This window comes from Corylus avellana, chromosome 11 (assembly GCF_965113065.1).
Source record: "Corylus avellana chromosome 11, dhCorAvel1.hap1.2, whole genome shotgun sequence".
NCBI lineage: Eukaryota > Viridiplantae > Streptophyta > Magnoliopsida > Fagales > Betulaceae > Corylus > Corylus avellana.
In genome coordinates this window covers 11,052,210-11,124,298 of record NC_142500.1, presented here as the reverse complement: position 1 = coordinate 11,124,298, position 72,089 = coordinate 11,052,210, and the positions used below count along the sequence as shown (strand labels likewise).

The window sequence follows — 72,089 nt, the reverse complement described above, 5'->3', positions numbered from 1 at the left end:
ACGTTTTTAGGTCTAGTCCTTATTGCGCAAGTCCAATCTAGGTCCCTATCATCTTGGACGTAAAATACCTAGTCAACTTATGAAGTTAGCATATACGGCTCATCAGTAATCAGCTCTCCTGTGTGGACAAGGTTTTTGAAGTTGACAAACATTATGCCATACTCGACCATCTTGTACCCCTTGTCCCTCGTGTGGTCCGCCCAATCACACCTGAACATAACGTACTTAGTCTTGTCATAATACTCAATTTCAAGTACTTTCGTTAACTTCCTGTAGTACGTTTTGCTATCAACAGTTGGCACACACACGCCACTGTTCTGAATCCTCTTTCTGGCATCATACGCAAGAGTGCAAAATAGCTTACCGTTAACCACATATCTATTGTATTTGATTGCCGACTCCCTCGGCCCTCTACGATGCATTACCAATTTGTCACCAAGTTCCTTCCTTCCTGCATCGATCATTCAATCGATCGACCTTTGAGTATATTACATGCAATGGAAAATGCAAAGTTAGTTTGTTTAGTTTTTTTTTTTTTTTTGACATGTCCACACAAGGGAAGGGGAAGAGGGGATTCGAACTAGTGATCTCCGCTTCATTAGGCGTGGTTCACAGTCGATTGAGCTACCCCTTGGGGACGTTAGTTTGTTTAGTTGATATGAACCAAAAGCAAATATACTCCGACGGTTCTTTTGTTAAACATCACATTAGTCTTACATAATCACGGTACTAATCATAGAACTGCTCATAATGTTGGGTTTCCAACTGATCTTCCATCGTTCGCCCTTTATTGCATAATTGCCTAAGCGTATCCATGTGCATCCTACAATTCGAAATTAGTTTCATTATAATTCAAAACTAATGGTACAAGTTGATTGAACATACATATGCCAGTGGAAGACCTCGACTTACATCTTCAGTTGAAGGAACTCGTCCGAGTTAAACATAATATACCGATGAATCTGTGTCAATGTGATACGGTCGAGTCCGACTCGTGTTCCATGTCCCTTTAAACCATCATAATTTCTTTGTATCCTATTGTGAAATGTTGATGTGTTATCTAAATACCTCGAGCAGAACGTCATCTACAATGCAGCCCTCAAAAGCTGCTTTGTTGCGCACATTAGACTTGAACAGTCCAAGGCTTATGCATATGAACATCGATCAGTAATCAGTTCAGTTAGTAATTGTCTTGTATTGGAGTGAAAAATAAAAATCAGGAGTATCTGTCAACAAATTTTACCTTTCTCCTGAATATATCCACCTATACTGTACCGGTCCACCGAGTCAACATTTACAGACAAGATGCACGACCACGTGAACCATGCTAGTGAAAAAGCTATGGGGAATAACTGTTCAATTTTGCACAAAGTGATACAGACGTCACCCTTTAGTCTATCCATATCCTCTTGTGTCAATGTTGTTGAACATAGGCCCCTGAAGAATGCAGACATTAACCACGTTTCCTGGAAGTGATCCACGCAATGCAATAGGTAGAAGCTGTTGCATTAGTACATGACTTTCATGACTCTTTAAACCTGATATCATACGGTCTTTCAGTCGTACACAACAGAAAATGTTCGAGGCATATCCGTAGGGCACCCTTACATTTCATAGCACTTTCAAAAAATGTGTTTTATCATCCTTGGACATTGTATGGGAAGCTTGTCGCATATAACTCTTACCATCCTCGCCAGTGTAGGGATGAAATGTATGTCTCAAACCCATTTCTTGCAAGTCTGTGATGGCTTGGAGGCTATCCTTCATTTTTCCTGAAATGTCCAGTATTGTGCCAAGTATGTTGTCAATCACATTTTTCTCTATGTACATGACATCAAGGTTGTGCAACAATAAATTATCTTTCCAATACTGCAACCTAAAAAAAAAAATTTTCTTCTTCCACACTACATTATCAGTACTTTTCTTCTGCTTCTTTCCTTTTTCTTTATCATCCGGCTTTGCCTTACCAGCGTTCTCATCCCCAAACACCATCCCTTCTAGTTGTCTCTGGATTTCATCTCCACTTGGTACATCAGGGGCACATTATAGTTCTTGGTTGCCGTCAAATGTTCTTTTGTTCCGCTTCCATGGATGATCCATGAGCAAGTATCGCATGTGCCCCATAAAACACCATTTATGGGTGTGTTTTAACCATTTGGACCTTGTTGAATGCATACAGTAAGGACATGCCTTTTCACCCCTGGTAGGCCATCCAGACAAATCTATGTATGTTGGGAAATCATTAATTGTCAACATCAACTGTGCTCGCAGCACGAAATTATTTTTCTTTGAAACGTCAAATGTGCGTACCCCTAGATTCCATAGTTCCTGTAACTCCTCAATTAAGGGTTGAAAGTAAACATCTATATCCATTCCAGGTGAACTTAGGCCCAAGAAGCAAGTTGTACAGTACAAGCATTACAGGCCAAGTGTTGTGAGATGTGCTCATGTTTCCAAATGGATTAAATCCATCCGAGGTCAGTCCAAGCCTTACGTTCCTGTTGTCCGCTGAAAACTCCGAATGTAAATTGTTGAATGACTTCCATGCTTCACCGTCCTTAATGTGACCTTTTGCATGCCACCTCATATAGGGTGCAGTATGCTCTGACATAAACAACCTCTATAGTCGTGGTATGAGTGGAAACCACCGTAACACCTTCACCGAACGTTTTTTACTCCACAATATGGGTTGACCATCCTCATCTAAATGGATTGCATCCTTCCCTTTAGATTTTCCACAGACGGTACATGAATCCAACTCCTTATTGCCCTTCCAGAATAATATACAGTCATTACGACACGCCGAAATCTTCTCATACCCGAGTCCCATGTCTCATAGAAACTTTTTCGCCTCATATTTATTAACTGGCAAAGTTTCTTCACTCGCAGGTAGCAACTGATTAATGAATTTAAGGAAAGACAAGAATATCGCGTTACTAAGTCCACCAACGCACTTCAAGTTGTACAGGTGTACAGTTGCACTCACTTTGCTATGTTTGGTCCCAACATGAAGTGGTTTCTCCGCCTTTTTAAGAAGCTCGTAATACTTTAATACGTCACCTTCAACGGCTTCTTGGTTCACAATTTTTTCACCCCCTTGCACCACGACCTGAGGCTCACAATTATCTTCCCTGACTTCGTGAATGCCGAATAAATCACACAACATGGCTTGCATGTCTCCACCCTGATTTGTGCTTTCACCCTCATCTGCGGCTAGGTGATTCAAATTAGACCTTGTAGTAGGACCCTGTACATGCTTCTCACCATGATAGTACCAGAGTGTGTATTCCGACATTATTCCTTTACTCCCTGTCAAGTGGTCAAATACGAAACCAGACGGGTGGTGCCGGTTATTTCAACAAGTTTTACAAGGGCAATAGATACATCCATCATGGGTTCTACAGTTACTAACTGCAAAGTACATGAACAATCTATACCGGTCTCTGTCTTTCTTCGTACCCCTAGACTTTGTCATCTAAGTTTTGTCCATTTTTCTCTACGTACATTAGGAACAAATATATAATACTTAAAGATAACAAACACATACCCTTAATATAAATACAAACCAATAAAATAGTACAAATTTAAATGATATATGGCATGTTGTGGACTTCCAATAAAATAAATCTAGCTAGGTTTTTTTTTTATTTTTTATTTTTTTTTTAACATGTAATTTACATAATGTAAAGTGTAAAACATAAACAACAAACAAACTAGCATTAAGTATACAAAAAATACAAAACATGTACATACTATACCTACCATATGTTCAAAAAACATATGGTATAAATTGCTTATCACATGTATCTGAAAGTGCTTGGGGTATAAATTGCCATGGATGTGAGTACCAAGATTGGATGTTGTAAAATCCCCTATCTCTCTCTCTTTCACTCTCTCTACTTTTAATTTTAATTTCTTTATTTTGTTTTTGTTCAAATTTTAATTTTAATTTTAATTTCTAACTTTATTTTATTTTTCTTAGAAACAATAAAGTGCTCACTAGACACCGTACAAGTACATTCTATCCCGTGCATTTTTTGTCACAAACACCGTACAAGTACATTCTATCCCGTTCAAACACTCAGCTCTGCACTTTTTCTTTTTTAACAGTTTCGTCAAGATCCTTCAATCGCAGACAACAAGGGTCAATTACATGCTACCCAAATCTCCAAAACATAAATTAATGTTTTGGAAAACCGAATCAGTCAATTACAAAACCTAACAACAAGAAGGGCATTCCCTTTAAAAAAAAAAAAAAAACAAGAAGGGTATTTGATCCAATTTTATTAGGTGTTAAGCTTTAGTTATGTTTTAAGCTTGTTGGGCCAAGTTGGCTAAGTCTTGTATGCTAGTTTAGGTCGATGAAATATGTTATGGGCCTAAACTAGCATAGATTCTAGCTAGATCATTTCCCAAGTAAAATTTCAAGCCCAACTTTATTTTTATTACATTGTTTTAAAATTTCATGAAAATTTAGAATAGAATAAAATAAAATGATTATGAAAATAAAATACAATATATATACACACATATATATACAATATAAAACATATAAACATATAAATACAATAAATTTAAAAAACATATAATGCATCCAAATTTTTGGTTTTATATCATTTACATAATATAAATATGGGGACCCTAAATAAATTAAATCTAGGTTAAATATTAGTAGTTGTAAAACCTGGTCAATAAAATTAATTAATTTATACATTTTATTTTCTCTCTATGTTTCTTTGAGCCTAGAGGAGAAGGAGATAGACTACACATCTTCATTGGTGTGGTAGTGAGAATTGATTTTCTTATGGCGGAAGATTTAACGAAACTGTGGGGAAGTTCTCTCTCTTGGAATCGGAATTTACTGGGGTAGACTTTCTAGAAAAAGACACGGAGGAGATTGTGGAGAAGGGCAAGTCATGCTTAGTGGGTAAGCTAATGGCTGATAGGATAATTGGGAAGGATATAATTAGAGCGAAGCTGATTCGTGGATGGAAGCCGACAGGCCGTATGACTTTCAAAGTAATGGGAGACAATCTTTTTCTTCTGGAATTTGAACACCATTGGGATAAGGTGCGAGTTCTTGAAGGTCGACCTTGGATTTTTGAAGGCCAACTCTTCTAGCTCCAGAGGAAATGAGGTTCGAGTATGCAGCTTTTTGGGTCGGAATGTTTCGTCTTCCCCTCGCTTGTATGGGGACGGAGATGGGGAAAAAATTGGGAGCGACGATAGGGGTGGTTGAAGAAGTGGACACCAATGAGGAAGGAATTGGCTGGGGAGCTTTCCTGAGGGTCAAAGTTCAGGTCAATGTTCTCAAACCACTTCCTCAGGGAACCATGCTTCGTATGAAGCAACGCTCAATTTGGATTCCTTTCCAATATGAGAAGGTGCCGAAATTTTGTTACACTTGCGGAGTAATTTATCATGGCGAGAAAGGTTGTACTGGAGGATCGGGAAGGCGAATGGCGGGGTCAGAGCAAGAGTATGGCCCATGGCTTCGTGTTCCTCCTACAAAGCCATGGTTAGCAAGCAAAAAATGGTGGGAGAGGGAGGAGTCCAGTTCGGTCGGCACCGGAAGAGAAAATGGCAGCAAACATAGCCGGTCGGAGGAGGCTGCTTGGCCGGAAAAGCAGGAGAATCAAAAAAGGAAAGAAGCAGAGAGAAACAGCAGCGAATCTTCATTTAATGACGATCATAACGGATTGCAAAAATCGGGGGAGTTTCCATGTGGGAGAGAGAAAGAAGCTATGGCAGGCGTAACTGATGGAAAGGGAAACGATTCTCACGGTTTTGAATTTGGGGGAGTAGTTGACGGAGTAACAGCTATGTGTTTAAACAAGGAGCAATATTCAAATGCTTTTATGACTAAGGATTTCCAACTAGGAAATAAAACCTGTAGTTATGGAAAAGAGCATGTGAATGGAAGGAGGAGTAATGAGGAGACAAAAGTGGGGAACGTTGGAGGATTTGATTGCTTGGGAGGAGAGGTTAATGGGGTCCTCAATGATTTTGTGCACGAAAAAGATGGGGGCATTAATCCAATGGCCACCTGTACATTCAATGTGGGTGCAGCGGGACCAGTGGGTAATTTTGGCAAGGTAAGTAGCACGCCCATCCGGCATGAGGATGGGGCCAATAACAAAGTGGGTAGCCCAACACTGCGCAAGTGGAAAAAGCTGCCCGGGAGAAAACATGTAATGGGTCAGAGGCCCAACATGATATTACACTTCAAAGCAAACGACCTGCGGAAGAGCGGGTTGAAGGTTTTAATGTAGAATTTGGCAGTAAGAGAGGAAAAAGAAATGGAACAACTCAAAAAATCTTTCAAAGAGGAATGGCGGTGGCTGGTAACCAGCCCCGCCAGTCGTCATGATTGTCTTGAGTTGGAACTGCCGGGGGCTTGGGAACCCCTGGACAGTTCGGGACCTTTGCCGGTTGGTAAAGGAAAAGAGACCCGTTATGGTCTTTCTTATAGAGACCAAGCTACAAGCAAAGAGTTTGGAATTAATAAGAATAAAGACTGGTTTTAATAGCAGTTTTGGTGTGGATAGTGTTGGCAAGAGTGGAGGCCTAGCTTTACTGTGGAAAAATGATGTTAGCATTGAGATTCAAAATTATAGTCGTTGGCATATCAATGCGGTGATCAATTTAGTGCCGGGGACACAAGCTTGGAAATTTACAGGGTTCTATGGCAACCCCGATGCTAGTAAAAGACGGGAATCCTGGAGTTTATTAAATTATCTCCAGTCATTTGCTCCAATTCCTTGGTTATGTGCGGGAGATTTCAACGAAATATTGGAAGAAAATGAGAAGTGAGGAGGGAGGCGTAAAGCACTGAGACAAATGCAGGATTTTCAGCAAGTAGTGGAGCAATGTAATCTGCAGGATTTGGGTTTCTCGGGTCCCAAATTTACTTGGCATAATGGACGTGTAGCGGAGGGTTTTACCCAAGAATGGCTAGATAGAGCTTTCGGCAATATGGAGTGGCGTGAATTTTTTACGAACGTCCATGTGGAGGTACTGGTGGCCCGAAGTTCGGATCATGCTCCATTAATTATTGAATGCTCTACTAGGAGGAGAACCGGACGAAGGAAACCATTCTGGTTTCGGTATGAGGCTAGGTGGAGTAGAAAAGTGGGACCTAAGGAAATAATCAAGAGAGTTTGGAGGCAAAAGGAGAGGAAAGGTGACACCTGGCAAGGAATTAAAAGCAATTTGGAGTGTAGTAAAAGAGAGTTAATGCAATGGAGAAAGAAGGAGGTCCCACCAACTGAAGATATCATTTCTCAAAAATCTGCACTAATGCGTACTTTGCAGGAGGTAGAAGGTACTGCTAGGAGGGTTGAGATTAAAAGATTGCAATCTGAGTTGGGTGATCTTTTGGCACAGGCAGATGTAACGTGGAGACAAAGAGCAAAAATTCATTGGCTTAAAAATGGGGACAAGAACACACGATTCTTTCATGAATGTGTAAAACAGAGGAGATGTAAAAATCTTATCTCTCAAATTGATGATGAGGAGGGACGGAGATGGTCTAACCCGAGAGAAGTTGAAAGGGCTTTTTGCTCTTATTATCAGAATCTGTTCACCTCCTCACTCCCTGTTGGGGTAGACGCAAGTCTAGCTTTATTTCCCAATAGAGTCACAGCTGAAATGAACTCCATGCTTGTTCGGAAACCCACCATGGAGGAGACTTACACGGCTTTATCTCGAATGGATCCCATGAAAGCGCTAGGCCCCGACGGTTTTCCGACTTGCTTTTTTCAAGATCATTGGGCCTCGGTGGGCCCCGAAGTTGGAAAAGTCGTCTCCGATTTTTTCAGGTACGGAAACATTGACAAGGATATTAATTTTACTCACATAGCCCTTATTCCCAAGAATATTAGAGCGACGAAAGTCACTGATTTTAGACCGATCAGTCTTTGTAATGTAATTTACAAAATTATTTCTAAAGTGTTAGCTAATCGGTTAAAAATCATACTTCCGGATATTATCTCACCCAATCAAAGTGCTTTCATTCCGAGGAGATTAATTACGGATAATATTTTGGTGGCCTATGAAACACTTCACACTATGCATACTAGGATGTGGGGCAAGGTGGGATATATGGCTTTAAAACTCGATATGAGTAAAGCCTATGATAGAGTGGAATGGATTTTTCTGGAATCGGTGATGAGAAAAATGGGTTTTGATACGAAATGGGTGGGGCTTGTAATGTCTTGTGTTTCTAGTGTCAACTATTCAATAATTATAAATGGGGAACCTGTTGGTCTTGTCCGTCCTTCTAGAGGGATTAGACAAGGGGATCCCATTTCGCCTTACCTTTTCTTGCTTTGTGCAGAGGTCCTCAGTTTTAAATTCCAACAGGCTGCTTTAAATGGAAGTCTTAAGGGAGTCCCTACTTCCCTAAGGGGCCCTAAGATTAACCATTTATTTTTTGCAGATGATAGCCTAATTTTCTGTAAGGCTAATTTACAAGATTGGGCCATTTTGTCAGAAATTTTGGAAGATTATGAGGCCGTCTCAGGGCAACGTTTGAATAAAGAGAAGACTGCTGTTTTTTTTCAGTAGAAATACTAGCAGGGAGGATCGGCTTAAAATCCAGAATTTGTCCGGGATACCCGCTTCGCAGCGCTTTGACACTTATTTGGGACTCCCAGCTTTGGTGGGAAAATCCAGGACTAGGGAGTTTCATAAGATTAAGGCGACAATTAATAAACGTGTCAATGATTGGAAAGCAAAATTCCTCTCACAAGCAGGGAAGGAGATTCTGATTAAAGAAGTGATACAAGCGATACCTGCTTACAATATGAGCATCTTTTTGCTGCCCAAAACACTATGCAGTGAGCTGAATGGAATCATGCAGAAGTTTTGGTGGGGGCACAAGGGTAATGTGAAGAAGATACACTGGATGAGCTGGGAGAAAATGGGGAGATCAAAAGCTAAAGGAGGTATGGGATTTAGAGACTTAAGTTGCTTTAATATGGCCCTTCTAGCCAGGCAAGGGTGGAGGATTATCCAAAATCCCGATAGCCTGGTGGGGAGCATTTTAAAGGCCAAATACTTTAGCCGAAGCTCTCTATTGGAAGCAAAAATTGGTAGCAGGCCGTCCTTTGCATGGAGAAGTTTATTGGCTGCTACTGCTCTGTTGAGGGAAGGGATGATTTGGCGGATAGGGAACGGGCAGAGTGTCAAAATCTGGGGGTCCAAATGGATTCCTAAGCCAATCTCCTTTACAGTTCAGTCTCTATGCTCATCTTTAGAAAGTGATGAAAAAGTAGCAGCCCTAATAGACCCACATTCAAGGGGCTGGAATGTTCCTTTGATGCAATCAATTTTTGAGAGAGAAGAGGCAGAAGTTATATGCAATATCCCTCTCAGTAGATTTGACCGTCCAGATAAAATGGTCTGGAGAGCAACGCCATCGGGAATATTTACCGTCAGAAGCGCCTATTTTTTGGAGAAAGAAAGAATTCAAGGTGAGAGGGGTGCGAGTTCAGAAGGGAACGGCTGGGATTTTTTCTGGAAGTTGATTTGGGGCCTTCCAATCCCAAATTCCACGAAAGTTGTCCTCTGGAGGGCGTGTAGCAATCTGCTACCAACCAGAGATAATCTTCAGCGGAGGGGAATGGACTTGGAGGTGGGGTGTTTTCTGTGCAGTCAAGAAACCGAAACTATAGTTCACGTGTTGTGGGAGTGTCCAGCTGCACGGGATGTATGGGGGGTGTGTGACAGAAAAATCCAGAAAATGGGAGTTGTGGGTATAGATTTTAGAGAGGTATTGGTGATGCTTTCGGAAAGATTTAGCTCTGAAGAGATGGGTTTAATTGCAACTATCGCCTGAAGCATTTGGAAAAGGAGAAATAATGTCTTGCATGGAGGCATTTTTACACACCCAAACCGGTTGGCCTATGAAGCAAAGGAGACCCAAGAGATTTTCCTGGAAGTGAACCAAAATCAGGACCGGTCAAATGAAGTTTTAAGTGAAGCAGGTGTGGAGTTGGAAGTCTGGAGGTGTCCGCCACCTGGTTTCTACAAAATTAATTGGGATGTCGGTATGGATGAGAGGAATAATCGGCTGGGTGTTGGGGTGATTATAAGGGATTCATATGGAGAGGTCATCGCCGCAAGGAACTTGACAATTCAGACCAAACAAAACCAATTATAGGGGAAGCCATGGGAGAAGTTTATGCAGCAAAGCTTGGACGTGACATAGGTGTTCAAGATGTAATTTTGGAAGGGGATTCTCTGATCGTGGTTAATGCGCTTCAGGCTATGACTGAGGATTTAAGTCCTTACGGACACCTAATAGCTGATGCTAGAATGCTTCTACGACATTTTCGAACGGCTCAAGTCAGACATGTGAAGAGAAATTCTAATAAAGCTGCACACGGTTTAGCTAGAGAAGCAGTTAGAAAGTGTATTGATAATATATGGATGGAGGAGACACCCCCATGTATTTCTGATATACTTGCTCTAGAGCGTGCAGCTCTTGTAATTTAGAGTTTTTGAAACTCTGGATTTTCTCATTAATGACGAATTCTCAATGATTTTTACAAAAAAAAAAAATTAATTAATTAATTAATTTATTATAATCACAATTACCTAATTTCAATCACATATTTCAAACAAATTATGTAAAGTCGTAAAACCTAACCTAAACCAAAACTAGTCCATATTTAAATGCATTTAGCATGGGGGCTTCTAATTAAATTAATTAATCTAGATAGGTTTGTTAATGTTTGTTTGTTTCTTTATTTTTTTTAAAAAAAAAAAAAAAAAAAAAAACATGTACACGCCTCTAAATTTGTAAAACCTAAACAACATAAAAACTAGCATTAAGTCAACAAATTGCATGCATGTTTACTATACCTACCATATATACAAAAAAATTTAAATATAATTTAAATCAAATAATACACACAAATAAAAAATATATTGACAAATGCATTTCTTAATTTTTAATCACTAAACATGCATATTAATTTCTTCAAACCCCAAATGTTGCTATTTCTAACAAATTAAACACCAATATTGTTACACATTATTATCTCTATTTTCACAAATATATATATATAGTAGTACTACAACTTAATCATGATTATAAATTTGTAGTCTTCAATTTATTTTTAAAAAACTTTATTAACAACCGATAACCATAAAATTAAAAAGCCTGAGTTTTAATTAGTATTATTCTAGAGTAGTAATATACGTATATTATTCTCTCTCTCTCTCTCTCTCTCTATATATATATATATATATATATATATATATATATATATATATATTCTACCGTATCAAAAAATCAAGTGATTTAAGAACCACTTTTTATTTATTTAATTATTTTTTGAAATTAAATTTTTTATTAGTAGCTAGCTAGAGGTTTTATAAAACCTAGCTACGCACTAATTATTTAATTAACTTACCATAATTAGTTAGGTTTTTAACTAATTAATTAGGAGGTGTCTAACCTATATAATCGCATTTGGTTTTTGTTATTTTTCAATTAAGTTTGAACTATTAGGATTTGTCTCTTCCCTTTTTGTGTTCTTTTTGTCTTATCTAGAAAGTATTTATAAAATATAGGTGATCATATCAATTTTTTTTTCCTCAATAAAAAGAAATTAATAATTATTTAAATTATTAATTTTTTCTTTCTTGACGTGCCACATGTGACACATCAAGAAATATTGTCGTGTCACATGTAGCACGTTAAGAAATTTCCTAACGTGCCACATGTGACACGTCAAAATTTCTTGACGTGTCACTGTGGACACATCAAGAAAGAGCCATTGGAAGGCGCGCTTCGCTGGCCTTTTGACATGTCAATATTTATTGACGTGCCATTTTGACACGTCAATATTTATTGACGTGCTCTTTTAACACGTCACTATTGTATATTATTTAAATATAATTTTTAAAAATTAAATTGAATTTAAATTTAGCAACGTGGCAATCTTTGGCACGTTGCTATTTATTGACGTGTAGAATGCGCCACGTTACTAAATAGTGAGGTGGCACATTCAACACGTCAATAAATTTTTTATTGACGTGGCACTTTTGCCACGTCCATAATTAGTAACATGGCATAAAGTGGTTTACTGTTTGCCACGTAAAAAAAAAAAAAAGACCATTTTTTTGTAGTGTTCTTTTTATACCTTTCATAACCTTCTAGCTATGTTTTACTAAGACAAACACTCGTTTAACATAAATAAATATGCCACAAACACAACCTCTCTTCTCGTCACCTTTCTCCTCTGTAAGATTTGTTTTGTGTTTATGCAACTAAGTACTAGAAAATTATTTCTAAATTCAAATTGAATTGTAAAATAAGTTGATTTCCTGGCCCAACGCAATCAAAGGAAACATGATCCTCTCCAGTTCAAATGAATTAAATAATATCCAGTTAATTATAGTGGGGGGTATTTTTGTTTTTTTTTTTTCACTTTTTGAAGAAACAAAAACACTTTCCACTATAACTAACGGAATATTATCAAGATCAAATGAAATAAAGAGTATCATAATTCCAATCCAAAGAAGGGCACAATAAAAACCATACCAGTAATGAAAATGAAAATGAAATGTGAAACCATTAATGTCTTAGAAACTTTAATATAAATTTTTTTTCACGGATTTTAAGTCACATACACTTTTTGAGAAGACAAAAATACCCACCACTATAACTAACTGAATATTATCCAGTTCAAATGAATTGGAGTGACCAATCCAAAGAGGCAACAGTAAAAAACACCAATAATGAAAATGAAATGTGAAACCATTAATTTCTTAGTTACTTGAATATAAATTTTTCTTCACGGATTTCAAGCCATGTACACCTTCTGTGAAACCCGCTCCCCAACCCACTAGATAATTAAAAGGAAAAAGTCTGCATACTCCCCTCAAATTATCACCCAATTGAATTGACAATGTTCCTCTTAAACTTTCAATTGTGATAATGTCACCCCAAACTACCAAAAATTGTCAATGTTCCCCCGATGACGAAATTACCTTTAGTAAAATAAAAACAAAAAATACAAAAACTTCTAGAAAAAAACCTAAAACTACAAAAAAAAAAAGATATTAAAAAAAAAAAAAAAAAAAAAAAAAACATACAAAGGGTGGCAAATTTAAAATTAAAAAGAAAATCCTTTGTGTAAGAACAAAAAAATAAAAAATTTCGATTTTTTTTTTGTTATGAAAAATGAAAATTTTTGTTTTTTTGTTTGTCTTATAACTTTTTAAAATAAAGATTTATGTTTTTTTTTAAAAAAAATTAACAATTTTCGTTTCAGAAAATAAAAACTTTCATTTTCTAAAAAAAAAAATTTTAATTTTTTTTTTCTTTTAAATAAAAATTTCTGTTTTTTTTTTTTTAAAAAAAAAAAAATCGTCTAAAAAAAATATTCATTTAAAAAAATCATTTTTTTAAATTAAAAATTTTCGTTTAATTTTTATTTATTTTTATTTTATTTTTTTGAAAAAAATCGTTCTATTCAAATTAAAATTTTTCGTTTTGAAAAAGATATTATATTATTATTTTTTTTTGAATTTATAGGGTTATTTTTGTCTTATTGAGAAAAACATAGGGCCATTTTTATCTTTTTGCTAGCATTAAGTAGGACATTGACAATGTTTTGGCAGTTTGAAAAGTTTGTGGAGGACATTATCAATTTGGTAGTAGTTTGAGGGGAGTACGTGGACTTTACCCTAATTAAAAATATGAAAAATTGAGAAACTATTTGTACACAGACCACACACGTCATCTATATCCAATAATAATGACTCATTTCGTACATTCAAATAACAAGTTTAAAAATGACATATATTATAGAAGAGTGTTAGGCTTACTAATAAATTTTACGAAAAAAAATTTACAAATTACTGTGTCACAATATGATTGAAAGTGAGATAAATTTAAATTTTGAGAAACTCAATCATATTGTGCAAATCAGTTGGTAAAATGATTTTTTATAGATTTGCTTGTAAGCCTAACAGTTTTCTATATTATATAGAAGAACAAAAAGAATAATAATCAACGTACTAGCGTTTGTCTTAGTAAAACTGACTGTTGGAATGCTTGGAGCTGGGCAGCAACAGAAACTCCATGGCCTGATAGACACTCTAAGAGAGGGATCCAGATCCCCTCATATTAGAGGGAGAATATGAGACTCTCATATTATTCATCTTGACCGCCCATTTTCATCCAACAGCCCACACCACGCCACGTGTCCCACTCAAACTTATATAATAAAATATTAATTAGATTTTTAAAAAGAAATTAAAAATAGAAATAATAAAAAATTAAAATCAAATAAAAGAGAGAGATGGAAAGAAAATTAATTAAGAGAGGAGGGCAGTAGCTGGGACGTCTTGTCCCGCACCTCCCTCTCATTAAAAGAAATGACGTCAAGCATGAAAGTGACTAGGGGCGGCATTATGATTTCAAATTTTTGTTTGGGGTGGCCGGAGATAAAGATCGGTTTGGGTTTATGATTGCAAAAAGTGCGACTACAAAATAACGATTTTAAAATTTGCAATTTGACAACTCAATTTTTTAAAAATACAGTTGAATATTTGGTAAAATTATGATTTTATTTTTACCATCGCAGTTAAGATTTTAAAGTAGTGTGTTGCCTGCAATGTGAAAACATAGTTATTTATACGTTTTCAAATCGTATTTTTTTTTCTTAAATCCACTCCCAAATGATATACTTTTATGTTTTAATTTAAAAATCCCACTCTCAAATACACTCTCTTTAAGTTCTTTAGTATCATTGTTTTCAATAATAGAAACATGCATGAAGAGTAGTACAAATTAAAGTTAAATCAAGATGGACCAAAATCCTTAAAATAATGAACATGGCGTTGAAATATTAAGATTTCAAATATGTCTTTTCCTTTGGGAAAGATTGATAAGATATAAGAGATTAAAATTTGAATAGTTAGTAGGAAAATAATTAAATAAAGATTTGGAGCACACCAGTCGGAACTGGGACGTTCCCTGTTGGAATAAGTAGGAACAAACACATTAGAGAATTAAAAAAAAAAAAAAACGAAAAAAAAAAAGAAGAAGATTATACGTGAGTCTGATGGGTGGGCCTCATTGCTCATTGGGCTAGTGATGAGCCATATGGGGCATCAGAGAGTGCCAAAATTGATGGAAACTTTGGGGTGGGCTAAGGCAAAATCTTGGGGGTAAAGACAAAAACTTGCAGGCGCTGCCCTTCATGTAAAATTGCTCTGGTTATAAGAATTTCAAAAATTTTAGGGGTTGCCATGGTCCGCCAACCTACAACGTGGATCCGCCCCTGAAGGTGACGTGGTTTAACAGTAAATAAAGCCAACCTATACACCTTGTTTACTATTAAACGACGCATTTTTAAAAAAATGAAGTCGTTTCAATAATAAACGACTTCACTTTTTATTGTAGTTTATTGTTCAGACGTCTATCATCAAAAGTGACGTCGTTTAAAATGGAAACAATTTCATTTTTTTTAAGTTTATATCATTTATATATAAGTGATGTAAAAATAATGTTTTTGCGCCGTTTATATAAAACAACAAAAACAAAAACGACATAAAATGTTGTGTTTTTTTGTAGTATACCCCTTGAACCACTCGGCCATTGACAATTTAACCACTTAAGTTGTGCATGTTTATCAAGTTAATTACTACTTTCATCCAAAGAAAATAACAATCATGTTATGTGTGGATTAAGAAAGGAAAATGATTCATTTATATTATTTATTTATTTATTTATTTTTTATGCATTAGATTTGTAGGCGACACGTGAGCCACATCCTTAAAGATTGTTTCACACGTAGGCGACAAGTACCCCTCATCACACGTTAGAATCAGTACTTGTCATGTCAATTCATGTTACGTCATGTTGGAGCAAATAAGTCAAGAAACCCTTAGAAAAATTACGCATTAAGACCCGTATTGACAACGTACTCCCGACGACCATTGCTTTAATTCAAGTCCTATTCCAGAAAAATAATGGGAAGAAAATTTGGATGAAGATAAATGCTTACCACTTGAAAATTAAATTCGAGAATTGAAAATGGTGGAAGATTTGAAACCAAGTCAATTGAGTCAATGGTGGATGGAAGAAATGGCCCTCCACTTACCATTCTATCAGACTCTAATTATGTGTTGGAACAGTTTTCGACAAAGTGTAGACTGTGCGCTTTTCAGGGCCTTCTTGATCTTCAATACGTGCTCCCAATAGCTATGAAATAACAAAAGCGTAAAAGATCTGCCGAGAAAAGCTTTTTGGGGCCTTCTTAATCTTCAATACGTACTCCAAATAGCTATAAAATAACAAAAGCGTCAAGCGTCAAAGAGCCTTAATTTCTGAAAGAAATATTATGTTTCGGTGCACAATAATTCAATATGCTCAAAAGGGACTAATTGAGCTCGAATCCGAAATTTATGGTATGAGAGAATGCAATTTTGTACCGCGTATAGGGGCCTATTTATAAGCTTAGAGAGTTGAGTTAGACTTAAACTAGTTCTTCTTATTTGAGTTGACTTGGGGTTCGTGAGAGTTGTAATTAGACTTGTGCTCCTACTTCCGTGTAGACATGGAGTAGGATTCCAATAGAGTCTTGCTTGGACTATTTCTCCTGCTATTTAATTAATAGCTCTTGTTATTTAATTAAATAGCTTTATAGGCCTATCATTTGCCTTAAGGCCCAAAATTTGATAGGCTTGGAGAGTGAATTTATTCCCAATAGTTACCCCCAATTCCCTTATCTAATGTACTTGGATAACGGGAATTTAGTCAGAGCCTCCAGATGACTTGTTGTTTGAACTCATCCAAGACTTACATCTCTCTAGTGAATGAGTTTAGAGCTCAGTAGCTGGATCCCTTCAGCTCTGTTCCTGCCATCGTCTGGCTGTAATGCTCCCAAAATTGGCTTTGACTAGCTTGGTAGAGTTATTGGCAATTACTCATGTTTAACCAATTGGTAGCTAAATGGGTTATCGTCCCTCTAAGCACTATCAAAGTTAATGCATAATAATGTGAAATAAATCTGAGAAATCTATAAATCATTATTAGGATAAGTATTATCCTCGAAATTAAAGACATAAAGCAACTAACAATGATATAAACAAACCTGATAACATTATGAAGATCTTAAAGCAAGGTCTATAGTGGCAACCATACCACTCCTGGATTCTAGGAACAGGTTTCCAATAAGAGTAATAACCGTATAAGTCTACCGACTTTCTAAGTAAACCTCACAATTGGGTATGTCATGAGCTCAATATTATTAGGTAGAAATAAATGTGCAGTCATTGGTAAACTTTTGAAGTGAGGAGTTTCCTTCGTTAATACACCTCAAAAATATTGTTTAGTTGATAAAGAGGTAGTGTATTCTCGGTGGCAATCGCTCAAATATTTTAATGCAGAAAATTAATGCTTTATATGTCATAATTATCATATATGGTCTACTTGACATATTACCCATTCTTAGTAGGATTGGCACAGTCCCTATAACTAACTGGATATTATCCAGTTCAAATAAAATGAAGATGATCCTAATTCCAATCCAAAGAAGGGCACAATACAATTTACACCAGTAATGAAAATGAAATGTGAAACCATTAATGTCTTAGAAACTTTAATATAAATTTTTCTTCACGGATTTCAAGTCATGTACACCTTCTGAAGAGACAAAAATACCCTCCACTATAACTAACTAGATATTATTCGATTCAAATGAAATAGAGATATCCTAATTCCAATCCAAAGAATGGCACAATAAAAACCACACCAGTGATTAAAATGAAATGTGAAACCATTAATGTCTTAGAAACGTTAATATAAATTTTTCTTCAGGGATTTCAAGTCACGTACATCTTCGGTAAAACCGTTCCCCAACCCGCTAGATAATTAAAAATATAGAAAACTAAGAAAATATTTGAACTCACAAAAAAAAAAAGCGAGAAACTATTTGTACACAGACCATGCACGTCATCTAGTGGTAGGCTTACTAACAAATTTTACCAAAAAAAAAAAAAATTCCAAATTAATGTGGTACAATATGATTGAAAATGAGATAAATTTAAATTTTGAAAATCTCAATCATACTGTGTTAATCAGTTTGTAAAAGTTTTTCTTATAAAATTTGTTTGTAAGCTTAATACTTTTCTTTATTATATAGAAGAGCAAAAAGAATAATAATCTACGTACGCGTAAAACTGACTGTTGTAATGCTTGGAGTTGGGCAGCGATAGCAACTCTTTGGGTTGACAGACACTCTAAGGGAGGGATCCAGATCCCCTCATATTATAGTGAGAATAAGAGACTCACATATTGTTCATCCTGGCCGTCCATTTTCATCCAATAGCCTACACCACGCCATATGTCCCACCCAAGCTTATATAATAAAATATTATTTAACTTTTAAAAAGAAAATAAAATAGAAATAATAAAAAAATTATAATCAAATAAATTTTTTTAAAAAAAAAAAAAAAAAAAAATTGGGTGGCCTGCCACTCGATCAAGTTGAGCCTAGGGTTGGCTTTGGCCGACCTAGACCCGCCGGTCTAGGGCGGCCAAAGCCACCCCTAGGCTCAACTGGTGGCCGGCCACTCCAGCTTTTTTTTTTTTTTTTTTTAATTTGATTTTAATTTTTTATTATTTTAATTTGTATTTTCTTTTTAAAATTTAATTAATATTTTATTATATAAGTTTGAGTGAGACACGTGGTGTGGTATGAGCTGTTTGATGAAAATAGATGGTCAGGATGAACAATATGAAAGTCTCATATTCCCCCTCCAATATGAGGGGATCCAGATCCCTAAGAGAGAGAGAGATTGAGAGATGAAGAGAAAATTAATTAAAAGAGGAGGGCAGTAGCTAGGACGTCTTATCCCGCACCTTCCTCTCATTAATAGAAATAACGTCGTTTAATGGTCCAAATGACGTCATGCATGATAGTGACTAGGGACGGGATTAGAAAATTTTGTTTGGAGTGGTCGGAGCTAAAAGTCAGTTTGGGTTTATGATTTAAAAAAATGCGATTGAAAAATAACGATTTGGGTTGATATATATATATATATATATATATATATATATATATATATATAAGCGATATAAAAATAATGTTTTTGTGCCGTTTATATAAAACAATAAAAACAAAAACTACATAAAATATTGTGTTTTTTGTGGTATAGCCCTTAAACCACTCGGCCATTGACAATTTAACTACTTATGTTGTGCATGTTTATTAAGTTAATTACTACTTTCATCCAAATAAAATAACAATCATGTTATCGTGTGGATTAAGAAAGGAAAATGATTCATTTTTTTTTTTTTTTTTTTTTTTTTTATGCATTAGATTGTAGGCGACACGTGAGCCACATCCTTGAAGATTGTTTCACACGTAGGCGATACGTACCCCTCATAGATGACACGTTAGAATCAGTACTTGTCAGATCATGTTAAGTCATGTTGGAGCAAATAAGTCAAGAAACGCTTGGAAAAATTACGCATTAAGACCCGTATTGACGACGCACTCCCGACGACCATTGCTTTAAACTTTCAAGTCCTATTCCAGAAAAATAATGGGAAGAAAATTTGGATGAAGATAAAGGCCTACTGCTTGAAGATTAAATTCGAGAATTGAAAATGGTGGAAGATTTGAAACCAAGGCAATTGGGTCAATGGTGGATGGAAGAAATGGCCCTCCACATACCATTTTATCCAACTCTAATTATGTGTTAGAACAGTTTTCAACATAGTGTAGATTGTGTGCTTTTCGGTGCCTTCTTAATCTCTAATACATGCTCCAAATAGCAATAAAATAACATAAGCGTCAAAGATCCGCTGAGGAAAATCCGATGTCTAAATCAATCTCCGAAAGAAATATTATGCTTTGATGCACAATAATTCAATAAAGGACCAATTGAGCTCTAATCCGTAATTTTTGGTATTAGAGAATGTACCTTGTAATTTTGTACCTTGTATAGGGATCAATTTATAGGCTTGGAGCGTTAAGGTAGACTTGGACTAGTTCTTCTTATTTGAGTTGACTTGGGTTTCCTGGGACTTGGGCTCCTACTTCCCTGAAGACTTGGAGTAGGATTCCAATAGTCATGCTTAAACTATATCTCTTGCTATTTAATTAATAGCCCTTGTCATTTAATTAAATAGCTATATGGGCCTATCATTGGCCTTAAGGCTTAAAATCTGATGGGCTTGTAGAGTGAATTTATTTTTAACAGTTACCCCAAATTCCTTTATCCGAGGTACTTGGGTAACGGGAATGTAGTTAGAGCCTCCAGACGACTCGTTGTTTGACCTCATCCGAGACTTACATCTCCTTGGTGAATGTGCTTAGAGCTCAGCAGCTGGATCCCTTCAGCTCTGTTCCTCCCAACATTTGGTTTCCAGGAGTTGTAACGCCCCCAAAACTGGCTTTGACCAGCCTGACAAGGTTATTAGCAATTACCCAGTTTAACTAATTGGTGGCTAAATGAGGAATCGCCCCTCTAAGCATTATCAGAGTTAATGCATAAAAATGTGAAATAAATCTAAGAAATCTATAAATCATTACAGGGATAAGTATAATCCACGAAATTACAGACATGGAGCAACTAACAATGATATAAATAACAAGGTTTGTAGTGGCAACTGTACCACTCTTGGATTCTAGGAACAGGTTTCCTATAAGAGTAATAACCGTGTAAGTCTAACAACTTACTAAGTAAACCTCACAATTGGGTATAATATGAGCTCAATATTATTAGGTAGAAATAAACATGTAGTCATTAATAAACTTTTGAAAGGAGGTGTTTCCCCCGTTAATACACCTCAAAAATATTGTTTGGTTGATAAAGAGGTGGTGTATTCCAGTGACAATCGCCCAAATGTTTTAATACAGAAAACTAATGCTTTATATGTCATAACTATCATATATGATCTACCTGAGATATTATCCTTTCTCAGCAGGGTTGGCTCTGTCCCTATAACAAACTGAATATTATCCAGTTCAAATGAAATGAAAAGGATCCTAATTCCAATCCAAAGAAGGGCACATTACAATTTACACTAATGAAAATGAAATTTGAAACCATTAATGTCTTAGAAACTTTAATATAAATTTTTCTTCACGGATTTCAAGTCATGTACACCTTTTGAGAAGACAAAAATATCATCCACTATAACTAACTAGATATTATCTAGTTCAAATAAAATGGAGATATCATAATTTCAATCCAAAGAAGGGCACAATAAAAACCACACCAGTAATTAAAATAAAATGTGAAACCATTAATGTCTTAGAAATGTAAATATCAATTTTTCTTCACAAATTTCAAGTCACGCACACCTTCTGCGACACCCGTTCCCCAACCCACCAGATAACTGAGAAACTATTTGAACTCACAAAAAAAAAGAAAAAAAAAAGAGAAACTATTTGTACACGGGTAATGCTATTCAGCAGCATTTCTTGCGGAAACTGTCCGCAAGAAATGCTGGTTAACCCAACCTGGGTTAACCAGCATTTTTATTAAAAAAAAAAAAAAAAAAAAAAAAAAAAAAAAAAAAAAAAACATGCCTGAAAGGACTAAAAGCAAGTTAGGTTTCAAAATTTTCATTTTTTCCCCCAAAACGTTTCCTCTCCTCCTCTCCCACGGTGCTCCCTCCCTCCCTTCATCTTTGGCCGCCGCCACTGAACGCCATCCATGCCACCACCGGTTAAGCCGACCATCCAAAACTGGTCACGTCACCAGCTCGAAATCCGGCCGACCTCTACCCGCCACAACAACCGGCGACGCCCACCACCCAAAAACCGGCAAGTCACCAGCTCGAAAATCCGGCCAAACGCCACCACCGGTAATTTTTCTCTCTTATTATCTGGTTTTTCTCTTGTTTTGGGGAATAGAATCCTGGTTATCATGCTGATTTCGGAAAGCAACCGAGGCTTTCTTGTGGTAGTTTTTTGTTTCTATTTGTTCCTGGTTTAACACATTTCATAAATTTCTTATCGAAGCAGAAGCAACGCCGACTCGAACCAGTTTCTCTCTCTTTCCCAAATCGCAGGCCACCACGAAGCAGCAGCGCCGGCCATCCAAAAATTGGCTGGCCGAACACTACCCTAATGGGTAAGAATTTTTGGGTACATTTTGTTTTTCATTGGGGATTATGGGTTTGGTTCTAATTTTGTGATTTCTTTACTATTTTGATGGAATTTGGATGAATGATTTTTGGATGGAAGGTTGATTTTTGTTGAGTCCTAATTTCCTTGGTCAATGTGTTGAATTTTTTGGGAATTTCTCTGTTTAAGCCGAATGGATTTGGGACAAGCTTTCTTCGGTTATTCTTTGGTTTTATTTGGACAAGATCAATCTGCTTCTCTTCTCAATGGAATTTGTGTTTTTGTGGAACAATAAAAATTGCTTTGTGCTGTGATTTAGGCTTCTACCTCTCCTTCATAAATTGAAAATTTCTAACGAGTTTGTTGCGATTGCTACTATATATGTTTTGATTTTTTGGTTTCGGTTTCGGTTTTATTTTAAGAACACAAAATCAAAACAGCACAGAAAAAATCAAAACAGCTATATGTGTTTTGATTTTTTTTTTTTCACAAATGAAGATTGAAACTATATATGTTAGGAGGAATACAATGAAAAATAAATTTCAAATTATGTAAGTAATTTATTTTAACTTACCTAGCTCCAAGTTCTTATGGTCAGCCACACGTAGTAACTTTGATCTTCTCAATCAAAAGAATGAAAAACATTGTTGATATAATATTTCTATTGAGCTGAAATCTATAAGTTTTTGCCCTTGCAGGCATTGTTGATCAACTTCCAAAGATGGCCATTGTTCTATTAATTGATGAAGGCACAATTCCTAATCATTGCTAGCTTTGTGACGATATAATAGATTTTTTTATGCTCATCAAGGATGCCATCATAGCAAAAGGCTTGTCAAGGATATTGACGGCTTCATATTTTTATATAATTTTGTACCTTGTTGATTTAATTGATTGGTTTAATTGGATATTTGGGCGAAAGGATTTTTTGTATTGCTGAAGGGTTTGTCATTTATTGGTAATCCTGATAGCTTTGGGAGATGATTTTTTTGTATTGTTGAAGGATTTGAGAATTCCGACTTAATAATAATGGTTTCATATTTATTGTAATGTTGACGGCTTCATATTGTTATATAATTTTGTACTTTGTTGATTTAATTGATTGGTTTAACTGGATATTGGTGGGAGATGATTTTGTATTGCTGAACGATTTGGCATTTCTTGGTAATCCTGACAAGATGCTTTTTCCTCGGTCTCAAAACTTGCTTCTTAAGCATTTAAGTTTAGAACAAGGTGTAAAATTTGATTGAGTGATTGTTGAATTGGAGATGGCACAATTGTGTAGCATTTATATATGTAATCATAATAGATAATACACACGTATATACATCCATCATGTTGCTGTCAAATTCAAAGACAATCTGCGTATTGATGGTTCAGAGCAAGTCCACCTCCTATCTGCAATCAAAATTGGCATGTAGCTTATTTTTTTCAAGCAGTAAAATGAAGTTTTTAGATGGCTGCTAAATTAACAATGGCCACTTTGGTAGAACTTACCCATATGGGCTATATCTATGATTGTGGGAGAACCCTGTTAGCCATGTCTTAAATGTATCTAGCATCAAAATTTGTTGCACTGGACCTGTGAATTTTTGAAAGAAATTCAAGATTTACAATTATTGTGTGTTAATTTCAATTTACTTAGAAGCTTGTCATCACCCCTTAATTCAGAAATATGTGGATGATCTATTGAACCTAAAACTTCTGCCTCTTTATGCATCAACAACCTTAGAAGATTTCACCAACTAATGCACCAGTGCTGGTGGGAGTTTGTGCTGAAGGCAATTTTGTCTACTTTTCTATACTTCTTTGTTGTCTTCTTGCTCACAGCTCAAGGACACCCGGGCTGCACTTCTCAGTTCCTCATGCATGCATCATCTATCTTAAAGCCTAGCATACCACAGTACCATTTGTCGCATTTTCATTTCCTTAATTCTCATTACAAAACAAGTATTACATAATTTCCAATACACAATACATATTAACACAAACTATTAAAACAAAAAATCAACTTCAAGAAAGGTACATAATTTGTTTTTTTGTTCTATCATCCTCAAAGAGTTACAATAAGCAAAACACTAGGAACTATGACAGTTACTTGCAAAACCTTCCAGGTTTTTGCATTTTTTTTTTTTTGCATGTATTTTATTTTTGACATAGCAAGAATCATATATATTGAAGGGAAAAACATTATAAGAACCAGAATTATCCAAAACAAATTTACAAGGTAGATTGCCAAAATTAAATCACCATCCGCCTCTACACAAAAATTTTACATGGTGATCACCTAAAAAATAAAGACACTCCCAACACTAACCCCATCTTATATTACAAAATAAGCCGTGCTATCCAACAATAATTGGAGCCTGTTGCACCTATGAAGCATATAGAACTCAATACCAATAATGAAAAGAAGGAAAAAGCTATAGTTTATAGTAGAAAGATATTGCAAACAACCAACAGGCTGTCAACATTAATCTGAATACTAAACTGATAATATTTAGAAGAAAGTACGACTACATCAACAGTAATTGAAGTCATTAGAACCACTAGTAACCTTCTCACTATCAACACCCAGAATCATTACACCACAAAAATGGCCAACTAGTCTATACAACACCAAAAAAGTGCCCAAAAAAAAAAAACCGGCGCAATAGCCCCAAAAAAAGCATTGTAGCTTGCATTCCTTCCATTACAATTACCGTTCCAATAGCTCAGGTGGCCACATATCCTACAAAATTATGATCAAGATGTCAAATGACAAAATAAACCAAATCTCATGAAATAATTATTTATTTTTATTTTTAATACCTGAGTACTTGCACTCTCTTGAGTTTCAAAACATCACAAGGAGCTTCAAATAAATACGAAACATCATCTCCATGGGAAGTCTTTAAGTAAGTAAATGTTTTACGTGGTGCAACAAAAAAAAAAGTAAAAATGTTAAGAAATGCACAAAATGTTTTAATAATAATAATTAAGCACTTGGGGAAGGAAAGTAAGTAACCTTATTTTTTCGTTTCCTCTGAATGGGATTAGTGTTACATGCCTCATTGTTTTTTCTTTGTGATTTCTTCATTGTCGCTTTTTCCACCGCAGACATCTTCCTTTTATGCGGTAACTTTCCTCTTTTTTTAGCTACAATAGGACTATGAACCTCATCACCATCTACCGCCAACTCAACATTATCAATGGACTCATTACATGTTAAAGATACACCTGGAAGTGCAAGAGAAGGTGGATTGGGTTCACAACTTGAAGCACGTAATTCCTTGGTCAACATATCAATATGCATCCAAACTTTTGTGTAGTGATCTACGTTTCTTGCAGCGACCTCTGCTAATGTATGCATACCTTTGCACAAGCTGTCATATCTTTGTACTTCGGGGTTAGCACTCAAAGCATCAAAACTACATTTAATTAAAGTATATCTTCGCTTCACATCCTTCCTCCAACGGTCAAGATAATATTTGGGGGGCAAAGATGTAATGTATGTGCACACAATAGAGCAAAGATGTGTCTGCATAAGATGCCTCTTGAGTCAAAGGAGTCACATGTGCATTTTACTTCAAATTCATCTCCATCTTCATTGAAGTAGACAACATATGGTACTACTTTCACGTATGCATCTTCAACTACTTCATTTTGAACTTTTACCTGTTCAGTCACTTGGTAGGTGCAAATTGCACCCTCTTTAGTCAAAAGGGAGATAGTACAATAAATTCTGCTTATTATCTCATGCTGAACTTCTTTGAATTTGGTAATGGTGTAAACTTTTTCAAATTTTTCCTCAAAAGGATAGAAGGTTACACATGGAAGCTTAGTATTAAAAGACTTGAAATCTGCAAGACTCTCATTCTCAACCTTCTTCCACAAAGCAAGATCATATTGGTCAACAAATTGCTTCAAAGTGGTAGACGGACGCACATAGCCATCGAAAAAGGCATTCATACTTTCACTCCGCTTTGTACTTCTCATACCAGCCCAAAACACACCTTTCAGATATGCCGGTACCCAAAAAGCCCGCTCATTATATAACCGGCGCAACCAATCATGGTCCTTAAGGTCATAACTATCTAGTAGACTTTGCCATCCTACCTCAAAGTCACCACATGTTTGAGACTCATAAACACATTTATGTTTGGCACTCTTAATGGCAGAATAATTTTTATATGATTTAAACTTGTCTGGAATTTTTTTCAAAATGTGCCATAGACAATATCTGTGTCGGATTCCTGGGAAAACTCTTGCGATTGCATTTTTCATAGCCCGATCTTGATCTGTTATAATTGCAATTGGCGCTCGGCCGTTCATGCAATTCAACCAGTTTCGAAACAACCATACAAAATTTTCTGTATCCTCACTAGATATTAATGCTGCCCCAAAAAGTATTGACTGACCATGGTGGTTCACTCCCACAAACGGAGCAAATGGCATACCGTATTTGTTAGTCAAGTATGTCGTGTCAAATGTCACGACATCCCCAAAACTTTCATACGATGCCCTACTTCTTGCATCAATCCAAAACACATTTTTCAACCTAGAATCATCATCAGAATCAACTGCAAAGTAGAAACCACTATCGGTTGCTTGCATCTTATTCAAATAGTCTAGAAGTGCTTTAGCACCTCCTTGGCCAAGCCGAATGTGTCTTTCCTTGTTAATAAAGTTTCTGCAATCTTTTTCTATAAAATGAAGATTCTCATACCCCCCAGCTTCAACAGCAAGAGAGTTAAAACTCTGACTTAGTCCAATCCCAGATATATCATTTACTATAATCTTTCTTCTCACGTTAGAATTCAAATTCCTATTGCATTTATAATATCTTCCCTTGTTTGGACTTAAATCATGATTGTGGTCACTAATTACACTAGTCACATGCCACTTTGTTTCAACCAACTTTGCATTCAATTTCGCCTTGCAATCCGTTTTTATTGTGGGATTTGGCTTATTTGTCGTGGGTTGTGGCTTGCCTTGACGCCCACATGCAAGGGTGACACGTGTCTCTTTTCCACTGATTTTGTCTTTAGTAATTTTTTTGATTATCACCCCAAAACCTCTTTTCCGACCAAACTGCCTATAATATGAGAAAAGTTCGTCTATGGAGCTAAACGTCATACCTCGCTGAGGTTGCTCAACATTTTCGTCTTCACTTACGAGCTTCCACTCAGACTTGCCCTTGCCCTTGCCATTATTGTTGTCCTCATCCCTTATAGTTTCATTTCCATCTACAACACACAAAAAAAATAAATAAATAAATAAACAAACAAACAAACCAAGATGCGTATATAATAAAATTCAACAAAACATCATTCAACAAATGAAGCATAAAATGTACGAATGAGAGAAGAAGAGCCTAACAAACCATTTTCAAGGACAATTTCAGAGGGCAGATCATCACCAACACGAATATGTGTACGTAAGTTGTCATCTTCACATTCATTTTCCGAGTCCATCTAGTAGTTATTACAAGAAAAAATTCAAATTAGAAACATGAACTCAAAGCATGAAAAACATGAACTCAATGGTCCAAAACCCTCCAAAATTAGCATTGAATCTTCGACCCAACTCCACAAAAAATGGAGCTCAAGTGCCCTCTTTGGTATGTTTTGCTTATGTTTTTGTTTTTGTTTTTTGTTTTTTTTTTTCTTTCACATTTTTCTTTTTGTGATTGGTTTTGGGTTTGTTCGTTAATGCTCTGATTGGTAGCTTAGAAAATCCATGGCTGAAAGATAAACAATTTTTTGGGTAGCGCGAATCCTTTTTTCTTATTTCTTGGTTCACATTCTAGAAGAGAAATTGGATTATAATCTTATGCTATTGCTTGGCTACAGAAGGGAAAGCAATTTCAAATTCATTTTTTAAAAGGCCGTAATCTTATGCTATTGTTCAGTTTAGGTACAATTTTCGTTTGTTTTAAAAGGTCCCATTAAAAAAATTACATATTCTTTGCTTTGCATTCGTATGCACAATTGCATCCCATCATTGGTTTGGTAATTTTTATCTAATGACATTTAATCTGTTTTCTCAGGCACTGTGGTTGATACTAAAATGTGTCATCCAACAGAATTTGATTTCTATCTATGCAGCCATGCTGGTATTTAGGTAAACATTTATACTTGGTTGCAGAGGATATAATATTCCAAAGACTTTTTAGTATGTAACTTGAAAGTTGATGAATAGTGATGTAGTCCAAACATTTGAAGAGGAATCTTATCAAACACCTTTGTTCAATTGCTCATTTACACAAAATGCATTTGTCCCGTGGCACTTGATATATTTACTTTTTATATGTTGAGAAAACTAGTTTCTTACCAGGGAAAAGGCCATGGAGGGCGGCAGCACTGCTGCTTCGTGGTGGCCGGTGCACTGGATTGCGGCGGCCGGTGGTTTGGGAGAGAGGGAGAAACTGGGTTCAAGTTGACGCTCCATAAGTAACTGTGGTGGTTGGCGGCGCTTCGTAGCCAGTGAATAGTGTGGCCGGCGGTGGTGGATAGTGGTGGCAGCCGGTTGTGGTGGTGGGTAGGAGGAGGCGGGAGAAATTGAGAGAGATAGGGGCGGGAGATTTTGGGGGTAACAGTAAAAGTGGGATTTTGGGGGGTAATAGTGAAAGTGAAAGTGAAAGTGTGCGTGTGAGTGTAGTTTTTAATTTTTTTTTTTTTTTTTAATAAAAATGCTGGTTAACCCAGGTTGGGTTAACCAGCATTTCTTGCGGACAGCTTCTGCAAGAAATGCTGCTGAATAGCATTACCCATTTGTACACAGACCATGCACGTCATCTATCTCCAATAATAATGATTTATTTAACTCACCAAAAATAAAAAAATTTGTAAGTTCAAATAACAAGTTTAAAAATGACATGTATTACATAGGAGCGTTGGGCTTACTAATAAATTTTACAAAAAAAATTTACAAATTAATGTGGTATAATATGATTAAAAATGAGATAAATTTAAATTTTGAGAATCTCAATCATATTGTGCCAATTAGTTTGCAAATTTTTTTTTTATAAAATTTGTTTGTAAGCTTAATACTTTTTTATATTATATAGAAGAACAAAAAGAATAATAATCTACGTACAAGAGTTTCTCTTAGTAAAACTGATTGCTGGAATGATTGGAGCTGGGCAGCGATGGCAACTCTATGGCCTGACAGACACTCTAAGAGAGGGATAAAGATCCCTCATATTATAGGTAGAATAAGACCCTCATATTGTTCATCCTGGCCATTCATTTTCATCTAACAACCCACACCACACCATATGTCCCACTAAAACTTATATAATAAAATATTATTTAACTTTTAAAAAGCAAATAGAAATAGAAATAATCAAAAATTAAAATCAAATTTAAAAATTAAAAAAAAAAAAAAAAAAAAAAAAAAAACTAGGGTGGCCGGATATTTTATTATATAAGTTTGAGTGGGACACGTGGCATAGTGTGGGCTGTTGGATGAAAATGGATGATCAAGATGAACGATATGAGAGTCTCATATTCTCCCTCTAATATGAGGGAATTTGGATCCCTAAGAGAGAGAGAGAGAGAGAGATGGAGAGATGGGGAGAAAATTAATTAAGAGAGGAGGGCAATAGCTGGGACGTCTTGTCTCTCTCCTCCCTCTCATTAATAGAAATGACATCATGCATGAAAGTGACTAGGGGCGGGATTAGAAAATTTTGTTTGGGGTGGCCGGAGCTAAACGTCGGTTTGGGTTTATGAATTCAAAAAGTCCGATTGAAAAATAACGATTTTAAAATTTACGATTTGACAACACAATTTTTAAGAAAACAATTAAGTGTTTGGTAAAATCATAATTTTGTTTGACGATCACAATTTAGCTTTTAAAATAGTGTGTTGCCTGCAACATGAAAACACGGTTATATTTCTATATTTTCTAAATCGTATTTTTTTTATAAACACACTCCCAAATGATATACTTTTTATGTTTACTTTAAAAATCACACTCTCAAACACACTTTCTCTTTTAAGTTCTTTAATATCACTGTTTTCAATAATAGAAACATGCGTGAAGAGTACTACAAATTAAAGTTAAATCAAGATGGACCAAAATCCTTAAAATAATGAACATGGCATTGAAATATTAAGATTTCAAATATGTCTTTTCCTTTGGGAAAGATTGATAAGAGATTAAAATTTGAATAGTTAGTAGGAAAATAAAGATTTGGAGCAGACACATATTATATGAAAAAAAAAAAAAAAAAAAAAAAAAAAAGAAGAAGAAGATTATACGTGAGTCTGATTGGTGGGCCTCATTGCTCATTGGGCTAGTGATGAGCCATTTGAGGCATCAGAGAGTGCCCAAATTGACGGAAAATTTGGGGTGGGCTAAGACAAAATCTTGGGGGGTAAAGACAAAAACTTGCAGGGGCCCTTCATGTAAAATTGCTATGGTATAAAAATTTCAAAAATTTTAGGTGTTGCCATGATCCCCCAACCTACAACGTGGATCCGCCACTTGAAGTTGACATCGTTTAACAGTAAATAAAGTCACCCCAAACACCTCGTTTACTATTAAACTACGTGTTTTTAAAAAATGAAGTCGTTTGAACAATAAACAACTTCATTTTTTATTGTCCTTTATTGTTTAAACGAAGTCTATTATCAAAAGTGACATCGTTTAAAAAGGAAACGATTTCATTTTTTTAAGTTTATAACATTTATAACGTTTATATATATATATAAGCAATGTAAAAATAATGTTTTTGTGCCGTTTATATGAAACAACAAAAACAAAAATGACATAAAATATTGTGTTTTTTGTGGTATACCCCTTGAACAAAAAATGAAATTAATTTGTAGGGTTTAACACATACCCGTCATAGATGACACGTTAGAATCAGTACTTGTCAGATCATGTTACATCATGTTGGAGCAAATAAGTCAAGAAACGCTTGGAAAAATTACGCATTAAGACCCGTATTGACGACGCACTCCCGACGACCATTGCTTTAAACTTTCAAGTCCTATTCCAGAAAAATAATGGGAAGAAAATTTGGATGAAGATAAATGATTACTGCTTGGAAATTAAATTCGAGAATTGAAAGTGGTGGAAGATTTGAAACTAACTCAATTGAATCAATGGTGGATGGAAGAAATGGCCCTCCACTTACCATTTTGTCCAACTCTAATTATGTGTTCGAAACCAAGTCACTTGAGTGGTGGATGGAAGAAATGGCCCTCAACTTACCATTTTATCCGACTCTAATTATGTGTTAGAAGAATTTTCGACACGGTGTGTGCTTTTTGGGGCCTTCTTGATCTTCAATACTTATTCCAAATACCTATAAAATAACATAATCATCAAAGATCCGCCGAGGAAAATCTAATGTCTAAATCAGTTTCCGAAAGAAATATTATAGGAGTAATTGAGCTCTAATCCATAATTTCTGGTATTAGAGAATGTAATTTTGTACCTTGTATAGGGGCCAATTTATAGGCTTGGAGAGTTGAGGTAAACTTGAACTAGTTTCTCTTATTTTAGTTGACTTGGGGTTCCTGAGAGTTGTAATTAGACTTGGGCTCATACTTCCTTGTAGACTTGGAGTAGGATTCCAATAGAGTACTGCTTGGACTATATCTACTATATCTCTTGCTATTTAATTAATAGCTCTTGCTATTTAGGCTCCGTTTACTTTGACGTAAAATGGTTTCTAGAAAATGATTTCCGTATTTTACGGTGTTTACTTCGACGGAAAATAGTAGTCAACGGAAAGCATTTTCCTTTTGACCGAAAATTTTTCTTTAATTTTTGGAAAATGGTTTACGGTTTTCAAAATCGTAAATCATTTTCCGATTGTAAGCATTTTATTCTTAAATCGATGGACCTTGTCAAGATCCGCCCAAAACCTTGCCGGAACTTGACCGGGACTCGCCCAGGACCTGCTCGGGACCACGCCAAGACCTGCCTGGGACTTGACCAGGACCGGACCGGGACCTACCCGGGACTTGACTGAAACTTGCTCGTGACTTGCCCGACACTTGACTGAGATTTGACCGGGATTTGCCCAGGACACCACCGGGACTTGCCCAGGACTTGACTTGGACCCCGCCCCAAACTTTTAAACATTAGAGATCGAATTGAAAATCGCCCTCAAACTTTAGGAGGTAAAATGTAATTTTTCCTAAATAAAAACTCTATTAGTATAATATTTACATGTAATATTAATATATATGCATGTGTGCCACCTGAGGTCTTCTTATAGAAGATTTATTCTGACAGCTAACCATTGAGCAACTCGGCCATTGACAATTTAACGAATTAAGTTGTGCATGTTTATCAAGTTACTACTTCCATCCAAAACTAGGAAAATGATTCCTTTTTTTTTCATAATCTTTTTCTCATCTTATTTTTCAAAATTACTATTGCATATATAAACCCCACCAAATTTAATTGTAATTTATTTGTTAAATATATTGGATAATATATTAGAAGCGAAAGAAAGAGAGAGAAGAGAGAGAGAGCGAAAGCACATAATGGACTACATTGTATTGACTCTGATAATAATAATGAATACAGAGGCCTCTATTTATAGAGAGGCAAGTAACCTAATAGATTAAGGAAATGTAAACCTAGTAGAATAAGGAAAGGTAAACCTAGTAGAATAAGAAAAGGTAAACCTAGTAGACTAATAATACCTAAAGAAGTAAATAACAAATAATATTCTTAACATCCCCCCTCAAACTCAATGTGTAAACTTGAGTTTGGATAAACCAAAAGGGAAAGAAAAAAAGGAATTCGCCGAAAAAGCTGCTTGTGCCGAAACAATTGCCGAAGTAACGCCATAAAAGTTGTTAGAGACCGGTGGATTCTGCCTGAATTTGAGCAATGCATTTAAGCTGGAGCTTGGTTCACTTGGTTGTAATCTGACTTGAAAACCATATACTAGTAATGAAATAGCTGGCCTCATCTAGTCGAGCGGAGAGAAAGCAGGGCCGGTTAAAGAGGCTAATCATGCCTGAAACCCTTGGACCGTCTCGTCTTGTCGGCTGAGCTAAAGTCTGACTAGTAGACCGTCTCGCCTGTTCGGCTGAGATAAGCAGGGCCGATTGAAGAGGCTAATCATTCCTGAAACCCTTGGACCGTCTCGTCTTGTCGGCTAAACTAAAGTCTGACCCATCTAACTAGTAGACCGTCTCGCCTAGCCGGCTGAGCTAAGTAGGGAGAAAAATGGCCGGTTGAAAAGGCTAATCATGCCTGAAACCCTTGGACCGTTGAAAGGTCTGACCAAAAAAATTCTCATTAGTAATGGATCAATGGCCTAGGAGAGGCTGCAGTGACCCGTGATGGCGGCATTTGACAAGGCATAAGTGGGCCGGTTGAAAGGGGCTTCTTTGGCCCAAAAACCCATGGACCTGAGGAAAGATTGATCTGACCTGAAAGTGCCTACTGCAAGAAGAATGAACCGGATTGAACTGCGCCAAAGAAAAGGCTATGGAACCGAATTGAACAATGCATGAACCAACTTGAACCGCATAAAACAAACACCTAAATTTGGAGAATAATATTGTTTTCTGCCATATAGAGATGCCAAAAGCAAAAATAGACCACAAATTTGAAATCAGGACGAAAAATTGAGTAGAAAACACCTGGTCAACTTTTTCAGTGGTCAAAGTCAACGGTCAACAGTCAAGTCAACGCTACAAAAGTCAACCATGTCAAGGTGATGACGTGGCAGATAGGGCTGACGTGGTGCATAGAGCTGACGTGGCTCTGATGACGTGGCACACATGCTGGCGTGGCGCTGATGACGTGGCAATTAGGGCTGACGTGGCTATGATGATGTGGCAATTAGGGCTGACGTGGCTATGATGGCGTGGCAATTAGGGCTGACGTGGCAAGGATGGCGTGTGGCACGTGGGTGCGATGGCGCGTGTGACACACGCTTGAACGGAGGAGGCTTGTCCTGGCGCATGGATCTGACGCGCGGAACTTCTAGGGGCGCGTGGAGGCGCGTTCGACGTCGTATGGAGGATATAGGACTTGTTCTGGAATCACCGAGATGAAAGCTGTCGATCGGTGGCCATGGAGAAGTGATCGGACCACCGTGGCGGAAGGGCAGTGGCGGAATTGCCAAAAATTTGGGCGGCGCGTGAGGGCGCGTGGAAGCTCCGATGGGGCTGTGTGCGGCGGCTCTGGGACGGTTGTCTTCCGGGTTTTCAAGCGGTATAGTGATACACTAAAAACCTCGAGGAGAAGATAGAGAACCGTGAGGAGCAGAGAGAATGATTCGCCGGATAACACTGGCGGCGCCGGAAAACGTCAAAGACGTTTATTGAAGGCCACAAAAAGGTGGCTCTGATACCATGTTAAATATATTGGATAATATATTAGAAGCGAAAGAAAGAGAGAGAAGAGAGAGAGAGCGAAAGCACACAATGGACTACATTGTATTGACTCTGATAATAATAATGAATACAGAGGCCTCTATTTATAGAGAGGCAAGTAACCTAATAGATTAAGGAAAGGTAAACCTAGTAGAATAAGGAAAGGTAAACCTAGTAGAATAAGAAAAGGTAAACCTAGTAGACTAATAATACCTAAAGAAGTAAATAACAAATAATATTCTTAACATTATTAAAATGAGATGTCGTATAACATTTTTCTGTGGACCATCTCTATTCCGCATGTACGTGATACCACCGCCTCATAGATGAGGCATTAGCATCACTTGTCAGATCATGTCACGTTATGCCATCTGTTCTATTATGGAAAATTAAAATGCCAATTGGATTATCTAGTATCCCATTGAGTCAAGAGTTGGAACAATTAGTCAAGAAACGCTTGGATAACGCATCAAAGAATGGAAAAATAACTAACGACGACCATTGCTTTCAACTTTCAAGTCTTCCACAAAAATAATGCACTAAAAAATATCCTAGTTTGAAAATTTTTTCTTCCAACAAGCGGTCCTCCTAGCTCGTACCATTTCCACAGATTCATAGTGAAAAACTATTTGTTCGCATGTAGCCTCCTTGAACGCAGACCAGTCCACTATTATTGACTTCTTGTGAAATTTGATAAGTCAATGAGTCCAGTTTTGCTAGTGTTCCCATGGATCGGGGTTCGTTAATATATTTATATAATACTCATGTTCTACGTTTGTAACCAAAGGGGATAAAGGAAACAGAGACAACTATTCTCCATTCTCCAATGATGCCAATTCTCTTCTTCCCTTTTCTTCTTCTCTCAGCTATTTTCGCTCAACAGGGGCAATCCCTTGTAAAGCCAGGCTCTTTCTTGACACCAACCACCAACTCTTCTTGGCCATCACCTTCCGGTCTCTACGCCTTTGGATTCTACAAGCAAGGCAACGGTTATGCTGTCGGCATTTTTCTTGCCGGGCTTCCACAGAAGACGGTCGTTTGGACAGCCGACCGAGACAAACCTCCAGTTCCCGCTGATTCTAAACTGAATTTCACAACTGATGGACGCCTGGTTCTTCAATCGGCACAAGGCGCAGAGACACGCCTCGCCAGTTTTCCGGAAGGTGCAAGCTCAGTGTCGATGCTTGACACGGGCAACTTTGTTCTCCTTAATTCTGCTAATCAGACGGTATGGCAGAGTTTCGGCTTCCCAACGGACACCTTTTTGCCAACTCAGAATCTTTCCCACGGGCAAGCGTTGTATTCGAGTATTTCAGAAACCAACAAGTCAACCGGCATATTTCTGGTGTTGATGCAAGAAGATGGATGGCTGGCGATGTACCCAGTTGGAACTCCATACACGCTTGACTATGGTTATGGGGGACTTGGTATAAGTGGGCAGAAAAATGACGTGGTTCTGCAACTTGAAGCCGATGGTCATCTCTATTTGATCAATGGCGCTGGCACTATTATAGTGAATATGACAGACGGATATCTTGCAAAAGATGTGGTCTACCGATTGACAATTGATCCCGATGGGATCTTGCGGCTATACTCCCACGACATGAATCAGAATGGCGATTGGACAATCAAATGGTTTAATCCAAATAATGACGTCTGTATGCCAAAGGGTCTATGTGGGATTAATGGATATTGTGTTGCAATTGATCTACAAGTTGGGTGCAACTGTCTTCCTCAATTTGAATTCGTCAACAAGGAGGAGAAGAGTTCAGGCTGTCAAAGGAATTTCACTATTGCAGAAAGTTGCAAGAGCGACATACATGCCATGGAACCAGTGCCGAACACCGTATGGGAGAATAATAATTATTCAATTATCATATCGACAACTCAAGACAATTGCGGAGAAGCATGTTTGCAGGACTGCAACTGTGAAGCTGCGCTGTTCAAAGACGGGGTGTGCACAAAACAGAGGCTTCCTTTGCGATTTGGGAGAAGAGTTCAAACCGACTCGACCGTAGCCCTTATCAAGGTAGGTAAATCTACACCCACTATAGATGGATATCTGCCAAAAGAAAGCAAAAAAGAGCATTATCGATTGGACATCCTAATTGTCGGTGTTTCATTACTTGCTTTTGCATTAGTTGTCTTGGCGATTTCTGGAATTGCAGTTTACAGAATTCGTGTTTGGTCGTATAAAGTGATATCTAATCATGGAAACACCGTCTTGGGAGAGGATGTTGCTCCAAAATCATTTACTTATGCACAACTTGAGAAAGTGACGGGTGGCTTTAAGGAAGAGCTTGGCAGAGGAGCCTTTGGGACAGTATATAAAGGGGCAATATGGAATGGCGTCGGCCAGAGGATTGTAGCCGTCAAGAGGCTTGACAAATTGTTGGCTGAACGGGAAAGAGAATTTCAAACAGAGATGAAAGTTATTGGGAGAACGCATCACAAAAACCTTGTCCGTCTACTGGGTTATTGCCATGATGGACCCAACAGGCTTTTGGTGTACGAGTACATGAGCAATGGGTCACTTGCAGATGTACTCTTCACACCTCAAAAACAACTTTCTTGGAATGAAAGAATGGAAATCGCTCGTAAGATAGCGAAAGGAATTCTTTATCTCCATGAAGAGTGTGAATCTCAAATCATTCATTGTGACGTAAAACCCCAGAACATACTCATGGATGCACACAGATGCCCAAAAATCTCAGACTTTGGATTGGCAAAATTGTTGAAGGCCGATCAAACCAAAACTTTTACTGACATTAGAGGGACAAAGGGATATGTTGCTCCAGAGTGGCATCGAAAGCTGCCTGTGACAGTCAAAGTAGATGTGTACAGCTTTGGAATTGTGCTGCTGGAGATTATATGTTGTCGAAGGAGTGTGGACCATAATCTTCCAGAGGAAGAAGCTATTCTTGAAGAATGGGTGTACCAATGCTTTGAGAGTGGTGAGCTTGGTAAACTAGTGAATAATGAAGAGGTTGACAAGAAACAATTGGAGAGAATGGCCAAAGTAGGGCTTTGGTGCATTTTGGATGAGCCCTCACTTCGTCCTTCAATGAAGAAGGTTCTACTCATGTTGGAAGGGACTGTTGATATTCCAACCCCCCCAAGTCCAACATCTTTTCTAAGTGCCATCTGAAATGTTTTGGATGTTCCAATCCTCCAAATCTGACATCCTTTCTTCGTGTCTTCTAAAATGTGTTTGTACTTGGATTATTCTTAGAAAATAAGTCTTTTCTAGTGACTTGTCTTTGAAGTTTTCTTTTGAATACTGTGTAACTTGTATCAATGTTTCGGTGTAAGCATTGAGTTTTTTTTTTTTTTTAGTGTGCCATTTTGAATTGCATTCGTGTAGTAATGCTCCAATAAAAGAATTTTCTTTTCAAGTTCTTCTCTATTTCAACAACAAAAAAATTATAAATAATGTTAGAATTTATCTAGATAAATCCGTCTTTCTCTATAGCATGGGAAGAACAAGTGGAATAGATAAACACACCCCCATTTTTAGACATGTTTTTACATCTCAGCCTGATATCTGCTTGCTTGCTATTGTGTGTGTGAAGGAGACTAATACCTCAATCTTAAAATTTCACAGATGACGTAAAAAAGTATAACAGACCAACTCTATTTATATTGAGGGTGAGAGTACATGGTTTCTTAAATAGTACTTCTCATTATGAACCCAACAATAAAATGGCTGTCAATACCAAAAAAAAAAAAAAAAAATTGAGGAAATAAACACAACAATCTCCCACTTGAACAACATAAGTCATTTAATCAAAAAACTAAACGCAAATAAGCATCCCAAAACACAACCTGATCCAAATGTATTTTAGCATGTAGCAAATGACCAAGACGTTGCTAAAATCTTCGTTACACTTGAGAAAAGTGTGGACCCATAAGGAGATCCATGGAAATGAATTTGACACAAAAATGTAGGTCCGTATGTGGCTTCTCTGCAACTTTTTTTTTTTGTATTTAATTTAATAAAAGTAATCATTATTGTAGCTTTCTCTAAAACAATCACGAAAGAAATAAACTTTTCTGGAGCTTTGAAAGCTACAAGCTTTCCCCACCCCCCTCCCCGCCTTTTTTTTTTCTCTCTTTTATTTTTTCACAATCACCACATTGGTCAACCTCTAAGATTGGATGTTGTAGCCATTGGCCAAGATTATATTGTAGCTTGATGACTTTTTTAGTTTTTATTCGTGATTTTTTTTTTAATTTATCAAATAATGTGTCAAACGACACGACCTATTTCATAAACGAATTAAACATATCATGTCATGTCAACCCGTTATTTGAATGGGTAATGTGAAGGTGGAGAAGTATAGCTCGTTTAACTAAACTGTTCGTGTCAGGATTAACCCTTAATAAGTTAGCGGGTCAAGCGGGTTAACCCAAACCCAACACCCACAACCCGTTTTGGTAGCCCTATAGTGATAATCTGTTATTAGCAATGACTTAAAGTTGTCGTTAATAATATTTATTTTTTAATTAATTTTGTCTTATAGATATATATATATATATATAAAAGCCGAAACCCCTTAGAAGTGCCTTACAATTGCGACATGTGGCGTAAACTCATTTTTTTAAAAGCTAAACCGATTTTTTAAGACATAATTTTTGAACATTAAACACAACACTTTTAAAGAGTGAACCAGATTTTTACTTTAAAAAGTATCATTAAATTAGCTTAATTATAAGGGCGTTTAATTATATTTCAATAATTTTCCATATACAAATTATTCATAAATTAAATATTATTAATGTCAAATCAAATAACAAAACAATTTTTTTAAAAAAATAAATAAATAACAAAACAAATAATAGAAATCAAATTATTATGTATTAATACGTTTATTCACTTTAAAATTAGGATCCTCCAAAAAATAAAAAAATGTCAGAATATTATTAAATACCACATCTCTTTCCCTCTCTACGTCCCTCTCTCTCTCTCTCTCTCTGCATTTCCTCTCCACGTGTCTCTCTCTCTCTCTCTCTCCATGTTTCTCTCCCTTTATTTTGTCTCTGCTATCATCTCTCTCCATGTTTCTCTCCCTTCGTTTTGTCTCTGCTATCATTCTTCACGTTAGTGTGTTTCTCTGCAACAAATTGTAATTGAGGATTCACTTTTTCGCAGGTTCAATTTTTTAAAAAAATTTGAATTTTGTGTATATATATATATTTTTGATAAACATGTAGTGTGTTTTTGTTTGACTTCTATGATTTGTATTGTTAATATGAATTAGCAATACTCATACTTTCTGCCTTTGTTGCAATTTGATAAAATATGTTTTATGTTTTGTGTTACTTTGATAGAAATTGTGATTGGGTAGTACAAAACATAAAACAATTTTTATCAAATACTTCTAATTTATATTAATAATACAAAACATAAGAGTCAAACAAAAATACACTATTTTTATCACAGAAAAAACATATACAAAAAAAAAACCATATGAACCCGCGAAAAAAGTAAATACCCAATCACAATTTGTTGCAAAGAAACACACTAACCTGAAAAAAGATAGCAGAAACAAAATGCGGAGAGAGAGAGAGAGAGAGAGAGAGAGACGTGAAGAGGGAAAGAGATGTGGTATTTAATAATTTTCCCTAAACGTATTAACATACATATTAAAGTGACTAAACGTATTAATACATAATAATTTGATTTGTATTATTTGTTTCCTTATTTGATTTGGACATTAGTTATACTTAATTTATTGAATAATTTATATATGAAAAATTTTTGAAAGATAATTAAATATCCTTAATTGAGCTAATTTAATGAACCGGCTTTTTACTTAAAAAACCGGTTCACTCTTTCAAAGTGATAGGTTCAATGTTCAAAAATTATGTCTTAAAAAACCGGTTTAACCTTTAAAAAAAAAATGGGTCAACGACATATGTCACAATTTTAAGGCACTTCTAAGGAGAATTTCGGATCTCGGCTACCATATATATATGATTATTATTACTATTATAAGTCATGTGAAAATTGAGATATGTAAAGATAAAAGTAGAATGCTGGAAGAACAACAAGCACCCCTTTCTTATGAAGGTGTCGAAGAAAGTCATTAAGCTCTATTAGAGCACAGCTTCCATTTGAATTTTCCTAAGTTTAAGGAACAAAATTACTTTTTGCTTCCCTATCCAAATATACTTCTCAATAGCTTCTATTACATTTCTATATACCATTAAAATATTATTTCTTTACAAAATACAAATTGCATATCTACCCTCAAGTTTTTTACAAAATCCCAACATTAATCCCTAATAAAAGGCAAAAAAATGAAAAATGAGAGAAGAAAAAGAAATATTTATATTCAAATAATTTATAGATAAGCTCTTTTGGTTCCTTATACATGGGGTAGCACGGTAGCATTCACAATGTTTAGGGAAGCAATGGGATAGCACTGACATTCACAATGTAGCTCTTTTGGTTCCCTACATGGGGTAGCACAGTAGCTGTTGCAGGTAACTTTTTGTGGTTGTTTTTTTAGATTTTCTTTATATATAAGAAAGGGAATGAGTTATAGGGTGTCTGTTGCTAGTACTATTAGCAACAACATGAGCTGCCAAGTTTATTGTATAGGGTAAGTCTTAGAGACCCACTTCTTACCTCACCAATCCAAGAGACAACATGAGCTAAACACTTTTAAAATCAATTCTTGCATTAAAAAAACAAAAAACCTCAATTTACTGTATCGAACTTTGAAGTTTTTACAATTTCACCCCTTCATTAAGAATTTCTGTTAAATCCACTACAAGAAACTGACTCATCAGGGGCGACTTATTAGGGGCGACTTTATAGTCGCCCCTAATACTCAACTATTAGGGGCGACTTTTGAAAGTCGCCCCTAATAGTTATGTATTAGCGTCCACATCCAAGTGGACGCTAATAGCCGACCCAAAAGATGAATAATAGCGTCCACTCTACAGTGGACGCTAATAACTCGACCCTAATATTTTCGCGGGAAATATTCAAAAGGCGGGAAAAAGACCATTAGCGTCGACTTTCCAAGTCGACGCTAATGGTTACTTATTAGGGTCGACAAAGTCGACCCTAAAGAGTATGTGTAGGAATTAAAAAAAATAAAAATAAAAATAAATTTATTCACCAATAGCGTCCACTCAAAGTGGACGCTGAAGAGTGATCATTAGGGTCGACTTTAGAGTCGACCCTAATGCCTAAGTATTAGGGTCGACAAAGTCGACCCTAAATAGTATGTGTAGGAATTAAAAAAAAAAAAAAATAATAATAATTTTATTCACCAATAGCGTCCACTCAAAGTGGACGCTGAAGAGTGATCATTAGGGCCTAAGTATTAGGGTCGACTTTGTCGACCCTAAAGAGTATGTGGAGGAATTAAAAAAAATAAAAAAAATAATAATTTTATTCACCAATAGCGTCCACTCAAAGTGGACGCTGAAGAGTGATCATTAGGGTCGACTCTAGAGTCGACCCTAATGCCTAAGTATTAGGGTCGACTTTGTCGACCCTAAAGAGTATGTGGAGGAATTAAAAAAAATAAAAAAAAAATAATTTTATTCACCAATAGCGTCCACTCAAAGTGGACGCTGAAGGGTGATCATTAGGGTCGACTCTAGAGTCGACCCTAATACCTAAGTATTAGGGTCGACAAAGTCGACCCTAAAGAGTATGTGTAGGAATTAAAAAAAATTAAAAAAAAATAATTTTATTCACCAATAGCGTCCACTCAAAGTGGACGCTGAAGAGTGATCATTAGGGTCGACTCTAGAGTCGACCCTAATGCCTAAGTATTAGGGTCGACTTTGTCGACCCTAAAGAGTATGTGTAGGAATTAAAAAAAAAAATAAAATAAATAATTTTATTCACCAATAGCGTCCACTCAAAGTGGACGCTGAAGAGTGATCATTAGGGTCGACTTTGTCGACCCTAAAGAGTATGTGGAGGAATTAAAAAAAATTAAAAAAAAATAATTTTATTCACCAATAGCGTCCACTCAAAGTGGACGCTGAAGAGCGATCATTAGGGTCGACTCTAGAGTCGACCCTAATACCTAAGTATTAGGGTCGACTTTGTCGACCCTAAAGAGTATGTGTAGGAATTAAAAAAATAAATAAATAAATAATTTTATTCACCAATAGCGTCCACTCAAAGTGGACACTGAAGAGTGATCATTAGGGTCGACTCTAGAGTCGACCCTAATGCCTAAGTATTAGGGTCGACTTTGTCGACCCTAAAGAGTATGTGGAGGAATTAAAAAAAATTAAAAAAAAATAATTTTATTCACCAATAGCGTCCACTCAAAGTGGACGCTGAAGAGTGATCATTAGGGTCGACTTTGAAAGTCGACCCTAATGCCTAAGTAATAGGGTCGACAAAGTCGACCCTAAAGAGTAGGTAGGGAAAAAAAAAAAATAATAAAAAAAAATAAAAATAAAAATTTTGGTGCCCAATAGCATCCACTAAAATTGTGTATATATCACTACATTGTTTAAAATTTTCAAATAAAGTGACACAATATGCATCGTTAAATATAACAAAATAAAATTTTAACCGTAAAAGTAAAGCTCTCCCTTTCACTTAATATTCCATATGTACAGTTGTTTCAATATATATATATATATATATGTTTTTTTTTTAAAAAAAAAGGAAAAATTCTTCTATTTCAATTCCATCCTCCTAAAGAAAGATTTTAATTTGTATATATTTGCCATTTGGTTAGGAGTTTCATTTGGAGGATAAAGTTTTCATTCGGACTAATTTGAAGACTTCAGTTTTAAGTGGATTCCCCAAATGATTTCTAACCAATGGGATTTAATTCCCCGAATGAAAACTTAATTCTTAATTCCCATTTCATAATTCATATTAAATTTTACATATCTAATAGTGTATATATATGATATGATGAATATATTGAAACAAAACTAAAGACAAATAAAAAGATTGAAACAATTGAAAATGAAGTTGAATTAATTCGATTGATCGTGAAAGGATCAAATGATCGATCAAACATCCGATCGATCCTAATGAATTAGTTCGATTGATCGTGATAAGATCAAATGTTTGATCGAACATTCGATCGATCCTAGTGAATTAGTTCGATTTATTGTGATAGGATTAATTGATCGATCAAACATCTGATCTATCATAGTGAATTAGTTCGATTAATCGTGATAGGATCAAACATTCGATCAAAAATCCGATCGATCATAGTGAATTAGTTCGATTGATTGTAATGGAATCAATTGATCGATCAAACATCTGATTGATTCTAATGAATTAGTTAGATTGATAGTGATAAGATCAATTGATCGATCAAACTGAATACAATTGAAGGTTCAATCGAACATTCAATTGAACTATAAGCTTTTTATATTATCTTAGTGCATTAGTTATATTGATCTTATATTATCTTTGGATTTTGTATTGATCTTAGAATTAATTATAAGATAAATATCAACTTAATGATCTTTATTAAACGGAAATTATTAGTTAATATTATAATAATAAAAACATATTACAGGAGAAAATAAAGAAAAACAAAAATAAATAAAATAAATAAAAAATAAAAATTATAAGTATAATTTTTTTTAAAAAAAAAAATTTTGAGGCTCATTAGGGGCGACTAAGGTCGCCCCTATTGTTAAAATTTTTTTTGAGGCTCATTAGGGGCGACTAAGGTCGCCCCTATTGAGTGCGAAAAATAAGCGCCATCCAGTGGCGGGATATCTGAAATTTTCAGACCATTTTTTATGTTTCACTCCAAAACAGAACACCTCTTCTTTTTTTTCTCTTTCCTTAAGTTTCACTCCAAAACAGAACGTTATGGAGAGAGATGAAGCGAGAGAGAGAGAGAGAGAGCTGTGCGAGAGAGAGGTTGAAGGCTGGCTGGATTTTCGGCCAGAAATCTCGTGCTTCGGTCGCTCAAGAGAGAGCGAGACAAAGATGAAAGGGCAAAAAAAATCAGTTCTTAGCCATCGGTGAGAAGGAGCAGCTGTTCTTCTCAAAATCTCGCAGTGCCTCTTCAACAGGCAATCGCTATGTCACTCTTTGAGCGATCATTAGGTCTCTGATTATGGTATGTTAATTGTCTATTCATCTTCATCTTTGTCTTAATATACAATATACATACTCGTACCAGGTTTTGTTTCAAAGAAAGTTATGATCTGTTTCTTATAAATGATGTTTATTTATATATATATATATAAGGTTATGGTCTATTAACTATCTGGATTCCAAATTTTGCAAGCTCTTTCTTTTATTTTTTGCAAATCCCTTTTTGAGTTTGGTCATTTCCTTTTCCGCATAGATAGATGGATCCTCGTTTTCTACATATCTTTGTCAAGCCGAGTAGCTCTGAACCCGACTGGGTCATAGAGTTATTTGTGAAATTAATTAAGCTTTTTACTGGATGTTAGTTTTCTTGATTTTGGGCTTCTGATGACTGGACCTCCATGAGGTTGAATGTTACAAACTTCTTTGTTGAACTTGCCTTAATCTTTGTAAATGAGTTCTAAGTCGTTGGTTTGCGTTATTTGATGCTGAAGACTAGAAGATATCATGATTGAACCTTGTGGGGGTTGCCTTGTTGTTCTCTTGTTTGTGGGATTTTCCAAATAAATAGTGTAAATAGGGCGGGTTATGAGTGCTTAGGAGAGTCTTATAATTTTGGGGGTTTGTTCTTTTTGAATAGTGTGGAATTGGAAGGAATGTAAGAGCTCTATAAGACGGGTTCGTGAATGCAATTATTTGGAATTAATTTAGTGAAGGGGAGCACACCTCTATAGGGAAGTCGGGGTTATCCTGCTTTCGTATAGGGCCTGCCATGTTGAGTTTGGTTGTTGTAAATGAAGTTTGGGCTTTATGGTTTATGGTTTAGTACATAGCTTTGTTGTTATGTTATTATTTTCACTAAGGTTTTTTCTTTCATGTCTCAATATTGGTTTATTATAAGAAGAGAATGCATCTTTTTTAGGATTTGACAGATTGTGAATGTTGTCATTGGTGGGGAGAGCTTTAATTTCATTGAATTTTCATCAAATAATCTTGTCATTAAATTCCAGCGACTATTTATGCTGAAGATAATGTGAGTAGAAGAATTATCTAATAATTACTAGATTTAAGAGGGGATGCCGCGAAATCGGCTGCCCCTTTGTTTCCTGAAGTGGATAAGCTCTTGGGCCTATTCAAGGATTCTTATAAGGAGTTGGTTGATCTTCGAAAACAGGTATGTTTTTGAAACAGTAGGTTATGGAACGCAGAGTCTAAAAATAATCGTTGGTTTGATAAGGTTTTCATTTTTCTGTTTCTTTTCATATTGGTTGAAGGTTGATGGTAGACTCAACAATCTCAAGAAGGAGGTCTCTGTCCAAGATTCTAAGCACCGCAAGACACTCGCTGAGGTTAGTTAACTGAAGTGTTGCTTTGAATTGTGATACACGTAATGAGTTTTCCCATGAATCTGAAAATTGAGTTACATATGATGGTTATATGTCCCTTGTGCTTTTAATGAATTTGCTTTGCTTATAAAAAAAAATGATGGTTGTCTGTATCTTTTCTTTTTCAGCTGGAAAAAGGTGTAGATGGATTGTTTGATAGCTTTGCAAGGTTGGACTCACGTATTTCAAGTGTTGGACAGACTGCTGCAAAGATCGGAGATCATTTGCAGGTAGAGTTTTCCCATGCTTCATTGCCATATGCTTATGATCCTTGTAGTTAATACAATTTTATCACCATCTCTATTGAAACTTTGTTATTTTATGTTTTCATTTATATGGCGTTTTCTTGTCAGAGTGCAGATGCTCAGCGAGAAACTGCTAGTCAAACAATAGAGCTTATAAAGGTATTGTCAATTGATCATTTAGTTTATGATATCCTTTGTTAGAACGTGCTAACTGCATTATTAATTTAATCCCTGCAGTATTTGATGGAGTTCAACAGCAGCCCAGGAGACCTAATGGAACTTTCACCTCTATTTTCTGATGACAGCCGTGTTGCGGAGGCTGCTTCAATTGCGCACAGAAATTGCGTAAGATGGCCTTAGTTACCCATAAAGTTATTTTTTCATAATTTTCATGAGGACCTTTTATTCATTTGCATAAGCATGATGATGTTCTCTCTAAACTTAACAGCTTTTCATGACAGAATCAGGTATCATTCTGTTGTTACTAGAATTAGTTGCGAGCTCCATTTCAGTTAAAGCCAAAAGAATTTTGAGACTTACTTTGTTTGCATTCTTGTCAAAAACCTCATGATACTTCATGCTTTTTGAGGGTTTGCTTTTGGGTTGGGTTGGAAAGGGGGGGGGGGGGGGGAACTTTTTCATAAGTTTTACATAAAATTTGGGAAAAGCATTAGATAAAAAAAAATTCGGCCTCTTTGTAAGTTGTTGTAAGACTGAGGAGGGCTGAAAACTAACGGAAAATGAATGTTTAGTAGAAAATTGCGTAACATAAACAGAAACAAATGATCTATCATTTTACTTTGTTGGAAATGAGTATGGTCTTTCATTTCTGGTAGGGAGATAACTATTTCTCAAATGCTTATGGCAAGCTACAGTTCATATCAAGAATGTTAGAGAAGTTGCCGATATTATTTCTTCATAGATGAATTATCTGTGTGATACTTGTATGCTTTTCACTGCTTTGTAAACAACTTGCTATTTCTATTGATTTTAGGGTCATTTGCTGAGGAAGATATTGGAAGACAAGGAATAGGTGCACAGCCAGTTATGGGGAATGCTGCTGCTAGCAGAGGATTGGAAGTTGCGGTTGCTAATCTGCAGGATTATTGTAATGGTAGGGTAACTTTTACAGAATAATGGACGTATTGACTCCTCAAGAAAATCAAAATCATATATTGTACTGCATAAGAGATCTAAGAAGTCCGGTGTCTTTTAAAAATGTTTAGAAAACCAAATGTTTTATAATTGCTATTTGATACAAGGTCTTTTGAAATTTAAGTTGGAAGTTAATATTATCTTTTTACTTATAAGTGTGTGTGTGCGCTTGGAGTCATAGGCTTTCTTATCCTTTTCAGTGGTGTTTGTCCTTGTGTAGAACTGGAGAACAGATTGCTTGCTCGTTTTGATGCAGCATCACAGTGGAGAGAATTGTCTTCAATGGCTGAATGTGCTAAAATTTTATCTCAGGTAAATACTTTTGTTAGGTCTGATATGTAATAATTTAATTATTATTGATTTTAAAGTTAATAGCTTCATTAAGTAGCTCTTCCTTCCCTCTTTCCCACTCTTTCTTCATCTCTCTCTCTCTCTCTTTTCATGGTTTTCTTATATACGAAGACTGAGAGAAGTCGATTGTGGGCATTTAGAATAGTTTGTAATGTGGTGAAGTAGTGTTAATGGATAGTAGTCTTCTCCAAGAGGTGTTAAACTTTTAAACTTTGCCTGTATTAATGGTTTTCAGCTTGTGTTTGCAATGATAGGTATCGTTTTGTAGTTTTAAGCCACTATTCATGATATGTTCTGTACTTTCACTGTGTTGAAGGCCCTATTTTCACTATAAGACCATTATCCATGGTAGTCTTCTTTTTTCCCCCTCCAAAGGGAAGCTTCTAATATCCCAATGCCCAAGTAGTCTTAGTGCATAGATGTCTAGACTATGCTGGGTGATTTTTATTGTTTACCAAATGGGTCAGCACATTAAAATGTGATTAAGTGGTTTTAATTTTTATTGTTTACCAAATGGGCATTTACATGCTCTGTTTCTGCATGGCTTAAGGTATGTATTTAATACCAATCGCAGGATTACTTATATGATTTCTATAATCTACGATCTTTATCACTGTCATGAAGACTAAGTTTACCTGTTTTTAGAGCAGAGGTTGAGGGATATTGCTCTCAAGGAGGAAATGAAGATACATGATGCTGACATTTGAACCACTCTGACCTTATTAGGGTTGACCAGTTCTTTATCAAGGTTTGTACTTGTAAAACCTCATCAGAGTTAGCAATGTGGTAATTGTTGCAGCTTGGGTTATCCTATTGGTGACTAATACTATCCATAGTTTCTCAACTTCGTGTTAAGATCTTCTTGTATCATTTTTATCTTTAAAGTTTTTATTCTCTAGGTCCAGGAGCTTACTGAATAAGAGAAATTAAAAAGAAAAAGAAAAAAGAGGAGGAATATAAACTGAAAATGGTTCAATCTTTCCAATTTGCACCACCATCTCTTCTTATCCCTTGTAAGGGCAGCCCTAAAACATCATAAATTTGTGTGTTAGACACATCATCATGTATAAGCATTTTGACTCTGTCTATAGGTCCAACATGCTTGTCACATTTCATTTTGTTTTGGGTCACTGCATTAGATATCTTGCATTTTGAGTTACATGTGACACTAATCTCAGAGTCCTTGTTATATATTTTTCCCTGCTCTATAAGGTATTTATCAAAAATAATAATTCATTATGTAATCACATTTATGCATATGTAAGTAATTTGGTTCCCTGGGTCTGCTTGGAGTGCGATCGATGGCAAATTATTGAAAGCCCACTGGTACTGCGATCGATCGCACTACACGTGCGATCGATCGCAAAATGTCAAACACCTTCTGGTACTGCGATCGATCGCACTCCACGTGCGATCGATCGCAAAATCTCAAAAACCTTCTGGTACTGCGATCGATCACACACGATTGTGCGATCAATCGCAGATTATTTTTTTTTTAATTTTTTAGGACCATTAGCGTCCACAAAGTGGACGCTAATGGTTAACTATCAGCGTCCACTTTGAGTGGACGCTAATTGTTAACCATTAGCGTCAACTATGGCTTCCGTTTACATCACCTTTAGGGTCAAAAAATTTTGACTTTTAGGGTCGATAAAGTGGACGCTAAAAGTGATCATTAGGGTCGACTTTAAGTGGACGCTGATAGTTAATTTTTTTAAAAAAATTTTTAGGACCATTAGGGTCCACTTTGTGGACCCTAATGGTTAACTATCAGCGTCCACTTTGATTTGGACGCTAATAGTGAATTTTTATTTTCTATTTTTTAGGACCATTAGGGTCCATTTTGTGGACGCTAATGGTTAACCATTAGCGTCCACTTTAAGTCGACGCTAATGGTTAACCATTAGCGTCGACTATGGTTTCCGTTTACATTACCTTTAGGGTCAAAAAATTGTGACTTTTAGGGTCGATAAAGTGGACGCTAAAAGTTATCATTAGGGTCGACTTTAAGTGGACGCTGATAATCACACATTTGATCATTAGGGTCGGACTATTAGCGTCGACACCTTTAGGGTCCAAAAGTCGACGCTGTTGTCAACAGCGTCCACTTTAGGACTTTTAGGGTCGACTCAAAGTCGCCCCTAAAGACCTAAATTCTTGTAGTGATCTTAGCAAAGTTTGTGAACATTACCAAAATACTCGAGTCTTTTTTTTCAAAAGAAAAAAAAAAGGAAAAAAAAAAACTAATGGGTCAAATTTGAGATTTTTTTTTTTTCTAAAAAAACTACTTTTAACTTTTAATTAAGGGTAAATTTGAAATTTTATAAAATTCAAAGGTCATTTCACTCTTTTACCATCTGATTTAATCACAATCACAAACCTTAGTGGGAGGGGTGCCATTGCAAAAAATTCAAAATTCAAAATACTAAATAGATAGTTTTTTTTAATTTTAAAAGGATAATTACAAAAGTGATTCAATTAATTAGTGAAGTTTCAGAAAAAACAACTAAGATATAAGTGTAGAAACCAACAATCAAGTGTTAAAAAAAAAAAAAATTTTAAAAAGAAAAAAGAAAAAAGAAGAAGCTATGTTTATAAAGACCATATACTAACAGTTAGGGCAGGGTGAAACACGAGGCCCATTCAGCAAGGCATATCTGCTAGTTTGCTGCCAAAATGTGGGCAGCTATACAACACCTGAAACCATGGGAAAACACAAGAAATAATCATTGTAGGGTTATAGAACGATCTGCAATTCGAGAAAATTATTGATTGGCATACAACTCCAGTGGTGTTTTGTTCACAAGGTCATCAACATGAACACACTTTTCTAATACAATTAAAAAATGCACTAATTCATCCAAAACATCTACAAAATTAGCACAGAATCTTCTTTATAAGAAGCACACAGTACATCTATTTCAATACATTTACTTGATTTAACTTAAGATCTTTCATTAAACATAAATTTCTAATCCCACATCATTTTGGGTCCTTTAGTCCTGTTTTTATCATCCAAAAGGACTATCGAACAACACTCTTTCAGTAAAAAGAAGGAGCACCAAATTCTCATACCAATACTTCTTATCACAAAATCAAAGCTAGTCCATAAAAAGATTTTTTGGTTCAAGATTCCCATTGTACCTTAGTCCACAGAATGGGTTTTCACAGAAAGGCAATCAACAACCCAACATTAAAAGGAAATTTATGCAATAATCAGAAAACCGAAAATTCAATAACCACTCAACAAATTTTATGTTTTTTCCGATCAAAACGGACATACTCGGCCAAAAGAAGGATCAACCAACAAAATTACAACCCATTTGGTCCATCATTATGGAAATCTTCAAAGAAAAGAAACCCCCAAAAAGATAGGCTTCTTTCCCCTCATCAGTTTCGGCCAAAACACGAAGAACAGCACAAAATTTTACGCAAAATCAACAATCAAAACTAAGAAGCGAGACAACCTACCAAAACGAGTTACCCTTTGTTTGGAAACAACGAAAACACCGTATGGACCTAATTAAACCGCACCTTTGCTTCGGAATCTCTCACTCTCTCTCGTCTGATTCTCTCCCGTTCTGTGATTCTCGGCCTCTCTGAATCGAGCTCTCTCTTTCTCTCTCACTGTGGATCGATGTGAAATAGCAGAAGGGAGAGAGGGGAAAAGGGCTAGGCTTACTACAAAGCGCTAACACCTTAGGCCACCAAATTTCTCGGCGATGTGGGGGTGGCAGAGGAGATTTAGGGCAAAGTTTTTCTGTGTATGTTTTGGTTCAGAAGAATGTTTTGGTGGGGAATTTTTAGGGGTAGCGCCAATAAGTCGCCGCGCGCTGCTTTTACCAAAATACTTAGAAACCTTCCATGGAGCCAATATCATCATTAAGGTGACTATTTTCTTAGAAAAAAATCTGCAGATTTGCCTTTGTGTTGAGAGAACTATTGGTATTGGCTCTCATTTTCCTCCCTTCTAATGCCTTGTTCTATTTTCCACACTTGTTTGGTGCTAGGTATTAATAAATCCTTTGATAGTATCTAATAACTGTAGATATAATGAGAGGATACCAGTGAAGTCTAGAATGGGGAAAACTGCTGTTTTTGTTCTTTCAACATTGCAGCAGATTGAACCTGTTGCTGGACAAGTTTCTGCAATTGTGCTTGTGTCATACAAGGGAGTTAGTTTATGAGGTATACTCATTATCTTCAACTGTTACAAGGCTGCAAATTTTAAATACATTTGCTTGACATTATTAAGCTTATTGGATTGTGTAGTCCCTTGCATAATTTTTTTTATCATTTTATTTTGTAGATTTCTTTTCTATTTTTTGACATGTCTACACAATGGAAGAGGATGTGAGATTCAAACTAGTGACTTCCGCTTCATGAGGCGTGGTCCACAACCGATTGAACTACTCCTTAGGAACTCTATTTTGTAGATTTGGCACTAAAGGGCTTGCAGTTACATTCATTCATCTGCTTCTGACTTAGAGGATCTCAATAATGTATGAGATTCTCTTTTGTAATTTTCAATGTTTTGTGTTGCTGTTTTTAATTTTTCTTTCAAGGTTGGATGATTGCATGGAGGTTTGAGGTGGATATAAAAGAACTTCCTGAGCATATTGATACCTCTACATATAGTAAGTTTTCTGAACTTCACTTGGTAGTGATGCCTCTTATTTTTGAACAATTCGAACAATTATTTATTCGATTAGGTGAAATTTGCATTTATATGGCTATTTGGGTTTTATATAATTCAGAATATTTATCTAATTCATGAATTTGGTGATTTACTAACGCTTATTTTGATATGAAGTCACCTTACTAACTTTGTTTTTGTTTTTGTAGAAATTTGTTGAAGTAGAGTTGCCTACAACAACTAGAAAGTGGGTCAATGACAACTGGAACCGGAACCTAAATCCTTGACAACTTGCAATGTTTAATTTTAGTAATCACTAATCCTAATATCTTTGTGCATTTGCAGATTTGATTTTTGAATAATTGTTAATTACTTAATCTTACGTGATAAACTTACCTTGACATCTTGCAATTGAGTTAAAAACATCTAACACTTTTTTTCATTGAATGCATAGGTGTGGGCAACTTGATCACTTTTTTTCATTGAAGTTGTAATTTTAGTTGTATTTTGCCTTTTGGTCACTTAAGTAATCTTGATGATCTCTTTGTTCTTTGTTTTTTTTTTTTTTTTTTTTTCAGTTTGTATTTTGCCTTTTCGTTACTTAAGTAATCTTGATGTTCTCTTTCATTTTTTTTTTTTTTTCTATTTGTAATTTAATTGGTTTCTTCAATTTGATGTTGCTTGTAATTTTAAATTGTAAATTCTTCACGAATCATGAAGAATTTTTTCTGCAATTTTTACATTTATTTTGGCTTGCTAATTGAGCTTGAGCTTGAGCTTGTAATTTTAAATTGTAAATGCTTCATGAATATAATTTTTTTCATTAATTTTAGGTTTTTTTGCAATTTTTTCATGAATTTTGAATTTTGAATTGAATAAATTGAATTAATTGAACAAATTTTTGTTTCTTTTTATTGAATCTAATGATGATGGAGTTTTGTTTCTTTTTTATTTATTATTTTGTTTTTGTTAGCTTTTATTTATTTATTATTATTATTATTATCTTTTTCTTTATTGCTATGATGGAAATGGACTATCTATGTATAGAGTTGAAAATTGCTAATCTTTGTGAATGTTTTTATTTAATGGCAATTTGTATTTTTATATTTTTTATATTTTTTTTTATCATTTTATTGAATGGCAACTTATTATTACATTATTTTTTATATTTCTCATTCAAACGGGTCGAGTCATGTCGTGTCGTGTTACCTTATAAGAAAACGAGTCGTGTCAACTCGATATGACCTAATTATTTTAAACGGGTTAAACAGGTCGTGTCGTGTCACCCAACTATTTTTTGTGTTATAATCATGTCAGATCCACCAACTCGTAGCTAAACGGGTCGTGTTCATGTATAGGTTAATCGTGTCATGAGTCATTACGGGTCGTAATTGTCTACCCATTTGCCCGTTTTGCCAACCCTCCTTTGTCTCCTAATTTTTCTTAGGTTCTCAATATTATAAATAGAGGTTCAATAGATAAGTAAAAATATAACTTGTGATCAAGGCTGGCTGGAGCCTTAGGCGGATTAGGCGGCCGCCTAAGGCCCCTAATTAATAAATATTAGTGAAGGTGTTTTTCATAAAAAAAATATTTAGGCATTAATTACAGTCAATATTCTTTAATTAAGACCCTAAATAAGAAATTAAGAGAATGTATTAATATCGTTTGATTCACTTAAAATGTCCAACATTCCATTCTTGAAAATAAATACTACAATAATTGATAACATTAAATAAAGAAATCAAATAAAATATTAATATCAAAATCATTCTTAAATAAAATTCTCATATTGAAAGTAGAGATATTTTGGGCCTTGTAATGAGCAGTAAAAGACTTCCATCATAATTTACAACAACAACTAATCAGTAATAAATTATGATCTCAAGTCCCAAACTGGCAATCACTACAAGAATTTATGTCTTTAGGAGCGACTTTGAGTAAACGCTAAAAGTCCTAAAGTGGACGCTGTTGACAACAACGTCGACTTTTGAACGCTAAAGGAGTAGATGCTAATCGTCCAACCCTAATGATCAAATGTGTGATTATCAACATCCGCTTATAGTCGACGATAATGATCACTTTTAGCGTCCACTTTTTCGACGCTAAAGGTCATAATTTTTTACCCTAAAACTGTTGTCAACGGAAGGCAAAGTCGACGCTGATAGTCAATCATTACCGTCTCCTTAAAGTGAACGCTGATAGTCAACCATTAGCGTCCACTTTGGGTGGACGCTGATAGTTAACCATTAGCGTCCACTAATGGTCATAAAAAAAGTATAAAAAAAAAAAAAACAACCATCAGCGTCCAAAATAGAGTGAACGCTGATTGTTAACTATTAGCGTTCACTTTGTGAACGCTAATGGTTATAAAATAAAAAATAAAAAAAAATAACCATCAGCGTCCAAACTAAAGTGGACGCTGATAGTTGTACTATTAGCTTTGACATTCTAAAAAAAATAAAACATTATTAGGGTCAATTCGACCCTAATAATGTTTTATTTTTTTTTTTTTTTTTTAAAAAAAAAAAGCAATTTTAAAAGAGCATGGTAATGAAAAAGTCACCCATTTATCAATTAATTGGACTCAATATGAGTAAGAAACACAAATTATTTCATACAAGGCATATGTAAATTTTTGTGGCTTCCTGTTCATGGAACGACAGTGACTGCTAATATTTTGTATTCTCTAGAAATTATCATGTAATATTAATGTTTGAGATATAAATCTCAACTCAGTATCGACACTACTGGTCCTATCTGATCAGTTTAAGAATTAGCATAGGCATGATTCAAAATGAACTATGATGACTTCCATGTTGTATTAGAACTAATGTTGCAACTATAACGTTATCCGAGGAAATAATATTTCTTTTATGGAAAGCATGTTGTGTCAATAGATTTTGACAGTTTCTTACAGATACCAGGACAGAAAACTCATGCAAAGAAAATTAGCAAAAGCATGTTAAACTGCGGAATGTTGATGAGCCTTACTCATCTACTCTTCTCATACTATGGAAAGCAGAGATCATATTCTTGCATACTTCCACAAGAGAGTTGCCGCTCACATCTTCCTTGCAATCTGAGATACCTAGAGCAGGACATTGTTCGGTCGATAGAAACAAATGAGCCTGAAAGAGTCATGCAAGTAAATTAAAATAAAAAATACAAAAATGGTATAGGTGACTAAAAAGTGAACAAAAAACTGACCAACATTTCTAAATGGTAAAAATTGTCAAAAACATGTAGCTTAGGGCATCAAGGAATGGCAAAAAGAACAAAGCAACTAATAGCACCACTCTGGATTAAACATTATATATAAATGTTGTTTGACAAAAGATGAAAATCACCTTAAAACCATGTGCTAAAAGCAACTGAATTACTTCTATACCAATCTTTTTTATGATGCCTTTTGTGCTAGTACTACTTGAAAGGCACTTCAAAGCTCCACTAAATGTTGCATCATCTGAAGAACCATTCGATCTCCGTGTGCGAATACAAGGATGTGCAGAATGAGATATAATTAACTTTAACTTTACTACGATATTAGTATAGTGGGAAATACAGGCTGTACTACATGACTAAGTCAAAAAGACTTACAGGACAATATAATGGAAAACACCAGACATAAATCTTTGGGGTCAATTTAAATGGAAGTGGGGTATAATTTTAACGACCCGATGAGATTGTACTGTGACAATAAAAAAGAATAGTTTTATGCCAAAATGCTCAGTATTGAACCTATTTTCTTATTTAGGCATCCAATGGAGAAATATATAGAAGTGTGTAAAGCTCTATATATAGCTTTTTTATCGATTTAGAGAAAGCATCTTATAAGATGCCTAAAGGTGTTTGTCCTATATACGCCTTATGTACCTGAGTGACGCTTTTCGCTTTTAATGATATTTCAATTACTTATAAAATAAAAAAATAAAAAATAAATAAATAAAAAGAGGATACCTAACAAAATAGTATGGTTGATTTGGAAAAGAACGGAATTCCTCTAAAGAGTGTATTTTGTGTGTGTAGAGAGAGAGAGAGACATTGGAGCACATCATAATTCTATTAGTTGTTGGTCCATTGACGTATTTTAGTTAAGTGACGCTAGGAGTACTACAAATTTTACAAACATTCGGCCATAAAAAAAGTCATGACAAAAGAATACCAAAAAGGCAACCAAAAGTTTCTAGCCATTCATATTGCTTATCAAATTGAAAACTCTAAAGTGAAATGATTACAATTTATATACAAAAATTGCTTATATAAATTCATGTGATGGCCTAGACCTACACAAGAAAGAAAAGAAAAGTATGCCATGAGCTTATGTCTTGACCAACAAAAGAAAAAGACAAAAAGAAAAAAGATGACAAAGACCATAGAAAACTTGAGCTTAGGGCATTAGGTAGTTGAATCTGACAATGGTTTACAATATATTGGACATTCAAATGTGATTTTATACCTATAGGTACAACTTTACTATTTTTGAAGTAAAGAATTAGAAGAAAATGTAGGGAGCTCTAATTCCTATTCTTTATACTCATTTTTTCAATAATTATTTCTTTTCATTGAAGTATTTCTTCCATCATTATTTCTCCTTTGTTTATGAGATGCATACACTCAAAATGATAATATTAGGTACAACAACATAGAACTACAAGAGCAAATTTATGTATGTGACTCCAAATAGAATACCTCCATGACTATCTTATTGGCAAGTTCTCAATGGATAACACCGCTTATTGTATAAAGTTATAGTTTTTATAGGAGTTTCACTCTTTATAGATAAGGTAGGTTTCTCAACATAAATATAATGACAATATATTAAAATAATTCTATTGTGTTAGAGCATTATTACTTTGTCGTGTCATTTAGACATGCTCTTGGTCATAATTGGCCAAATCCAATTATGACTAAGAGCATGTCATCAAATCCAATCAGGTATATGCCACAAATAGTTATTTTATAACATTAAGCAACTTTTACAATGAACAAAGATTGTTTCAAACAAGAAACAGAAATGCCAAGCATCAACCGCTATCGTCCTTTTCTCCACAAGAAACCAGATGCGGAGTAAGATACATGGAAAGAAAAAGGCCACATTTTTTACTATAAGAGAGACAAAATAAAATCTAAAGAAATAATTAGGTCAATCATCCACACAACTCAAGTGAACTGTAATAAGGGAAGCACTTCTTTAATTTAACCCACTTCAAGATCTCTATTATTCCAAATGTATAACATTACATGAGGACACAACAGAAAATAATTCCATGGACCACCTAAAAAGCTTGCACAGGAGGGCAGGGGGAAACGTTGGATAGTTATTGCCAAAAAAATGAGCTTTGGCATAGTGGATTTGTTGGATAGATGTTTCTACTACTGGGCTACTCCGTCTTATTTCATATGTACTCATAGTAATAAAGAAACTTTATATTTACTTTTAATTTTCTTTATTTTTAATACTATAATTTGGAATATTTTTTTTTTTGATAAGTAAACTATCAAAAATTTAAGAAGCATAATTTGGAATAAGTATATAACATTTCTTTTATAAGACCTTGATAAAAATTTACAAAACAGGGTCAAATTTTTAAAACTTCTCATGACTTCTAGGTTCTTCAAGTTTTTCAAAGAGTCAATAAAATGTTTGGGGTCATATTTCTCAAGAGAAACCAAAAAAGGCCTCAAATCCCTATATGCTAAAATACATAGCACCGAGTCCAACTCACTCCTGGATGCAGACATGCAGCGTTAAGAATTTCAGGGAAACTATACCTCAATAACTTCTGGAATTAAAACATCCACTTGATTGGCATTCGTGTTATCATCATGTCTACTACTTTTGCAGCCAAGATTTCTAGATACCGCATGAGTATTTTCTACAGACAAAAGACAATGTCAATAATAACCATTACTAAAAACAATAGGAAGGGGAAATTGCCAAGTTAAGCATAACTAACATAAAGTTTCAGCATGATAAGTGCCTCAAGATAAGAATCCAGTATATTAGACTAAATATAGAGTAAGCCAAATAGAAAAGAAAATGGCTATAACAGACTGAGATGGTTAGGTGAGACAATAGAGCCTAGCATAGCCAACATACCACTACCATGTTATTCAACCAACTCAGTCAGAAAAAATATCAAGTAACATACATATCTGATAATATATAATATTTATCCCAACAACAAAATTTTGATATGATGGGATTGTCATTCCCTTTGAACCAATAACCTCGGGTAAATCCATAATCCTCATCTGCCAGAACCTTAATAAAGCAAGCAATCAACAGATCACAGTCATTTTTCTCTCAATTAGAAAGACCTTCTAAAATCAATTAAAAAAATGGCTAATACAGGCAAGAGTTGGGGCATACCAGCTTCCCGATTGAAGTCAAGTTCTTTGGGAGCTTCTTTGCACCATTCAGTTATCATAGGACTAAAGTCATACTGTGGCTCTGCTCAAGCTATCCAATCAACAATTGACTTCCCATTCTTCAAGTCCTGTCACACAATAGTATGCACAAAAACTTTAAAACAACTTCAACTTACTTTTCATCCCAGTATCTTGATACAGGAAATATAAATTGCATAAACATGGGCACATAATGCCAAGGTAGGTCAAATGGTAAAATATCCATATATTTCCATTTACGTGACAGGACATGTGAATGTTATTCTTGGACAAGAGAATCAAAAGTCAAGAACTCTGACTTTTTGAAGTCAGATGATAATTTCAAACCATTCTTCTGTAAATTGTTTGACATTTGCCAAAACTTTTACACTATTTCAAATGAAAATTTCAAAAAAAAAAAAAAAAAAAATGGTGGCAAACTTGTCAGATTTGTGGGTCCAATAACATTATGCAATATGTTATAGATTTCACATTCATGGTTTCTGATACCACCAATGACACAAATACAAATGATGAACAAAAACAAGTAAAAAAAAACTTCAACAAATCTAGTCTAGGAAAAAAGTCAATCAGGTCCATTAATCAGTCTTTTTCCAATTATGTAGTATAAACAAAACCTCTTGCAAGGGACGTTGAGGAGGAGTCCTGTAGCTGCTTGAGAAGGCATGTATATGCCTCAGGAAGCACATCCGCACGAGTTGATAAATACTGTCCGAGTTTCACCCACAAACCTTCAAACTCTATTATCAAACTGAGAACACGCTTAGCATTGAGCTCATGAGCTTTTTCCCATAAAGTAGATTTCTTAGCTCTACTAGTCCATTTCTCTCTTTGCTGTAAAGCCTTCAAAGATCGAAAAAAGAACTTAATAAGGTGTTCCATCTATATAAAGCAATGAACCACAATAAGAAACTTTACCTTATAATCTAGGTATATTGCTAAAGCCACTGTGAATATTCTCATGCGTCTTCTGTAGATGTTTCCCCACCCCATCGGTGATAGCTAAAATGGAGTCAAATGTATTTAAGTTTACAGGTCTCTGCTAAAGAAAGAAGAAACAGAAATGATCAAGCTCTACACAAGGTGGGTCCAAGCAATCCAGCATTGACAGGGTCAATCAATGCAGTGTACAAAGCACAAATAAACTCTTTTTTGCTGCAAATAGAAAAACCACAAGTGAATGCCAAGGCAAAAAATGATTAAGAACATTTATCAATAGGGTCCCCAAAATAAAATCCCATATCAAGAAACGCACAAAATCAAATCAAGAAATTATCGAAAAATCAAAACAACACCCACCATTAGCGTTGACCCAATAATCCTCAAATTCCATATACTAGGGGCTTCTACAAAAAACAAATAGGGGCGGGCTTCTACAAATACTCTCAAATCATCCATAAGAATGCCAACATGAAGCGTAAATTTCAGAAATATGCACCAAGATTCGAAATTAAACCAAAACATGAGAAAATAGGGTTCCAAAGAGAGAGAATTTCGGACAATAACGAAAAGAGAGAAGATGAGGAGGAAGAAAATTTACCTGAAGCTCTTCTTTCTTCCTTGCTCGGCAACTAGAGAAAGACAAATGGTCTCATCTGTCTCTCTCCGTTTGTCCGTCACTCTCTCTCTCTCTCGCTCTAGCTCTCTCTCCTGATATTGTGCAGAACTGCAGAAAGGGGGATAACATGAGAAGAATGGGTTAGAGAGGCGAAGAAGAAAAAAGGGGGAAATACAAAAAAAAAATTTCCGAAAATTTCACCCACCGCCCCAATGGATCCCGCCTTTTAATTTGTACCAAACTGACATCATTTTATAAGTCGAGGCTAATATAAATCTATCAGCGTCGACCCATATGAGTCGACGCTGGTAACCATACTATCTGCGTCAACCTATAATGTTGATGCTGATTGTCAACTTTTAAATTGTTTTTATTTGAACTTATTAAGACAATTATATTAGCTTATTAATTTTTTTTAAGTCAAAATTTATTGAAAAAAAAAAAATTAATTTTTTGGGTCATAATTAGTAAAGTTTTCTATTTTTCTATTTTTTATTTGTTAATATATATACATCATTTTGTAGTTTTCTCTCTCTCTCTCTCTCTCTCTCTCTCACACACACACACACACACATATATATATATATATATATATATATATATATATATGTGTGGATAAAGCTTTTCTCCAAACTGGATTAGAATAATTTTTTTTAACCTAATCTATAAAAGTTACATGTATTTATTGAACATATAAAATGCATATGTTCGATTGAACCTTCAATTGTATCCAGTTGGATCAATCAATTGATTTTATTACGATCAATTAAACTAATTCACTAGGATCGATCAGATGTTCGATCGAACCATCAATTTTTTAAAATTTAATTGATCATTTGATTATATCACAATCAATCGAACCAATTCACTAGGATCGATTAAACTAGATCGATACTTCAATTTTATCACAATTGATTCGACTAATGCACTGCAATTGATCGCACATTCGATCGTACTTTCAATGTGTGAGTTCGATTGATTATTTGATCCTAGCACGATATATCAGACTAATGCACTATGATCGATCGAACGATTGGTCGAACCTACAATCGTATAAAGTTCGCTTGATCATTTGATTGTATCACTATCGATTAGACTAATCCACTTCGATCAATTGAACTAATTCACTAAGATCAATCGGATGTTCGATCGAACCTTTAATTTGTTTAAAGTTTGATCGATCATTTAATCCTATCACGATCGATCGAATATCCGATAATTTATATAAAATAAATAATGACATATTATCCGAGGTAAATTTTTGGGAAATAATATTTTAACGCCAAATCCTAATGGAAGGAGATATTGCATCAAATTATATGTTCGATGAGTGAAATATTTATTAAAATATTAACTACAAATTTAAAGTTAATAAATTTTTAGTATAAAAGAGCATTAATGTGATATTTATCTTATAATTAATTATTAGCTTAAATTTTTAAGATATGTAGTAATTTAACATTTTAACGCCAAACCGAATAGAGGGGGATATTGCATCAAATTCGATGTTCGATGGGTGAAATTTTCTTGAACTTGTCACTATTAATCTAACTAATATATAAAGATAATACAAAATCCAAACAGTTTAATAGATCATTTGATCGTATTAAGATCGATCGGACTAATGTACTAGTATCGATCGAAATTGATCTTATCAGATGTTCGATTGAACTTTCAATCATGTCAAGTTCTATTAATTGTATCACGATCAATATAACTAATACACTAATATAATATAAAATGCTTAGAGTTGAATTGAATGTTAGATCGAACTCATTTTTCATTTTTTATTAGAGTTGAATTGAATACTTAGAGTTTAATTTTTCATTTTTTAAAATTAATTTTAATTTCAAATTAAGGGAAAATTTATAATTTTATAAAAGTTTTGAGGGTATAATGGACATTTTATCATTTTTAGATGTTCAACTGAACCTATAATCTTCTAGTTTTATTTTATTTTTTATTTTTATTTTTGTACCAGCTCTTTAACGTCCACTCTGGTGGACGCTAATGGTCAATTATCAGCGTCCACTTTAAAAGTGGACGCTAATAATATACTTTCAGCGTCCACTTTGAGTGGACGCTATTGAGCTTTTATTTTAATTTGTTGTTTATTTTTTTATTTTTGTACAAGCTCTTTAGCATCCACTCTAGTGGATGCTAATGCTCAATTATCAGCTTCCATGGACGCTATTGAGCTTTTATTTTAATTTGTTTTTTATTTTTTATTTTTTGTACCAGCTCTTTAGCGTCCACTCTAGTGGACGCTAATGCTCAATTTTCAGCGTCCACTTTCGAAGTGGACGCTAATAATATACTTTCAGCGTCCACTTTGAGTGGACGCTATTGAGCTTTTATTTTAATTTGTTTTTTATTTTTGTATTTTTCTACAAGACTATCAACGTCCACTTTCAAAGTGGACGCTAATAATGCCACATCAGCGTCCGCTTTTAGTGGACGCTATTGGGACTCAATTTTAATTTATTTTTTATTTTTTATTTGTGAACCTCATCTTTAGCGTCCACTTTCAATAGCTAGTCATCAGCGTCCACTTTTAGTGGACGCTATTGGGCCTCAATTTTAATTTATTTTTTATTTTTTATTTTTTTTATTTTAGAACCTCATCTTTAGTGGACGCTAATACTTAATTATTAGCGTCCACTTTCAGTTAGTCATCAGCGTCCACTATATTGGGCCTCAATTTTAATTTATTTTTTATTTTTTTTATATTTGAACCTCATCTAAGTGGACGCTAATACTTAATTATTAGCGTCCACTTTCAAAGTGGACGCTAATAATACCTCATCAGCGTCCACTTTTAGTGTACGCTATTGGGCCTCAATTTTCATTTGTTTTTTATTTTTGTACGATCTCTTTAGCGTCCACTTTGAAAGTGGACGCTATTGAGCTTTTATTTGAATTTGTTTTTTATTTTTTTATTTTTTGCCAGCTCTTTAAGTGGACGCAATTGGTCCACTATTAGTGTCGACAATTGTCGACGCTAATAGTTATTTTTTTGCTTCTAATATTTTTCCCGCCTCTGGAATAATTTTCGGATGTATATTAGCGTCCACTGTAAAGTGGATGCTAATATTCATCTTTTGGGTCGACTATTAGCGTCCACTTTATAGTCGCCCCTATTAAGTCGCCCCTGATGAATAAATTTCTTGTAGTGAATTGAATAGTCAATGCATGAGATATGTGTTTTTTTTTTTCTTCTCTCTTTAACGTGAGACATTTGTTGTTTTTGTCCACAAAATATTAATTTATGATTAGATTCCAACCTTAAAAAAATTGAATAATAAGAAGATTGAAAGTCTTTAAATATTATATTCAATTACAAACTCATATTTATGAGTTTCTATTTTTTCTCTCTATTTCTCTATTCAAATCTTATTCAAATTTGAATTCTTCTTTTCTTCTCCAATTTTATTATTTTCTAACAACTATTTGTTCAAGTCCTTAAAATCGTTTAATATCTAATAAATGATTAAAAAAAGAAAAGGAGATGTTATAAAAAATTGAAAAAAAAAACTTTAATAAATAATTTTACATTTTAAAAAGCGAGAATAATTGTTTTTAGATTAAAAAATATATATATTATTTAATTAATATTTAAATTTAAGGAAAATGACCTCACTTAAATTCCTCGTCTTATGCCTCAAAATGTATCAAGCCAACCCTGCTTGTGATTTGGTGAAAACAAACACACTTCCTTCTCCACTCAAGAGTGATACACGGCCAAGAGGGATGGAGACCACACTCACAATCATATCATTCATGAATTTCAAGTTCTTGAGGATTCTTATTGGATTCTTACTGTGAGTTTCTGATCATTGAGCAAGGACTGCTTAGCCCAGTGCCAGTAGAAAAATGATTATTCAATCCCACGCCCTAATCCTTAGGAGAGGTCAAAGCAACATGTAAGTAACACAAAACGTTTGTGTTCTTGTTTCAATATAGCCATGTTTCTCTTGAAAATTAAAAGCTCTTGAGATTTATCTATTTTATGTTTTCCGCCTCGTAAAATAATTTTTTTGGAATTTACGCAATAGATCCCCCAACAAGTGATATCAGAGACTACTTCTAGAAAACATGATTTAGATTGTTTTTTCGACTTTTATTTATTCTTGTGTCAGATTTTTCCAACATTTCCAAGAATTTTGATTGATGGTTCCAAATCCTAAAACATGTTTATTAACATATAAGGTTCTGGTTTGGAATGTTTCAAGTCAATAGGAGCATGTTTGGTATTTTATTCTTAATTTACCTTTTAGAACTGAAAATATAAAATAGACTCCAAAATACACCTAAAGGGGGGGGTGAATAGGTGTTTATTAAAAATAATGTGGGATTAAAAACTAAGAAGTATGCAACAATCAATTGATAAGTGCTAAAATATTCATATTTTAGCTCTTAACTTATATTTGTTAATTCCTTAGTTTTGTTAATTTGTGCTATTTTATTTCTTTTTATGTGTTTTCTGTGTTTTTGTTGGTTTTTGGAAGAAAGAAAACATCTCCGAAAGTATCAAGCTTAAAGGACAAAATTGAAAAAAAGCTAGAAGAATTGAAGCAAGCAAAAGCATTCTAGTAGTGTGATCGATCGCAAGGGACCTGCGATCGAACGCACTTCCAGAGAAGTTCAGACGTGAAGAGTAAGGTGTGTGCTCGTGTGCACAAGAGAAGACTCGATTGCATCTGCGATCGAGAGCAGAAGAGCCACAATCGATTGCAGATGTGCAATTGAGTGCACCCGTGCGCTCGAGAATTCTAGAAGCTGCGGGTAGGCTTATATTGCTTTCCATATTAGGGTTTTTCTAGTCCTAGTTGCACTAGGATTAAACCCTACAATTTTACTAGGATTTTTAGGTTTTCTAGAGTATTCCTAAGCTTATAAATAGACCTCTAAGCCTCATAATTCAGGGATCGTCTTTAGATACAACTTTGGGGAGAGGAATTGGAAGCTACTTCAAAGAGTCGTTTTTGGTTCTTTCTTTCCCCTTTTTTTTTTAGTTTTATTTTAATTATGTGTAACTAACTCTTTAGTAGGACTAGATTGAAGCCCTAATTATGTTTATTTAATATTTCAATATTGGCGCCTTTGTGATAATCATATTGTGATGCTTAACTTGATAAATTCATGTTTTATTGAATTTCTCATATGTGTGTGATTGACCATTATATGCATGTGGTATGGATTAGTTATTTAAGTCAATTTGGATAATCGAGTCCTGGGCTTAATAGAGTAAAAAAAGCACCTCACCACGGGTTCTTAGGTTAATCAACATGAGGAACCGGGAGTAGACACCCATGCCCTAGACCTAATGTATTTGTCAATTTCCATAAATTTATACTTTCTTAAAGAACAACTTAGTAGACACCCATGCTAAATCCTTTAAGAAAGAAAAGAATTAGAGTAGACACCCATGCCTAATTCGTTGCTTAGGAAAATCAATAACTTAAGAAATAGACACTTATACCCTTAGGTTGACAAACATTAGGTATTCATAATATGATTAGAGCATTGGCATATTGTTATATTATATGAGCATGATTAGTGGTGGATATCAAAGCCCTACCTTTATCTTTATCTTTGTTTATTTTCATAATATCAATTTCGTGACAAAGTTGATTTTTTAATTAATTCGAAGTAAAATCAATAATCTCCGTGGGAACGATCTTGTACTTGCTGCACTATACTACTGCTTTGATCTTGTGCACTTTCGAGTTAAAACATACCAATTATTACCTATTAATTTAGGTAGTATTTGGCACAATAAGTTTTTGGCGCCATTGCCGGGGATTGTTTGATTTTGTTTGGAAATTTTTTTTTTCTAGTCCTCCACAGTTCCTATTCTGCCTTCGGAGGTGTGCTTGAGCGCCCATTCCAGGGCGATCGAGGGCACTAGTGCGATCGATCGCACATCTGGATAGCAGCACAGTTACTGTACTAATTATAGATTTGATTTTTTTTTTCTTGTGTTTCTTGCAGGGTCATTCGAGTCTACATTTTTGTAAGTCTTTATTTTTAATTTTGTTTCCCTTTTAATTTTAACTTCTTTTTGTTATTTTATTTTTCTTTTCACACATGTGAGGAGGCATTCCGACACCCCATAGACCATGTTCATTCTGCCATGACCCTTATCACCATGTTAGAGAATGTCCTTCAATAAGACAAATTTCTAACAATTCTTTTGGGCATATGAACACATCGTTCTCTAGACCAGGGGACGACGGCTATTTTGATTCTTATAACCCGTCGTGGAACCAATAGTCTAATCTTTCATGGCAAGCTTAAGCTCCTGGAAATCATGCTCCACAATATCATGAACTGCACCATCAATCATATCTACAGTTCTATGATCAATCATATTCTTCTCCCATTGATTGGCCTCAACAATACCAAGAGCTACAACAATATCAAGAAGAACCACCTCCTCCAAAATGGTCTACCTTAAAAGAAGCGCATGTCAACTTAGAAGAAAGAACGTCAGCTTTTCTTAGCCACAGTAAGGCCTATAATCAACGGTTGATGCACCATGGCCAATTATAATGGACACTACGTGGAGGAAGAGAGTATATGCTACCATGAAGAGGAGCCATCTCCACAATTATATGATCATTCAGATTCCTCTCCACATTAACAATACCAAGAAGAACCACCTCGTCTGAAGAGTTCTACATTGGAAGAAGCGCATGCTAACTTAGAAGAAACAATGTAAGCTTTTCTTAACCAAATGGAGGAAAGCAATCGATCCTTTGAAAGGAGGGAGAACTCTCGCACACAATCATTTGAAAGGATGGAGGCTCATCTCAAGCAAATATCAGATATCCTCAAAGAAGAGTGTCAAGGTCAGTTAGTAGCCAATCCTAATGAGCACTACATGGAGGAAGAGTACACCTACTATCATGAGCAAGCTGTCACATTGAGAAGTGAAGAAGTGATTGAAAATCAAGTAGATGAGGGGAAGGATGAGCAAACCGAAGTTCCATAGGAGCTACATCAAGAAAAAGAAGAGTGCACTGAGACTTCTCCAACATTAGTTCTTATTCCTGAAACACCAAGAGTCCAGGAGAGAAGTCTGTTAGAGGTGCCAAATGAGCAAATTAAGGACCTTAAGATAGAAAAACTCCATGAGTTCTCTTCATATATTATTCTAGTTCATGACTCCCCACCGGATGAGAAACTGTTTGAGAAAACTCAAAGTCGTCCACCCCGATCTACAGACAATTGGAATCACCCTGCAATAGGAAGAATTCATTCTCTTTGGTGCAAGAGAAGAAAAGACTGGTACTTCAAGTTCAAACTCAAGGGTCAAAAAGCACTGAGCGCTTCATTGATGAGGATTCTGTTGGCTTGACGGATCGCATATATTTTGACTTAGTGAGTCAGCTTCACAAGCTTGAGCGCAGGCACTATGCACTCGAGTCCTCCATCAGGCCAGGGTCTACAATCTCCAACAAGGTTTTATCCTTACCAGTGTTGTTCCAATTCATTCTTTGATTATATTTTTACAGCAATGCGTTGCACTTTACTGGTATTTGGTTGGAGTATCATCTAATTTTTTAGTTTTATTTTGTTAATTTTAGATTTGTTGTTCTTTGTTTTGCTTTTTTTTTTTTTTTTGACAAAAAAAAATATATTGTTTTGAATTCTGTTACTGCGAACGAGCACGCCATGTGTGCACTCGAGAGCAAAATTTTTTTTTTTGGGCTGTCTGGTTCTACGAACGAGCGCACCCTATGTGCACTCAAACACATCTCCACCATACACGCACATCTCTGCGCAAGTGCGATTGAGCGCACTCGGGCAGAGAGTCACGTGACCTATTTTTAGGTCACTTTTTCCCATTCCCCTCACATTTTTCCCTGCGTCGAAGACACTCCCCAGCCTATTTTCACTCACTACACACCACCGCACCTCCACCGGCCTTCTCTCACCACCACCACACCTCCACGTCGAAGTTCACCCTCCGACCGCCACTCACTACCACACATCACTCACAACCCATTCCCCCATCGCCCCTCTCCATTGTAACTCCATTCTTACCCACTCCCACTTTTCTCCAAATTTTTGTTGGTAAAGCAATCTGTGGGTGTTTTTCCACGTGCGGATTGTTTCTGCGGTTGGTTTTATCTCTTTTTGTTGAGGGTTGGGCCATTTTTGCTGTGGTTTTGCAGTTCTAGCTCATGATACCACACACCAAGTGTTTGACGAAATTCCTGAACCAAGCTGCACAATGCCTAAAGCTCGAACTTGGTCCTCTCGGGTCTCTAAAACTCAAGCCACTCCCTCCCGACCCACTTTTGAGGAGAGGGAGCTTCTTTTTGAGACAACCTTTGCAATTCAAGAAGACTTCCAACACCTTGAAGCTACTAGTTGGGCGGTTGAAGAATTCAAACGTCGTGGGTTGAAGAGAATGCTCAAGCCAGTCACCTCCACTGCATACAAGAAATTGATCATAGATTTCTATAAGCATCTTTCTTTTGACTGCATTAGGCTGGGTATTATGTCCTCAACTGCTCAAGGCAAGGATATTGAGTTGACTTCAACCGACATTGCCACTGCTCTAAAGTGCAATGATGAGCACCCTCCAGCAGAAGCACTGTTTAAGGCACAACCTCCCAAATTCTATGTTGTAGAAATAATTGCGGACATGTGTGGAGGGCAGTTTGCGGCTAAGCATAATAATGTTGACAGCAGGGCCAAGATGCCTACATAACTCTGGCTTGTGGACTCTACTCTGCATCGCAATGCCTTTCCCTTGGGACACAAAACTCAACAGCGAGATCAATTCCTCCAAACACTTTACGCTTTTCATAAAGGTTGTTGGTGTTCCATTCCTGTAATTATTTGGAGCCAAATTCACAAGTTCTGGAATGGGGTGCATTTAAGGGGAGCTAAGAATACCAACTCATGGAGGTTGCCCTTTCTATATTTACTCACTCGCATACTTCGGAAAGGGGCATAAAGGGTACCTCAGCAGATGGACCAATCACTAAGACCCCGTGGTTTGGCATAAGACAACGGAATCAAAGTTGTTCACATATGCCAAGGGTACCTTAAGCACCAGCAGCCAAGGTGGAAGAGTTTGAGGGAGAGCCTATAGAAGAAGATGAACCTGCAGCTGAGTAGGAAGCAGAAGAAGAGGAGGAGACTGTCACTCTAGGCGTGGCACAATATCGTTCCATCAATGAAAAGATGGCAGAACTCCGGTCAGAGCTATCAGATCAAAGACAGGAGGTCCGGGAGGAAAAAGTCCTGACAGACCAAAGATTAACTAACCTAGAAGTACTGATGTAGTCCATTCTAAACCGATTGCCACCACCATCAGGAGCATCTTCTTCGGGACAACAGTGAGAGGAGAACAACAGTCTGGCTGAAGACGTTAAACTTAGCACTCATGGGAGGCACCCTATAGTTTATTCTGTTATTTTTCTATTTTTTTCAGTTTATTTTTATGTTTATCTTTAGTTTCTTTTTCTTTCCTTTTTATTTGTTTGAGTGTGTTGTTTTGCAGGGACAAGTGTGCTTCAGTTCAAGTTTGGGATGTGCTATAAGCCATGCCATTCCTGATAGTTCACCTATCTCCCAAGTAAATTCTTTTCATGTTATATACACATTGAGGGCAATGTGTAATCGAAGTTTGGGGGTATGAGAGACACTGTACACACACTTTGTCCCATGTTTGAAAAAGAAAAAAAAAAATATGCATGTTCATATTTGTCTCAAAATTTTGGTTGATCTTAAAAATTGTGATTTGATTTTCATTGGTAATCTTAAAATTTTGAACACATGATCTGATGATATGATTTTTCAGTTTGGTTACTTGCTTAGGGCAGTTGAGAATTCATATGTTTGATCTGATTTACACAAGCACATTAGCACATAATTTGTGAGGTATGACATGAAAGTCTAATGTGTGTGTTTCTATGTCTTGGGTGAAATTGGATGATTTATTATATGTATACTTTGGCATATATATATATATATATATATATATATATATATATATATATATATATGTGTGTGTGTGTGTGTGTGTGTGTGTGTGTGTGTGTGTGTGTGTGATAAAAAGAAAAGAAAAAATTAATGATGATCATTGATAAGAATTTCACTAAGTAACTGTACTTCTTGCCTCAAAGCATTAAGTGTTCACGTCAAAAGGTAAAGAATTTTTATTTGGTTAATGTCATGGTTAGTTTGGTTTTGTAATTTTTTTTACTCGAGTTAGAAAGTCCTTATGGGTGCTTTACAACTAATGCCCTAAAACCACCTGGTTTAGGAGTCATTGACTTAACACTTGTTATATGGGTTAATTAGAAAGCTTAAGGGAACAAAACATGCACAGCCTAACTATAAAAAAAAATATAATTAAAAAAAAAAAAAAAAAAAAGAGAATGAAAAAAAAGTTATGCCATAGTTATTCATTCTAATGGAGATTTCAGTGAACTTTGAGATATTAAGATATTGCATATTGAAAATAATTGGAAGCTTCATATTTGTGTGCCAGTTCACTTTACACTGTTTTGAACTTGTGATGTCTTAACCTGTCTTTTGTAAGTGATTAGACTTTAAAATTCCAATTCATTGTGAAGATGTAGTTTATCTTTTTAAGCTTCCTAATGAATGAAAATCATGGTTTTAAGTGACATTTGAGTTTTAGTTCTTATTCAAGGAGTCCTTTTTGGTTCTTTCTCTCCCTTTTCTTTTTAGTTTTATTTTAATTATGTGTAACTAACTCTTTAGTAGGGCTAGATTGAAGCCCTAATGATATATATTTAATATTTCAATATTGGCGCCTTTGTGATAATTATATTGTAATGCTTAACTTGATTAATTCCTGTTTTATTGAATTCCTCATCTGTGTGTGATTGGCCATTATATGTATGTGGTATGGATTAGTTATTTAAGTCAATTTGGATGATCGAGTCCTGGGCTTACTAGAGTAACAAAAGCACCTCACCATGGGTTCTTGGGTTAATCAACATGGGGAATCGGGAGTAGACACCCATGCCCTAGGCCTTATGTGTTTGTCAATTTTCATAGATTTATGCTTTCTTAAAAAACAACTTAGTAGACACCCATGCTAAATCCTTTTAAGAAAGAAAAGAATTAGAGTAGACATCCATGCCTAATTTGTTGCTTAGGAAAATTAATAGCTTAAGGAATAGACACACATACCTTTAGGTTGGCAAACATTAGGTATTCATAATATGATTAGAGCATTGGCATATTGTTATATAATTTTAGCATAATTAGTGGTGGATATTAAAGCCCTACCTTTATCTTTATCTTTGTTTATTTTCATAATATCAATTTCATGACAAAGTTGTTATTTTAATTAATTCGATGTAAAATCAACAATCTCCATGGGAACGATCTCGTACTTGCTACACTATATTACTGTTTTGATCTTGTGCATTTGCGAGTTAAAATATACCAATTATTATCTATTAATTTAGGTAGTATTTGGCACAACATCAATCACCAAAAATTATCAATGCAATAAACAATCGACACATAGATTTTGATGAGTTGTACATGGAATTGAAATCAGGATCCTAAAGAAGCAAAGAAGAGTAGAATATAAAATAAATCAATCACACACGACACCAAGATTTAAGTGGTTTGGCTTAACAAGCCTACATCTACTAGCGGAGAAGATTTAGGAGAAAACCACTAAAAAATCAAAGCCTCAATACAAAGATAACAGGGAGAAAACCACTAAAAAATCAAAGCCTCAATACACTCAAATTTCACTCTTAAACAAAATAGAGAAAAAAAATTGATAAAAGAAAACTCTCTTCTTCTCTAAGTGTCATTAGGCAC

The 72,089-nt window shown here is 35.4% G+C and overlaps 3 protein-coding genes, 1 long non-coding RNA gene and 1 pseudogene across 7 annotated transcripts; 2 read left to right on the top strand and 3 right to left on the bottom strand.

The window, feature by feature from the left end:
• Positions 1-24,807: 24,807 nt before the first annotated feature.
• LOC132165039 (uncharacterized) lies at positions 24,808-51,211 on the bottom strand. Of its 2 annotated transcripts, XR_015909461.1 has the most exons (5): positions 51,118-51,211; positions 50,260-50,343; positions 27,475-27,565; positions 27,230-27,337; positions 24,808-24,840 (listed from the first exon to the last, which is right to left on the bottom strand). It is a non-coding gene; the product is annotated as an uncharacterized LOC132165039 (long non-coding RNA). The 2 variants fall into 2 exon arrangements; XR_015909462.1 differs by lacking the exons at positions 24,808-24,840; positions 27,230-27,337; positions 27,475-27,565 and adding exons at positions 30,948-31,092; positions 31,240-31,410.
• On the bottom strand, positions 25,547-26,792 carry LOC132163010 (protein FAR1-RELATED SEQUENCE 5 pseudogene; annotated as a pseudogene).
• On the top strand, positions 35,265-37,778 carry LOC132166080 (G-type lectin S-receptor-like serine/threonine-protein kinase LECRK1). The gene has a single exon (XM_059576833.2). The coding sequence runs from the start codon at positions 35,280-35,282 to the stop codon at positions 37,599-37,601; it is 2,322 nt and encodes a 773-aa protein (XP_059432816.2). The 5' UTR covers positions 35,265-35,279; the 3' UTR covers positions 37,602-37,778.
• LOC148583082 (exocyst complex component SEC10a-like) lies at positions 44,771-48,814 on the top strand. Its single transcript, XM_088511746.1, has 9 exons — positions 44,771-44,870; positions 45,575-45,684; positions 45,785-45,859; positions 46,024-46,125; positions 46,249-46,299; positions 46,378-46,485; positions 47,135-47,254; positions 47,516-47,607; positions 48,297-48,814. Exons 1-7 carry the CDS (start codon positions 44,771-44,773, stop codon positions 47,171-47,173), a joined length of 585 nt encoding a protein of 194 aa, XP_088367872.1. The 3' UTR covers positions 47,174-47,254; positions 47,516-47,607; positions 48,297-48,814.
• A 3,916-nt stretch (positions 51,212-55,127) lies between the features above and the next one.
• On the bottom strand, positions 55,128-60,400 carry LOC148583081 (uncharacterized). 3 transcript variants are annotated; one of them, XR_015909495.1, is made up of 6 exons: positions 60,237-60,400; positions 59,615-59,738; positions 59,314-59,539; positions 58,659-58,785; positions 58,058-58,161; positions 55,128-55,413 (listed from the first exon to the last, which is right to left on the bottom strand). XR_015909495.1 is itself a non-coding variant. In XM_088511936.1 (6 exons), exons 4-6 carry the CDS (start codon positions 58,714-58,716, stop codon positions 55,273-55,275), a joined length of 303 nt encoding a protein of 100 aa, XP_088368062.1. In that variant the 5' UTR covers positions 58,717-58,785; positions 59,314-59,539; positions 59,615-59,735; positions 60,237-60,389; the 3' UTR covers positions 55,128-55,272. The 3 variants fall into 3 exon arrangements, 1 of the variants encoding a protein (XP_088368062.1); XR_015909494.1 differs by having other exon boundaries at positions 59,615-59,735; positions 60,237-60,399; XM_088511936.1 differs by having other exon boundaries at positions 59,615-59,735; positions 60,237-60,389.
• Between the last annotated feature and the right edge of the window lie 11,689 nt (positions 60,401-72,089).

Coding starts and splice junctions, on each gene's coding strand:
- LOC132166080 (XM_059576833.2), top strand. CDS start 35,280: ATGATGCCAATTCTCTTCTTCCCTTTTCTTCTTCTCTCAGCTATTTTC.
- LOC148583082 (XM_088511746.1), top strand. CDS start 44,771: ATGGATCCTCGTTTTCTACATATCTTTGTCAAGCCGAGTAGCTCTGAA. Junction 45,860..46,023: donor ACCGCAAGACACTCGCTGAG/GTTAGTTAACTG, acceptor TTTCTTTTTCAG/CTGGAAAAAGGTGTAGATGG. Junction 46,300..46,377: donor AAACAATAGAGCTTATAAAG/GTATTGTCAATT, acceptor TAATCCCTGCAG/TATTTGATGGAGTTCAACAG.
- LOC148583081 (XM_088511936.1), bottom strand. CDS start 58,716: ATGATAACTGAATGGTGCAAAGAAGCTCCCAAAGAACTTGACTTCAAT. Junction 58,162..58,658: donor TGACTTCAATCGGGAAGCTG/GTATGCCCCAAC, acceptor TTTTGTCTGTAG/AAAATACTCATGCGGTATCT. Junction 55,414..58,057: donor TAATTCCAGAAGTTATTGAG/GTATAGTTTCCC, acceptor TGACTCTTTCAG/GCTCATTTGTTTCTATCGAC.